Source organism: Chrysemys picta, chromosome 3 (genome assembly GCF_011386835.1).
Source record: "Chrysemys picta bellii isolate R12L10 chromosome 3, ASM1138683v2, whole genome shotgun sequence".
NCBI lineage: Eukaryota > Metazoa > Chordata > Testudines > Emydidae > Chrysemys > Chrysemys picta.
This window is the reverse complement of record NC_088793.1, coordinates 69,553,358-69,625,446: the sequence shown is the minus strand read 5'-3', so window position 1 is coordinate 69,625,446 and position 72,089 is coordinate 69,553,358. Positions and strand designations below refer to the sequence as shown.

The following is a 72,089-nucleotide window of genomic DNA, read 5'->3' as shown; positions in this document are numbered from 1 at the left end:
ATTGGGGATTTTTAAGAGCAGGTTGGACAAACACTTGTCAGGGATGGTCTAGATAATACTTAGTCCTGCTTTGAGTGCAAGGGACTGGACTAGATGACCTTCCGAGGTCCCTTCCAGTTCTATGATTCTATGATTTCTATGAAAGGAGGACCGAGGAGGGAAGATTTGGAATGTTTTGTTTGACTTTCCTGGCCCCTGGGAAGGGGAGGAATCTTTGAGTTTAGCTGGAGGGCTAAATTACCCTAGTAAGAAGAGGGAAATGGAGGCAACGACTGCACTTGGTGCTGGAGAGGTAAGTTACTGCCACAGAGCCCTATAGGTGCCTCCTTTAAAAAACAAACAAAAACACAAAGGGTGGGACCCATGAAGGGACTTAGGTGTTCCAATGCTGAGCATCACAGCACCTGGATTCACAGATTCTAAGGCTAAAAGGGACCAATGTGATCATCTAGACTGACTTCCTGTCTAGCACTGGCCATAGAACTTCCCCAAAATAACTCCTAAATAGGGTGACCAGACAGCAAATGTGAAAAATCAGGACGGGGGTGGGGGATAATCGGAGCCTATATAAGAAAAAGACGCAAAAAATTGGGACTGTCCCGATAAAATCGGGACATCTGGTCACCCTACACCTAAAGCACATCTTTTAGAAAAGATCCAATCACAGGAACAGCACTGCGATTCACAAAGACCCATGCTCAGGGTGACCCTAAACTTCTGACTATCAGAAGCAGAAAACAGGGGTGGATCACTCCATAACTACTTTGTTCTGTAGATTCTCCCTGAAGCTCTGGTATGGGCCACTGTCAGAGACAGGATACTGGACAAGAAGAACCATGGTCTGACAGTATGACAGCTTTTATGTTAGAACTCCTGGTATAGTGAAAGGGGATAGAGACGCACCTTAGACTGCAGTCCACAAAATCCAGCATGCAAGGTGGGCCTAAACTAGCCAATGGGAGATGCTGAGGTGAGGGTGTGTGTGCTGAGCCTTGCCCCTCTCACAGAGATAGGTGCCATAGTCTGGGCTGCAGTAAGGTGCCTATTGCTGCTTGTGATCCACAAATGGGACTTCGCTGCCTGGAGTCAAGTGCCTTAGGCACCTAAGCTGCTGCTTGTGGGAATGAGTTAGGTGCCTGCCTTGCACCAGCCAAAACAGCCAGAGGAGGAGGTGTTACTGCTACTGCCATCCACCTTATCACTTTTAGTCTGAGCACTTGCCTGGGAAGTGGGAAACCCAGGTTCAGTCTCCCGCTGTCTGCCAGAATGGGGGGGAAAGGATTTGAAAAAGGATCTTCCACCTGTTAGTAGAGTGCTCCAAACACTGAGCTATGGGCTATTCTGATGTGAGCCTTTCCTGTTGAACCTGTTCCACCATGGATAAATAATGAAAAAGTAGTTGGAGCAGGGGGACTAGACCTGGAGGGTCTCCCAAGCATTGGGCTGCAGAATCATTCTCTCGCTCTCTAGCCCAATTACTGTTGAAGTATTTATCCACAGTAGAACAGTCATGATGGGATTGGGGGAATGGGCAAACAGCCCAAATCTGAGTGAGTGGCATTGCACCCTGGTGCCATTCAGGTTTGATACCTGCCATTGATATTATGGGTAGCAACTTACCCATCCTGACTAGGCCCAGAACATACCATTGCCACTGCAGTCATCAGCATGCCAGGCCTGAGGTAACCCACCAGAAGTAGGCGTAGGGTTGGGTGTCAGGGATATCACTTCCACTGGCAGCTGGGCCTGGCGCTCAGGGAGAAGCAGGACTGAGAGCAGGGCCCTGTCCATATGTAGGGCAAATCCCCTAATCCCTAAGCAGAAGTCAGCAATTCCACAGGCCTGGAGCCTGTGACCTCCATCCCCATTCCCAAGGAGGACAGCAACCCCACAGGCTTGGGCTCTCTCTGTCTAGTTTAAGGAAGGTGCGGGGCACTCAATTTCCATAGTGCACTGGCCCCCAAATTCTTTAATCCAGCACTGACAGAAATAATGAAACTGATTTTTTTTTTGAGACCTCATTGCTAGGTATGCATGTGTGCAACTTCCTGTTATGATCATATGGGTGTGAGCTTTGATAGCCTGGAATTGGGGGGGGGGGGGGGGGAATCCCTTCCATAACTGTCAAGTTTAGTATAGTCCTCCCATTGGATCGGGAGACTACCTCCGCCCCTGCTTGGGCGCCAAACTCTGGAGTTTAGGTGTCTAAATTGCTTCATGCATTACACAGTAAATCCTTTTGGGTTCTATCCTTCAAGATGGTGGGGAATGACTTGAGCTGAGGGTCTTGGCAAGACTGGGCCTTTGTTTGTTCTTAACCACACGTAAAATACTGCTGCAGTTTCTTCTCCCTATGAACCAGAGTAACAGTGTCTCCTTATTTATTCCATGCATGATAAAACCTCTGATTATAATAAGAAAGGGCAGAATCAGCTTTCACATTCACTGCAGACTCATATGTTGTTCTTACTAATTCCCAATCTGCCCTATCTTGCTGATTACAAGAGGTTTTTATGTAGTTGCTTGTCATATCTAATCTTAGACTATAAATTAGCTGGCCTCTGCTTAAAACTTTAGCCTTCCTGCTGACTGTGAAATTACAGGTTCAAGTCACTGGAAATAACTTTGCTGTCCCGGTATATTCCCTACTGTTGGAACCTTGTCCCAAAAAGGAAACAAACATCTCTATTTCAGAAAGCAGAATATGAGAGCATGATTAAATAGTAAAATACTTATTATGGGGAATGGATGGCAAGACCCTAGGAAGAATTGAAGCTGGGCACTCCCAAGGGCTTTGTTGAAATGAGTGCTGCAGTAGGTCAGTTAATATGACCACATTCTGTGTTCGGTATCAGAACTGAACTAGGGTGATGGTATCCATCAACGGAACAACCACAAACTGCGCTTTGTCTCCGCGTTTGGAGTTCTTTCCTATCTGTTCCCCTCATTGCTCTGCTAAAGGGCATCCCTGGCTCTGCTCAGCTGCGTCAGGACAGCACCTCTGAGTCACAGATCCAACCCAGGATATGTCTACACTGTAGCTGGGAGGTGTGATTCCTAGTATGGGCAGACAGATTGGTGCTAGCTCAGCCTGAGCTAATGCACTTTATACAGTAGTGTGGATATTGTGACACGAGTAGCCGCGTGGTCTAGCCACTCAAGCCTAGACCCAGGACTACAAGCGGGCTTGGACTAATCACCCGAGCTGCCACCATGGTGCAACATCCACGCTGCTATATTTAGTATGATAGCTCAAGTAGAGCTAGCAGGTTTCTCTACCTGCACTGGCAGTCCCAGGTAACTGCAGTTTAGATATACCTCCAGACTCCTTTGCACTGGCTGCAGCAGTTCCTTCTTGGATACTGCCACAGCTGACTCAAGGGTTCTGGGGATTTACAGGGTCTGGTTTCACATACTGCAGACAGAACTGGATGTGTTTTGGAGGAGGAACTGGCATGGCCAATAGGGATATCAGAGCAGCAAAGCCAGAGGAATACCAAATTCCTGCTGCACCTAGGGCACCATGGTCAAACAGTGCCCTAGGTACCAAAAGCCTGCACTGATTCTTATCTTCTCAAATCCTATTAAAATCCCTATCGCCAATAACATAGTAATTGGAAAAATGAGCACTCTTCAAAAACTCTGATTTTTAAAACAAATGTTTGGAGGCACTCGGGGCACATATAGTTAAAAAAAAGAAAACAGGTTTCTTCCATACCTAGTCCTGTATCAAAATCCATGTTCCCTGGTTACCAGACTTGGTAAATAAATCTGACAGGGAAGCTCTTGTGAATTAGAACAACTCCACCACGTTTACAAGCAGACTCGTGAGCTAGCTCAGCCCACCCAGTCACATTTTAATTGCATCAATGACAAACGTGTTTCCTGCACAGATTTAACTTGGCCTGTAATCCTATTTAACTACCGTTTTTTCCTCTGAAGGGAAAAATAACAACAAGTGACAAATGTTGAGCCATGTTCTTGGCTTGTAGCAGCAGAATTTTATAGCACATCTGGGGGGGCGGTTAAGGAGTAGGCTGGCTTTCCTGGAAATGCCTTTGTGAAGTAAGCTGTGGTCAGTGGTTCCTTCCTGTAGATGCACTTCTGGCAAATCTGTTCAAATCTAACCTATAAATCCTTAAGATGGGGCATTCTTTAAAATTTCTCTCCATCTGATGGCAATGATGGGGAAGCCCAGATGAATAGTATTCGTGGTAAGGGATTACTCCAAAGCCCCTTAAAGTCAATAGGAGACTTCCTTGTTGACTTAAGATGATGTAAACTATGCTCGGAACCAAACCAGAGCCCAGGAGCAGGAGACACCACCAGCTCATTTGTGGCTCTCCAACATTTTCTATGACCAAAGTTGACTGGGTCCCATATAGTCTTCCTCTCAGATCACTGTCTGTGTGGCCTTGCTGTACATATTGCTGTGAGCGTCTGGCAGTGCTGCTAAAAGAGGTTAGTAGTCGCACAAAAAAATAAACAGACTCCCCAAACTGCTCTTATGAAAAACACTAGCACTGCCTATGAGTTACAGGGTCTCCTTTGTATTGTGAGTCAACCCATGTCACAGTCTATATTCCATTAGTGTGAAATTCAACCCCGAGCTGAGGGACCACCCAAGGCCCTATTCGCTAGCTAAGCCCTTATCAAGGGATTTAATTGGGGCCTATTAAGGCCTAAAGGGTATATATTCTACAGGCCCTTTGCACTGGGGAGCATACTACAGTGCAGTTGGTGCACTGACTTTATTTATATTATTCTTTCAAGTCGTAGAAAAGATATTGCTCCAACTAACAGGAGCCCATCCTGTACCCTGGGCAAGCTGACCAATTAAAATTAACCCTCTTAAATAATGTAAAACTAAAACAAATAACAGACTGCTAATTCCAGCAAAAGTAATTGACCCTTTCTCCCCACTCAATGTTTCAACAGTAAAAAAAGCTCTTTCTTTACCTTGCCTCTCCCTGCTCAACATTTCTGGGCAAAGTGATCGTGTAGCATGACCAGAAAGCTAACAAATCCAGAGTCTGGCAACCCCAGTGGGAATCAACCTCCAGAGATGAGGGCTTTCATGAAGATCCTCTTTCCAGCAGCTTCCTACCATTTGTAGTGAGGGTGTTGCTGCACCAGCATCTCAACTGAGTTCAGCAGCAGTAGGACGGCATGCGGAGAGAGGCAGGTAACTGGGTCCCAAATCGCTAAGAGGCCTAAAGGTTAAAACCACTCCCTAGAATTCAATCTGTAAATTCACCAGTAGCCAGTGCATATTGCTAAAATGGTGCTCCAATTAGCAAAGGAGCTGCCTTATTTTGCAGCATCTTCAGTTTCCGAGTGTCTCAGGATGCATTTCCTGGCAGTGCACATTGCAGCATCCAATCTTGCAGAGAGATGAACTGAAAGTTTGAATTTAATATACTGTCTTTTGGGGGTTGTGTGTGCTGCTTATATGGGTGCATGAAGCTTGAACAGCAGATTCAATGCATTTTCACTGGGTTGGTTGCCAAAGGAATGGCGATTGAGTTCATGGCAGAACAGAACTCCACAAGGCACCGTGGAGGGAGAGTGTACATATAGGGGCATGGCCAGTGGGTGCCTGCACAGGGCAAACCTGCCTGGAGTCTCATTCCCTTTATGTTCTGCCCCAGCAGAAGCTGTTGAAGACTCTGGAGCAGGGCCAAGGTATTGCACAGCCCACAGGTAGGACAAGATGCTTCCAACCTTCTCTTCACCTCTGGGTTCTGCAAGTGGTCAAATCATCGATGCATCCCAATGCAGCTGTGCTGTCGCTAGAGGATGTGTACCCTAGGTGCCCTAGATTTTGCTCCTGCATGATTCCCTGAAAGCACTTGCGATGCAATAGGCATTATTCTTCCTTTCAAATATCAGTCTGGATTTTCTATCGCATCAGCTCCCTCCCCAACCTTGTTTCTGTAAATAACGTTATTTGTAGTACAGTTATCTTTCTATGGAAAGAACAGTTTCTCAGTGGTGGATCCATGATGGAGCGTCAACATACACCATCTCACAATAAGGCCATACAGCTCATAGGCTGGACTTTCTATCAAGTCATGTTTTGTGTCACTAAGAAGTTAGCTTCTGAAAGAAAGTATCAAAGGACTGGAGCATATCATGTCATGCAGGATGTGTGCTTCAACTTTTTTCACCAATTAGATATGTAGTTTCCATTCTGCCGTGTTCTGTCAAACATGGGAACATCTCCTAGCATTGCTTTTTATGAAAAACTCCCATTGACTTCAATGGGAGCTCTATGTATGGAACAATGACAGCAGATAGGGCCTTGATTCTGCAAGGTTCTGAGCACTGTGGCCCATTCCAGCAAGAAAAGTCTTCACTTTAAGTTCATGAGGCCCACTGGGGACTTAAGTGCTTTGCTGGATTGGGCCCCAGTGTTCATCATCCTGCAGAGCTGTGCCCATAGCATGGTATTATGAAGCATACTGGTAGAAAGCATACTGGTTTCTCTGATATTTGGGCTAGTTAATAAACAGGTAAGGTGGAAGGAGGTATTTTAAAAAAAATCAAAATTAGGTATTTGCAAGATTAGGCTTCCCCATATATGTAACAATAAAGCATTGACTCTTGCCTTCAGATGCATGCACGTGAACCCCATTGGTAAAACATTGGATAGGATGCAGAAAAGAACTACAATCATGATTTGGAAGCTGGAGAAAATGCCTCCTTAAGAGTGCCATATGTGTAGCTTATCAAAAAGAAGACCGAGAGGTGACTTGATTAAAGCATGTATACCGTCACGGGGAGAAAATACTGAGTATTAAAGGCTCTTTAATCTAGCAGAGAAAAGCATAACAAGCACCAATGGCTGGACTCTGAAGTCAGACAAATTCTAATTAGAAATAAGGCACACATTTTTAACAGCGCGTGTGAGTTAACCATTTGGAACAAAATACCAAAGGAAGTGGTAGATTCTGTCGCTTGATGGCTTCACATCAAGACTGGATGTATTTCTAGATGCCATGCTCACGTTAATCACAAGTTATTAGGCTTACCATAGGGGTAACTGGATAAAACTTAATGGCTTGTGACATTAGGAGGAAAGTCTAGATGATCTAATGGTTCCTTCTGGCCTTAAACTTATGAATCTATTCAACTAAATGGGAGCTGGGAATATGTAATAGAGGGTAGACCTAGATCCAGCCTCCATTTTAACTTCTATAAAGCTGAGAAGACTTGGTATGTAAGCTTTCAGAAGACAGTTGGATCAAGTGATGTGTCAGAAGCTAGTCAGTAAGAAGAAATGTATCAAATTAGCCATTTCTTTTCTCATAGATTCTATTGGAAGACCGAATGCCTGTAGAAACTGGGACCATAAGGCAGTAATTTACAGTGAAGATGTTCAAATGGAATTGGGAAATATAAATGTATGTTTGGAGACTGTCAGACTTGTGTGATAAAAGTGCTTTTTTAATTAATAATCTTACTGAAAATAGAGCCATCATCTGCTACCCTGTGTCTATTAGCAGATAAATCCAAAGTGAAAGATATCCCCTGTGGGACTACTTGATGGATTATATTAAATTTAATGGTAATGGAAAGAATACTGTAATTGTAAGTTGCTGGAGGAAAAGATATTGGGGGAGGAAAGACAGAGACACTGCTGATATGATAGACCCATTTATATAGAAATTGGCTCAGTTCCTGCCATGCTGCACAAAGGGAGCAGAGGAAGCTTTCTCTTTTCACACAAGCAGCAGAAGTACACCAGGTGAGTCCAGCTAATATGGCATCCTGCTGACAGCATCCCTATGGGAGTTTTGTTCTGCAGCTTGGGGTGAGTCCAGATCCCCCAATCAACTGGCACTTATACAGCCACCAATGGCACACACTAGCCAGTAGACCAAGGGTGTGTACAATACTCCTGCTCAAAGAAGCAGCAAAGTGATCTTTTTGTGCCACAGCCAACCCATCCAGTGGGATGCTACCTTGTCTAGCAGAATTCCTTTGGCAGTGGCATCACCTCACTGTATCATTTTCACATCATTGCACTGAGTAGGCTGGATTTGGTCTTATGTGTAAACATTTAGTATGGCCTGGAAGACAAAATATTTAATTGCAGTGTGGACATATCTTCAAAGGACTGCCGTGGCTCCTGTACATCTAGAGTAAGTATGGGCCATGTTCCCGTTGACCTACATCTGATTCAAGTGAACCTTGGCCAAGTTTCAAGCAAACCTTTTGTTCCCTCCCCATGTGTTCTTAGGAAGGGATTGGAAACTAAGTGAACTCCAACCTTTGGTTTCAGTTCTAGGTCTTGTCTACAGTGGGGATCTGCCCCAATTCCAGCCATCAGCATAGGTGCCCTGGGCTAGCCCCTAGTTTTAGGTAGACTGGCACTACTTGCTATGATTTGCATTATTGCAATTTACTTCTGCCTGAAACCAGGATAATCTCCACCAATGCAAATATCAGCTTTGTTTACCTACACTGGGATTTGGTGCCAGTGCATCTACATTGATGGCTGTCACCAATGGCTATAATCCAGCCAAATCCCCAGTGTAGACAAGGCCTTAATTCCTTGTTAAGTTTCAGGTTTCTTTTAATCTAAACTTGCAAGTAAGATTGAGGGGTGAAAACCTATGGGGACTAAAGCCAAATAAAGGTTGACAAATCACTAACCCTCAGCAAATAAACTGCTGAGCACCTCACCAATAAAATTACAGTGCTGTAAATGACAGCGGAGTTTGGTCTCATCTGTGCTGCAACACCATGAGAAAAGGGACTGAGTTAAGCTTGTTCTTATCGTGTGTTATAATGCTAACGTTATCTGAGTGCATTCTTCATATGTTAATAGGTTTGTACATTGTTAAACAGAATCTGATTATGTTTTGTTTGCTAGAAGCAACAAATCATGCTCACAATCCCATTTTCATAAAAACCGCTATTATTCTATGTAAAGATTTCATTAAGATGTTAATTGCTCTCTCTGAATTATATGCACATAAATAATAAACAAGAATATCTACCCATTATTAGAAAATAATTTCAACACATACTGAGTCACTTACCTTATTTTGTTTTTGATTTCAGCGGAAGGGGGTAAACATGGTTGAAAATTAATCGAAACACTTTTGTTCTAAAATGCAATTTTATTTGATTCTGTAAGGAATATGATTATGTAGACCATCTGAGGAGAGCAGGTGATGTCATATTTGCATAACTAAAAAGGGCTTGTACATAAAAAACTCCAATAATGAAGAATAATGCACAGATTACATTGAAGACGTGTTCAAGGAAGCAACCTAATAAACAACAATGGTGTGAATATGTTTCTGTCATGATGTGTGACCCAAACTCCCAAGGACAACAAAAGCATTGTCATTCATGACACCACAAGTTAACTATTTAAGGACTAAGTTCTTGATCCTGCAATGAACTCTGTGTGGGCAAACCATGCTCTGGTGCGGAGCCCCATTGAAGTTAGTGGGACTGCTTGTGGGCACAGTTCTCCAGTCACACAACTCATCGTAAGATTGGGGCCTAACTCTTACGCACAGGAAGGGAGAACAGCAAAACTGGAGTCTTTGATAAAGTAGAAGCTGGAAACCTCAGAGGCAATCTTGGCAAGGCCGCAGCAAAGGGCTTGTTCTGGGCCATGTTGGTCTGAGAGGATAATGACACTGTGCAAAGAGGTCTTAATTGTTGCTTCTGTGCAGAGGGCTTCTCTTCTCTGTTTCAGAGTGTATTGGGCAGAGGAATCAGAGATGCTCCTACTGGAGGTATGCTGATGTGTCCTGTTGGGAAGTAGAAAGCTTCAGTAGGCTGGGGATAAGGAAGGGCACAGGGCCGGCTCCAGGCACCAGCACCCAAGCACATGCTTGGGGCGGCACCTGGTAAGGGGCGGCGGGGGGGAGCGCGGCGCGGCATTCCGCGGGGGGGGGGGCGCTCCGGCGGCGCGGCGCGGCGCTCGGCGGGGGGGCGGTGCTCCGGGGGAGGGGTCCGGCGGCGCTCGGCGGGCTCCGGCGGCGCAGAGCTCGGCGGGTGGGGGGGCAGCACGGGGCTCGGCGCTCGGGGGGGGGGTTCCGGCTGCGCGGAGCTTGGCAGCATGGGGCTCGGCGCTGGGGGGGGGGGGTTCCGGCGGCGCGGAGCTCGGCGGGGGGGGCAGCACGGGGCTCGGCGCTCGGGGGAGGGGGGTTCCGGCGCTCAGCGGGGGGGCGGTGCAGGAGGGCGGTGCTCTGGGGGGGTTCGGCGGGGGGGCGGCACGGCGCTCGGCGGGGGGCCTTGGGGGGCGGCGCTTTTTTTTGTTGCTTGGGGCAGCAAAAAAGCTAGAGCCGGCCCTGGAAGGGCATAAGGAAAAATACAGATTTTTCAAGGGTCCCTAGTATATCCTCACGTCTCTGCTTTCAAACAAGTGGTTCAAGCTAGCCATATGTGTGGGAATTGAGACCTTTCACTGGAAAAAAAAGTTAAAAAGGAAGAATTGTAAATTCATAGTGTAAATAATCAGAGAACGTAGGTGAGAGAGAGACTGAATAGCAAGCAGCCGGAGATGCAAGAGAATACACATAAGAGAAGCTTGACAGTCAAAGCAACAGGAACATGGAAATAAGAAGGAAATTAAATTTTTAAAGACACAATGTTTAGAGAATGTTATCTCTGAGACACCACACAGCCAGGGCCAGGATATTCGGAATTAAGTCTAACACTCGTCTTATTTCCTGACTTTTGTGAAGAATAACAAACACGGTCAGATTCATGAGTTAATGTTTAAGTATCAAGTTAACTTTACATTTCCTGACATGTCACCATTTAGGCACTATTTAAACCTAGCTTTTTGCAGCTATACATCTGTGGACTGACACAAAAAGAAATATTTATTTGTATATATTAAATGCAATAAAACTATGATGCACTAATATTAATATCTTAAGCCCCCAGAAGTTATGACTTTCAGAGTCATGGTTCATGTAGCCCTTAACTTGACACCCCACTCCTCTCCTCTGTGTTTGTATGATATCGGTTTAATCTTGATCCTAGTTAGGGTAAAACTCCCATTGATTGAACAAAAGTATAGGCCCTAAGCTAGGGTCTCTTTATTATAAGATCACATAATAGCAGTCAGTGTGAACCTATTTGGCAAATATTTTTCTTTTTAGAGTCCAGATCTTGTAGCTCTTAGTTCTTACTCAGATAAAACTCCCATTGACTTCAACTTGTTAGGCTTTTACCCACTGCATTAACTAGGTGAGTATTTAACAGCTTGACACCTGCTCCTGCAACCCCAGAGCACCCATTGACTTTCATGGGATCTTTGGGTACACAAAGAGCCCAGGATTGGGATCCAGTTGTAGGAAGTGGTCACATGGAGATAATATGACAAATGGGAGGTTCCCAGAATAGCGGGCAATTATCACAGCCGCTACTAACCCTGCACTGAAAAGAATCTGAAGCTGAAGATTTTTTTCTCAAACAGTTCTTCACCCAGAACACCACAAAACAAACAAAGCTACACTCGTATCTGACTACTTATTCAGATACAAAGAAGGGGCTACATTATCCCTTGAGATACTCAGCTGCCGGCTCTTGTTACCAAGGGTGAAGAATCCCCAGTAGAAGAAAACCTGCCTAGGCACTGGGAGGTGGGGAGGTAGTGACAACACAACACATCTCCTTTCCCTTCGCTAGAGGAGCACACAGCCAAAGCAGTTGGTGGCACTGGCTGTGGAGGAAGCATGAGTAGGTGGGGAATGTACTGATTCAGTTCATTCTTTTGGGAGTTTCTGCCAGCTGGCTGCTGTGAAACCTCAACCATGGTCTACAGCTGCCCTCTCCCAGCTGGGGGGCAGTGGTACCAACCACTGTGTTTATTCTCTTTCCTTGTGGGCGTCCTCCAAGGCACAGCAGCGCCTACTGGGGCAGGAAGGTTTCACTTGCACATACCTAGCATATGTAAGAGTGAATCAGACTAGGAGAATGGCAGAAACAATCAGATGGACAAAGTCTGTAAGGTCTGCATAAAAGGCGCATTTTAACATCATTGGCTGAGCTTGCAAGGCCTTACACTCAACTTGACAACATTTATTGTTGTAATGTGATAACTTTGAACGCCGCATCCAATAAATTCCAAAAAGGCAAGAAATATTTTAGGCATGAATGGTCAGAAGCCAGGGCCGACGCAACCCATTAGGCAACCTAGGCGGTCGCCTAGGGTACTACAATTTGGGGGGTGGCAACCGCGGCGGTATTTCGGCAGCAGGACCTTCCGCCGCCTCTGTGGGGGGGCGGCATTTTGGGGCGGGACCTTCCGCTTCCTAGGGCGGCAAAAAAGCTGGCGGCGCTCCTGTCAGAACCCTATTGATTTTGATAAAATTCAGAAAACTAGAAGAGGGAAATGGGGGGCCCTCAGAGTCCCTGGCATCTTGTTAGCGCACACATCAGTATTATCCAGCTCTGAAATTCACTATAGATCAAAGAACCAGTCGACAGCATCTTCCAGCCTAATAATACGCCATCCCAGTCCTGCCCATCTTCTCAATACTGTTTAAAAATGTTGACCCTCTGAATAATTTCTCTCCCATACTGGAGGGGAGGAAGATTGGAGGAGAAGAGGGGAAATGGGGGGCACACAGAGCCCCTGAGATGGGGGGCACATAGAATACTGGGTGCGAGGAAGGGGGGACCCTGGAATGGAGACATGAGGGGAAATTGGAAGAACCCATAGAGCACATAGTGGCGGGGAAATAGGGGGCACACAGATCACCATGGCTCCTAGAAATCCATTTGCCACGGAAAAACACAGAAAAATTTAGAATTTGCATTTTTACTGAGAATCTTTAGTTTTTACATTTTGTGAAAAAATAAAAACACACATTAACTATGAACTACATTTTACTGAAAGTACCAGTATTATTTATTCAATGCACGCAACCTCCCCTTCTTGTGGTTGGTTTTTGAATGCGCTGTAAACGTGCGTAGTTAAACATTCTCCAATAAACTGCTTCCAACGTATAGAGGTTACTCAATGGCGTATAGGGGTTCGTGTTTTAATGCATCTCAAATTTCACTTCAGCCTCCAGACATGAGTAATTAAAGTTATGAAAAGATGCTGAAAACTAAAAATCACCCCTAAAGACCATGTCACTGAGTTTGGCAAGGACAAACTTCACATTGATGGTAATGTACTGTTCTATACTGTATGCAGCAAGGCTGTAGGTTATGTTTTGAAATTTGAAATTAATGGAGATATCCCATCTCCTAGAACTGGAAGGGACCTTGAAAGGTCATCGAGTCCAGCCCCCTGCCTTCACTAGCAGGACCAAGTACTGATTTTTCCCCAGATCCCTAAATGGCCTCCTCAAGGATTGAACTCGCAACCCTGGGTTTAGCAGGCCAATGCTCAAACCACTGAGCTATCCCTCCCACCAAAGGCAGACAATTGTAGAACACATGGAACGTGCTAAACATAAGCTGAATGACAAGAAGCGAAAACAAGAGGCTGAAACAGCAGGGCCATCGATAACAGCAAAGAAACAATGCATTGTGACTAGATCATTCCAGCATTTTACAACATAACTATATCGATAACGCATTGTGTTCTACTGATACCTACATATTTTGTGGCTAGGGAAACCAAAGTTCAGTGTTTCATTTTAATAGCTGAAAAATGTGGATTTTTATGTTTTTATAGGATAATTTTGGGTTTTTTATCATGGAAAACTAAGATCCCTGCTGGTCAGCAATCAGACTATACAGTGGTAATAACTAGTAGCAAATGCACACAGTGCACACATTTATATATTCTAACTGGTAGGCTGAAATATGTTTTCAGGCTCTCAAGTCACTCAGGCACTTTTGTAAGGTTTATCCTAAATCTACTTAAGCCTACTATAAGAATCTTTTATTCATGTGGCATACTGTCCTTAGAATATCATTATTGGTGTCTCACAGACCGTTCTTCTATTGCTAAACCGTATGAAGGGTTTTTCCCTTCCCACGGACGTAAAGCTAGCTTTTTCTGTCTGTTAGTTACACACACTCTTTGATTATTAATTTGTTAATTTTTAATGCTTAAATATTATGTGCGAACATATTCCAGCCTATAGGATCTGTGTTTACTGTGTGGTTTTTGTGCATTTAAAAAAAACAATTTTCTAAAAATACAGAATACAGACATAGAAGGATTTGGTAGATGTAAGAAATACAAATTGCAATTCTATTAATTTTATATTATTATAATGATTGATGGAACTGGTAGGCTTAGAACTTGCTTAAAAATTTTAACTATATCAATAAAACATTATGTTCAACTGATATATATATTGTGGCTGGGGAAACTAAAGTTCAGCGTTTCATTTTAATCACAGAAAAACACAGATTTTTTATGTTTTTTTATCAGAGAATTTTAGGCAGTTTTATCATGGAAAACTAGAATCCCTGTAGATCACGTACCATGGTGGGAAAGGGGGAACTGATAGAAGGGAAGAATGAGGGGGCACACATAGACCCTTGCATGGGGAAGGAGGAGGGGGACAAAGGTATGGGGAGGGGGGACATACATAGATGCTGGCATGCGATGAAGGAGGGATTTGGGCGTATGCAGAGCACCTGCTATGGGGAGACTGGGAGGGGTGCAAGGTGTCCCTAAAATAGAGGGGGATGGGAGGATGGCACACAGAGTTTGTAGGGAACCATGAAGAAATGTAAGAAGTCTCTGGCGTGAACAATGAACTTGGCCTACCAAAGCAACAAAGTATGCGACTCTCTAGTGCACTTTCACCAAAATGTCAAGTCTCGCGAACCCCCTCCAAAAAATGAATATTTCCAGGGATTTTCTCCTTTACTTGAGTATAAATGATAAAAGCAGTGATCTTGGAAAAATAAAATTTGTTTTTATGACATGCTTATTACACACTATTTAGTATTAATTATTATTAATCATTACAGTATTTTTATTACATTATGAAAACGTCAACACTCTTCCTAGAGCTCACTTTCATAGCTTGTATCGCTTTGAATAAGCCTGTTATAAGACAAGGCTCCTATGTTTCATCAAGGAGTATCAGATGTGAAATAGCATGAAGGTATTTAAGACGCCAACTCAAAGCATTCCTCCTACACAAGCATTCAGGTCTTGAGCAGTCCAGGCAAACAACACGTGTTACAATAAAGCTTAAACTTGTTCTTCATAATAATAATCCTAGCTGCCTATTTAATTTTAAAAACAGCAAAATATATCCACCTCCCTTTCCATTTCTTAAAAGGAGTCTTGAAGTTTAAAATCTCCTCAGTGTGATAGATAGGCTTGCTTTGATCTGCTTAGCTCTTGGAAGTCCAGGGGCTCCGGGCTGCTGGCCCCGTGCTGCCTGGGGTCCCTAGGGACAGCTCTGTCCACCATTAGGGAATTTTTTCCTGAGAACCCCCTGTAACATTATATGAACCCCAGTTTGGGAACCACTGGTCTAGTGTATAATCCTTGCTAGCACTGCTATTATGCAAGTACACAACACTAGCTAAGACAGACAGCCTCAGGCGTGGTCTACACTATGGGGTTAGGTCAAATTTAGCTGCGTTAGGTCGATTTAAAAATGAATGCGTCCACACAACCAACCCCGTTCTGTCGACCTAAATGGCTCTTAAAATCGACTTCTGTACTCCTCCCCGGTGAGCGGAGTAGCGCTAAAATCTACTTTGCTGGGTCGAATTTGGGGTAGTGCAGATGCAAATCGATGGTATTGGCCTCCGGGAGCTATCCCAGAATGCTCCATTGTGACCGTTCTGGACAGCACTTTGAACTCTGATGCACTAGCCAGGTACACAGGAAAAGCCCCGGGAACTTTTTAATTTCATTTCCTGTTTGGTCAGCGTGGCAAACTCAGCAGCACAGGTGACCATGCAGTCCCCCCAGAATCATAGAGCATAGAATGTTTCTACGCTCCCCCTATCATCTCTGTCTCTGAGGTTATCACAGATTAGAAGGCGAAAAAAATGCACTCACGATGACATGTTTTCTGAGCTCATGCAGTCCTCCCGCACTAATAGGGCACAGCTTAATGCATGGAGGCATTCAGTGGCATTCAGGAAAGAATTAAGTGAGCACAAAGAGCAGAGGCAGGACGCAATGCTCAGGCTAATGGGGGAGCAAACGGACATGAAGAAGCTTCTGTTGGGGATCAAACAAACATGATGAAGCATCTGTTGGTGCTGCAGGAAAGCCAACAAGAGCACAGACCCCCACTGCATCCACTGTATAACCGCCTACCCTCCTCCCCATGTTCCATAGCCTCCTCACCCAGATGCCCAAGAATGTGGGTGGGGGGGAGGCTCCGGGTACCCAGCCACTCCACTCCAGAGGATGGCCCAAGCAACAGAAGACTTTCATTCAAACAGTTTGATTTTTAGTGTGGCTACAATAAGCAAAGTAGCCTTGTCCTCCCCCACCCCACCTGGGCTACCTTGTCCGTTATCTATAAATAATAATGTATGGAGATATACCTATCCTTCTCTAGCAGGACCAACTACTGATTTTGCCCCTAAGTGGCCCCTTCAAGGATTGAACTCATAACCCTGGGTTTAGCAGGCCAATGCTCAAACCACTGAGCTATCCCTCTCCCCTTTTTTTTAATTAATAAAGAAAGAATGCATGGTTTCAAAACAATAGTTACTTTATTCAAAGGGGGAGGGTGATTGGCTTACAGGGAATTAAAATCAACAAGGAGATTTTGCATCAATGAGAAACACACTCAACTGTCACACCAAAGCCTGGCCAGTCATGAAACTGGTTTTCAAAGCCTCTCTGATGCGTAGCACGCCTTGCTGTGTGTTTCTAATCGACCTGGTGTCTGGCGCGAAACGATTGTCTGCCATTGATTTCACGGAGGGAGGGGCGACTGATGACATGTACCCAAAACCACCCGCGACAATGTTTTTGCCCCATCAGGCATTGGGAGCTTAACCCAGAATTCCAATGGGCAGTGGAGACTGCGGGAACTGTGGGATAGCTACCCACAGTGCACCGCTCTGTAAGTCGATGCTAGCCATGGTAGTGAGGACGCACTCCGCCGACTTAATGCGCTTAGTGGGGACATACGCAATTGACTGTATAAAATCGATTTCTAAAAATCAATTTCTATAAAATTGATCTAATTTCATCACGTAAACATACTCTCAGCCTTGCCACAGCTGCATAACTGGCTGATGAAGGATTCCACTAGTAAGAGGAAATGCCTGGGTGGCATAGAGCTGTTGTAATGGCACCCAAGCCACCCTCACTTATTCTGGACCTCAGGATAAGGGACCTGGCTAATGGAACATGAACACAGCTGGGCCATCTCTATGTCCTGGCAATACTCAACTGAGAGAACAGCACTTTGGGGCCAAAGGCAGCTGGGTGTAGGTTAGAGACAGCATAGCAGTTAGGTGGATTATACTTGCATTTACAAGAGACAACTGAAAAGAAGTATTCTTCACTCTGTTCCAGTACTTGCATGTGGCATCCCACTTACGTGCTTTTATTCACAGTTAAAAATTCTGCCAATACAATTCACATCTCAAGTGCCCCTGTGAATCAGTCTTCCAGAGAAGGATGTGTCTTCTGAGAGGTGAGGAGTGATAGATATAATTCATTCTCCTGGTAACATTTTGACATGTCACACTGATGAATCAATCTCACAGAATGCGAGTTGAAATTACAAGATGTTACAGAGACACATGACAGGTCCCTTCCAGGATTCTATGGGACTGATTTGGCCCTGTTACACTGGAGTAAATCCACAGAAATTGCTTTGAAGGCAATGGAGTTACACAAGTGTAAAGCAAGCCTAAGTGAGATCCGAATAAGGCCCTGTCACTATATAGCTTGTGCAAATCATGCTTAAGAAAAGAGGTTATCAAGGATAAAAATAATCCAAAATAGATAAACATAGAGTCTATACCACCCATCACTCAGTGATAATGATCTCCTATTTATACAGTGGCTTTCAGACCCAAGGACCCCCAAAGCACTTCAGAAACCTAAACAAACATTAAAACCCAGCAAGTGCTTCACCCACCACTGAAATGCAGCAACCTCTAGGGTGTAATGCAGCAAGTTTTTAACATCTCACCGCAATACTACATAGCAGCTTAGGACATTTAAATTTATACACAGCTATTGCTTGGCTTTAGGATGCAATTTGAGTAAATTAAAGAGGGATCCAGTCTATTTAATGAAGAAACGCATATAAAAATGGCTGTTGCTACCTTATATATTCACTTGTTTAATATATCGATTTGTAAATGCCATGAATATTCCTGTTTTGAGTGAGCCTTGTGGGTGCTTCCCAAGTAACAACATTGTTGTCACACCAGCCAACACTGCAGTTTTGTAGAGGGGAGGAAAAAAATCCAAGGTGATTCACTTGCCTCACGAGTAGGAGAGCTGATTAATTAGCCTGCATAACTTTGAGTGTAAAGAAATTTGTGGACGTGACCAGGGCAGTGGCAGCAGGCACTCTAATGAAGAGCTCCCCTCCCCCACTTCCTTTTTCAATATAAAGTACAATCAAAAGAAAAAGCATGTCTATGGTGTGTTCTCAATAGTTAAAGCTCCTGATTGCAGTCACCAGGACTGCTACTTCTATTCACTGTGAACGTGAAACCTACCACAGAGGATTCCAAACTACTACTATGCTTCATTCTCACAAACAGCGAAAGTTACCCATTGGGAGAGCTGGCTGAAATTTTGTGACTGAAAACTTTTCTTGCTGAAAAATGGGGTTTTGTTGAAAATGAATTTTTTGAAGTGAAAATGTTATTTTAAATGTTATAATGTTATTTCATTTTGTTATAATGTTATTTTACATTTATTTACAATATTTATTTACAAATAAATTATTAAAATAATGGAAAAGCTGATACGGGATTCAACTGATAAAGAATTAACGGCCAGAAATATACTTGATACCAATCAACAGGTTTTATGGTTTTAGGTCTTATCAAATCACCTGATTTCATTCCTTGAGGACATTGAAAGTTTGGTGGATAAAGGTAAGTGCATAGATATAATATACTCTCTCGCCGACAAAGTGCTGTCCACGTTGGCGCTTTTTGTTGGTAAAACTTTTGTCAGTCAGAGGTGTGTTTTTTCACATCCTTCACCAACAAAAGTTTCACCGACAAAAGTGCAGTGTAGACACAGCCCTAGTTAGCCAGTGCACTCTACTGACACTGTATAATGCTAATTTTTAATCAGAATGTCATGCTGCAATGACAGATCTCAAATAGTAGTTGTCAGTGAAGAACCATCACCAAATGGGCGTGTTTCTAGTGGGTTTCCATAGGGATCAGTACCAGGCTGACCCATTTCAACATTTTCATCAGAGATCTGGAAGTGAAAATAAAATCACTGCTGATGAAATTTGTGGAGAACACAAAGATAAATAATGAGGACAGAGCAATCATACACAGCCAACTGGATGGCTTGGTAAGCTGGGCCCATTCAAATAAAATGTGTTTTAACATGGCTAAATGTAAAGTTATACATCTAGGGGAAAGGAATTCAGGCCATTCCTAAGGAACAGGGGACTGTGCTGGACAGCAGTGACTCTGAAAAGAATTGAGGGGTCATCGTGGACAGGCAACTGAACATGCGCTCTCAGTGTGATGCTGTGGCAAAAAGGACTAATGCAATCCTTGGATGTGCAAACGAGTGTAGGAGTAGGAAAGAGATTTGTCCTCTGTATATGGCATTGGTGAGATCAAGACTGGAATATTGCTTACAATTCTGGAGTCCACATTTTTAAAAGGATTTTGATAAATTGGTGAGGGTGCAGAAAATGAGCCACAGAAAAGATTCAAGGGCTGGAGAAAATGCCTTACAGTTAGAGATTTGAAGAGCTCAGTCTCTTTGGTTTATAAAGAAAAGTGAGAGATGACTTGATTACAGTGTATAAATACCTTAATGGGGAGAAAATACTGGGTATTAAGGGGCTCTTTAATCTAGTAGAGAAAGGCAGAACAAGAACTAATGGCTGGAAGCTGAAACTAGACACATTCAAATTAGAAATTAGGTACAAATTTTTAACCGTGAGGGTGATTAACCATTGGAACAAACTACCAAGGGAAATGGTGGATTCTCCCTCTCTCTGATGTTTTCAAATTAAGACTGGATGCCTTTTTGGAAGATATGCTTTAGCCAGCCACAGGTTATTAGGCTCAGGATAGGGGTACCTGGATGAAATTTAATGGTCTATGGTATACAGGAGGTCAGTTTAGATGATCTAATAATCCCTTTGGGCTTTACACTTCATGAACTTTGACTTTTCATGCTTTCTGTGGAAATCAAAAATGTCTTCCCCTGAGACTAGTAAGTGCTGTCTGTGCAAAACACAGGCAGCCTGAATAAAACACACAGAAATAAATCAACACTGGAAAAATAAAAACAAGAGATTTAATTATATATGACTTGCCTTTCGAATATTCGAAGAGAGCTGACATTTTGACTTCCGCTGGCTGGAGAACTGCTGCGAGGATCACCTGGACCAGGAAGACTGATGGCATTTTGAAACAACTACATAAGTCGCCTAATGAACATTTCATGAGACAAGGGATTTACCTTATTTTTTGTAATTGTAAAAGTTTGCAGGTTTTAAAACTTTAAAAAGGTTGTGTTTTATATGTATTTACAAGGAAGTACACACTTTTCTATCTGTAAATGTGTCTGTGTGTATTCTCTCCATCACATCATATTCAAGATTTTAGGGTGAAATACAAACCCCACCGCAGCTAATGGCAAAATTCCCATTGACTTAAATGGAACCAGGATTTTTGTTCTGAGTCTTTACCTTTTAAGCCCTTCTCCACTTATTTGCTTGTGTACCCCATCCCATTGCCCTACTTCCTCTGATCTGTCAATCATATCACATTTGATTGCTTTTTTATCCACCTCTCTCATAAGAGCCTTCAAACTTTCTCCTTTGCTGCCTTTTCTGCAGGGAGTGTCTTCCATTAATCTTCCAAACTAATCCATAAGCCAGTGTGACATAATGCATATGCACAAGGAGGCCGAAATAAGGTTGCACAGGTAACTTTAAGTCTGGTATTTCCTACCTTTTGAATGCTTGGCTTTTTTACCTTCATAATGTATTTTAACATAGTTTTTATGCATAATTTCCTAGGTTTTTAATAGGTTTTTAAACTGAAAAAACAGAAATTCCATCATGTGGCATCATGTTGATACCCGCATGGATCATCAGCAGGATTGGTACCTTGAGAGCTACCATGCAGACCTCTGCCATTTGAGCTATAGTAGGTTGCCACCTCTATGTGGACCAGCATTAGAAGAGTAAGACTAACATTTTATTAGTGAGCTTCACAGATATTTGTGGACAGCAGAGGAAAGAAGAGACTCGGGAATCTTGGGTTCCATTCTAGACTCTGGAGGGGAAGGCACTCTAATGAGCACAGACTCTTGCCCATTACCCCTAAGCTTGATCCCTTTTGCCCCATGCCTTCTGAACTCTCCCTGTCCAGGCCTAGCTCTTCCACAATCCCAATCTCCTCGCCTACCCAGCCCCAGCATCTAGTCCTCAGATTTCTCATCCCAGTCCCAGTCTCCTCGCCCTGTCAGACCTCGTCTCCTCCCTCGGGTTCACTGGCCAATTTCCCTCCCATGTGACTCCCAGTCTCTCCTTGTTCCTATGCTACTTTCCCAGACAGTCTCACTTCCCCACCACTACCCCAACTCCTTGTCCCAGGCTCCTTGCCCAGCCAGTCCCTGTTGCCCCCTACTGCCTCCTTGTCTCTCCCCAACTCCATCCCAGCTACCACTCTAACTTCCTGGGCTCCTCATCCATTCTCAGTCTCCTTGTCCCAGTCTCTTTGCTCAGCCAGTCACAGTTTGCCCCCTGTACTCCAGATCCTTGTCAGATCTTCCTCTCCTCCCCTACTTGTGCTAGTCTTTTCCTTTACCAGCCAATCCTAGTCTTCCCCCTCCCTCCAGCCCCTCATCCAATCACAATGATCCTCCCCCTTCCCAGTCACTCCCCCCATTTCCCTCAGAGATCCCAATCTCATCGCCACCATCCACCAGCCAGTCTCCTTGTTCAATCACTCCCAGCCTTTCCTCTCTGCCCCAGCTCCCTGTCCCAGCCTCCTGTCCCTCACATTTCCAGCCTCTCTCCCCACCCTATGTCTCCCACTCTGAGCCTTCCCATCCAACTAGTCTCAGACTGCCCTCCCCACCACAACTCCCAGTTTTCTTGCCCAGCCAGTCCCACTCTCCTCCTCCCAGTCCCAGTCTCCTTGATCAACCATTCCCAGTCTCTCTCACTTTAACTCCCTGTCACGGTGTCTCTCCTCTTACTCCCACCAGTCCCAATTTCATCAGACTCCTCACCCCAATCTACTTCTTTCCCTCCTCCTCATCTGTGTTTTGTTCTCTCTGCATTTGAATCAGGCAGCTTCCTCCTCCACACTGCCTGGGTGTCAGCAGGGGGGATCAGTAAAGAGACAGGCTCCGTTCTCTCAGTTCCAATGCCTGGCTCCATCCCAGTCCAGAGACTTCGGCGTTAATTTTTCTGAGCCCCCAGAGCACTGGGCTGGAGCATGCTCAGTTGCAGTCGGGATGGCACATGTTCAGTCCAGTCACATAGGAGCTACAAGGGGAAGGTGCATGCATAGTCTGGTCAGCAGCACTTGGAGCGGTGGGGGCATGGAGCATGATCAGTTGTTCTGTGGGGATGGAGCATGTACACTCTGATCAGCACTAAGATTTGTGAGAGGTTCAAGCATGTTCAGTGAGGGCAGGTTTCAGAGTAGCAGCCGTGTTAGTCTGTATCCGCAAAAAGAAGAACAGGAGTACTTGTGGCACCTTAGAGACTAACAAATTTATGACGGCAGCACCTCCTTTGTCAGCCTTTCTGATTATGATGTCAGTGAGGGCAGAATCTTCAGCGCTTTTAGCTAAATTCTAGTAAATCTCTACTGAGCATGTGTGAACTATGATTTTGTTTGAGTGGGATTTTCATCGGAATGGCAAAAGACACATCCTTTTCACAAATGCCATACCTGGCCTAACTTCAAGTTCCTGATCCAAAGCATGGGGGTGCTACAGCTGTTCAACAAAAAGATCTCAAGAATTTTTTCATGTGGGCAAAACAAGATATTTTCCCTAGCTTCATTCTCGGAAATGGTTGAAACATTTTTCCCAAAAATTCAGCCAAGGCAGACAGCCAGCATAGAAAACTTCAGCTCAAACAGTCAAAGTTTAGCAATGTTATAAGAATCTGAAAGCAGGGGCTTACAATGGAAAATGTTGGGCACCCTAAACAGCAGCCAGTACTACCAGCCCTGCATATAATAAGATTGTTAACTTTCCATGTATAGTACAGTGTAGTTTTAGCTCAAGGGCTTAATTGTTTCTTGTGTACAGTAAGTAGACGTTAATATTTAACATCCAGAAGCCCCAGACTGGATCGGGACCCCTTTGTGCAAATATGTACTAAGACACTGTCACTCCTGCAAAAAGTTTGCAATCTACCCTTAAGAATTCATTGGTTACAGCCCAACTCTCTTCAAAATGGTCATTAGATTGCCTAGTCTGAGCTGTGGTCGGTTCCACATCTTTAGGGTGGATACAGTACAAAACACATATTGCTTAAGAATTTCCAATAATCAGTTTCTCACAAAGGAGTTGAATTTTGATTCTAATTGCTTCAGGCAGGCATGTTTTTTTCCAGCTATCTTTTCACAGCACATAAACACAATCTCCTGTTAAAGTTGTGTTATGCTGAACTACTATAAGGAATTTTCCAGTCTGTGCACCCTGATCCAATTATTCACTCAAAATTATTTCTAGACATCTAATGTGAAACTTAGTAGTGAAACACAAGTGCACAGAATTGGCCTAATTTAAAGAGATGCCCATAATGAAGTGAGCGGAAGCTGAGGGTGCTCAGTACCACTGAAAAATAGTCCATATATTTTAAATAAATAAGTAAATTGCAGAAATAAAGTGTTCTACTATTTCTAAAAAAATAATTGCATCGCCAGCATAAACTACTTTGTATTTGAATTAACATTTAGCTGATATACAAATCAAATTATTTGCCTCCTGTACCTTCAGAACACTGCTGAAAATATCACTGCTAATCATAGAGAACTAAATCTGTTTTCAACTCATGTTTTTTTAATTTCATTTTATGGAGCATCTGGTTAAAAAATGACCTTTATTTATGCTGCTAACTTATCCGCTATGCATAACACCGGAGAAAAAGCTTTGAGTGCCTAGTGTTTTGTTAAATGTGTTTGACTAAATAAAGTGATAAAATATAATGAAAATCTTTGTGATTCAACATAAAAAATTCATTTCCAACAAGGACCAGTAAAGCTGTCAAAGAAAAACTGATTTCCATCATATATAGTATTAGATCAGACATAAATGAAACATACATCAAGACCTAAATAACTATATACATGTATCCTAAATTTTCTGAGACAGATGGTGGATCACATACAGACAAGTTATGAATTCCAAAAGGATCATCAAAGAAAAGAAAAGAAAAGAAAAGAAAAGAAAAGAAAAGAAAAGAAAAAAGATTTTAAATTCTGTCAGATTAAAACAAAAATAGCAAGGTGATTAATCAAATCTAGATAATGCAAGGTAAATGAGATAATGAAGATGACATAAAGAATTTGGCCCCCATTCAGGAAATCACTTCACAGAACTTAAGTAGATGTTTAACTTTAAATGTAGGTGAGATTCTCACCCCCGTTCCTGCCCCTTTATGCTGGGTAACAGCATTGTAAAGGGGCTCTAAAAGCCCTGGATCCAGCTACAGGAGAATTCACCCAGTGCAGGAGCTGAGGTTGATAGCTATGGCTGTCCTCTGAGGACCACCTCATGTGAGTGACTGGCAGTGAGGACATGATGGAATAGGTTTCAGCCTGGGCTGGCCACCCCAAAACAAACGCACAAGGAACCCTGGGGGCATACTCGGGTGGCTGCCCATGCTGGGGTCCATGCCACCACATCTTCTCAGCTATTACCCAAGCTAGCTAGATTAAAGCTAGAGTGGGTACATCTGCCTGTTCTGCAATGACTCCTTCATTTGCAGTGTAGACGTACCCTTAGACAGGCCCAGATCTGTCTAAACTACTCTGAGAGCTGCTCTGACCCCCCAGGGAGCTCAGAATCAGGAGGGCTGAGTTCTGTGCTTCTCCTGCTAGGGCATGTCTACATTTTGAACTGGGGGTATGATTCCCAGCTCCAGGAGACATATTCGTGCTGGCTTTCATCAAGCTAGCATGCTAAAAATATGAGGTAGCCACAGCAACATGAGCGGTTGGAGGAACTAGCTGTCCTATGTATATACTCTCGGATGGGAATGCCCTTGGGCTGGCTAGACCCTCCCAGTGCTCATCCTGCTGTGTCTACTTTCTATTTTTAGTGTGTTCACTCAGTGGGAGCTTGTGCAAGTGTGTCTCCTAAAGCTTGGAATCATACCCACAGAAGAGCCCAATATGCTTAAATCCCATTGTCTTCAGTGGGACTTACACACATGCTTAAGTGGTCCTGAATATAGATGCTTTCCTGACTTGAGGCCATTGTGAATTTAACATTAATATTTCCATTACATATGGCTAACAGGAGGAAATGCAAATATTGTGCATACATCCTGCAGAAAGCAAAACTTTGGTTTGGTGCTTTGAATTAATTCAGCTATCAAAACATAACAGCAGTTGAGTGTAAATTTCCTGGATCTGCACCTATATGGCTATGTAGCTCATATATGCAGATTTGTCCAGTAGTTTGTAAATGCTATGTTCTGTATATACTCTTCTTGTGCTTCTGTTTTTAAACAATATACTGTTTGTTTATTGAGAACCAATTTTGTCCATTCTTGAGTATCTGAAATGAGTCTTTAAATTTTTTTTTTTAAAGTCACTATGATGTAAAATACCAAAACTGTTATTTCCTAGGGCCCCTTTTCAGAGATTTCACTTATCCAAGGAATTTGGTCATAACATTTATTTTAATTTTTAATTATTTGGGGGACAAATTTTTAAAGGGCCCCTGTGGTAGTGTATGCACACCCTGTCCCGAAACGAGGATGGCGGGGGTACGTGGATACCACCAGTAAGTCCACTTGTCCGTCTCTGATCTCACCCCCCAGGGGTCTAAGGACCAGTGAAAAGTTAATAGCCCTGGTGCCCAGGGTAGTGTGGCCTAGCAGCTAGAGTTAATAGTGCTGCCTTTCAATACAGGACAGTGTGGCCTAGCGGCCAGCGTCAATAGCGCGGCCCTTTGGTGCAGGGCAGCAGGGCCTAGTATTTTTACCACACCATCTTTAAGGTTCAGCTATATATACCCAATGTATGTTAAAAAAAATCTTAAAACTAGTAATGTGAGTATTTTAAACATGCTTTATTATAATCTCTTTTTAGATAATCTTTTAATATAGTCTATCCTTATTTTTCTTTCTAATTCTCTTCTTCATTGTTCCATTCATGGAAAGACCTCTGTTCTTGTCCAGTAGTATCTAAATGTGATGCTGTTGGTGTTGGTGTTGGTCCTGACACTGTTGCTGAGGCTAATCCAGATCCTGATGCCAATCTTGATCCTGGCGCTAATCTTGATCCTGATGCTAATGCGGATCCTGATGCTAATCTTGATCCTGATGCAAATACAGATCCTGATCCTGGTGCTTCTTCTATCGTTCTCACTGAACCTTGAGAGCTTGATTGTTCTTCTTTGGAGCTCTTACCAACTTTTGATGCCCAGAATGCTTTTACAGCTGCCCTGATATGAAAATAATAATTGAACAAAAATGTAAATTTAAGTAGATTTACATTCCCTTACACAGAACATACTATATCATGTCCCTTCCTATCAGTAATCTATGGTACTGCTTTGCAGACTACTTCTTTTGAAGCTACTCTAGCAGAAAGAGAAGCTGTCAGATATACTGACCAATAGCAACATAAATATCCCAGTGTCGAAAAATTAAATTATCTCATCTGAGTGTCAGGTTTGCAATTAGTAGTACGATACTCTGCTCAAAGAACACAAAAATCACATTTGTATGCTGTCCACCTACCAGTGAAGAATTATGAAGATTAATGCAAAGATCACACCAACACAAACAATAACTCCAGTTATCAGGACAAACACCAGAACTGTATCTGTGTCTGGTCTCCTTAATCTTCTTGTTTCCAATTCTAAAGAGAAGAAATTCCTTGATTATTAGTGCTCCAACATCTTGTTGAACAGGATGTTAAATGGAAGGAAAATAACTGAAAAGAAATAGGGCCTGATTCTCCATTGCCTTAAACCTTGGGTAACCAGTTAGACCTGTGAAAAAATGAGTCCAAATCAGAATAGTAGTATTTTACACCCACTTTGCACAGGTGTAAGTATAGAAGATGAAAGGCAATGGAAAACCAGACACATAATGCCTTTAAAAAGCCTAGGAGTAGTAAGGGACAGCAAATTACATTAGAGTTTGCAATGCAATACAGTGGAAAGAAATCAGAACCCAAATCAATTATGAGCTGTATCCAAAGAGGCATCCCATCACAAGCAGATTAGATACATGGTAGTCCTTCTCTATACAGCCCTAGTAAGATTACACATAGTTTCGCACACATCAATATCAAAAAGATGGTAACAAACTGGAGGGAATTAGGAGCAGCACAAATTATTAAAGTTATTAAAAGCCTGAGATTAGGAAAAAATCTGGTGTTATGAAAATAATTAGTAAAATAGTCATATTTTGCTTTTTAGAATTTTTTTTATAACTTTTGAATAGATTAAGGTAAAGGTAGGTGTATTGTATAAATTTAACAAATTAAAAAATAAATAAATTAAATCATTTGCTGAGATTGTAAATTCTTCAGGGCATAGATTGTCTCTTTGTTCTGTGTTTGTGCAATGCCTAGTACAATGAGCCCTGATCCATGGCTGGGGGTCCTAGGAGCATACAAATAAATAATAGTAATAATTAAACAATAATAAAACAGAGGATGTTAACTGTATTGTATTTGCAGCATGAAGCATGCAGAGGAATTGTTTTGGGTTGACCAAAGAGGTATAACTAGATGTAATAGGATGAAATTGAGCAAGGCAAAACTTAGGACATCAGAAAATATTTCTTAATAATGCATTGTAAAACTCCAGAACAATCTTCTAAGGGAAGTATTGGCAACCCCATTACCTGAGACATTTTATATGATACCAGACAAAACACTTGAGAATAAACTATAAGAAACAATCCAACATTGGTAGAAGACATGCAAGATAACCTAGTAAGTCTTTTCCATCTAATTTATGAGATTCAATTGTCACAGTGTGAAGAAAAATGTTTGGTGGACAAACACGATCAGCTCTATTCAGAAATGTTGATAAGTGTCCAATAACAATCCAAGTTCCTGAAATGTAATACACCCGCCTCTGATCACTCCAGATTCAACAATCTACATACACTGTGTTTCCTCTCAGGTGTGCACCTGCGCGACCGCACACGAGGCCATCAAGGGGCACGTAGAAGTGACACAGGTGCGCACACAAGTGAGTGGGGAGAATGTGGAGGGTGAGGGCAGTGGGGTGAGGTGATGGTGGGTTCGGGGAGCTTAGGGTGTGCAGAGCGAGGGGGGGAGAAATGCCTCTCTCCCCCGGCCGGGGTTGCGGCGGGGACGGAAAAGGCGCCTCTCTTCCCTGGCCCCAGCTCCGGCCGGGGCTGTGGTGGGGACAAGAGATGCGCCTCTCCCCCAGCCAGGGCTGCGGAGGGGAGAGATGTGTGTGTGTGACTCTCTCTCTCACACACACACACACACAATGTGTGTCTCTCACACACACACATACACACTTTTTCTGTGTCTCACACACATACACACAGTCTTTCACACTCACCTCCCAACACATACTTGTATTATTGTTGTTGTTGTTGTTACTTCTTGATACTTCCCGCAATGCACATATATTCTCTGTAATTTTATTCTTTCAGAGTGCTATTTTATTTTTTTGATTAGTCTATGCATTTCATAATTTTTATTTCTCTCTTATGCTTAAATTTAATTCTTAGAGTAGTGAGTTCTAAAATGCCTAACCTGTCGTGGCTGGAGTAATTATCCCTATGGTAACTTTTTAAAAATATATATTATATCTAGATGTTTTGTTTCTACTGGTGGCGCACATCCACACATTACCTTGATATCGGTGCACATAAAAAAATTCATTCCACCCAGGGGTGGAAAAAATTAGAGGGAACATTGTACATATAGAAGCAAATTTTAATTTCAGATTGATTTCTATCTGGCAACATATATGTTAAAAGCACAGGGTGTGATCCTGACATTTACTGCTATGCAAAATTCCCACGTGATTGCAGGAATTCGATAGCATCACTTGAGTATTAATGGGCCCTCCAGTCCATTTTCTTGCATCACAGCAGTAATGATTTCATTATTCCTAAATCATAGATCATTCTTATAATCCCCATGGGCTTTCTGCATGATACAGGGTTGACAGGGATGATCACTAGACTGGTTGACAATTCCAAAAATAACTGTTCTGCATATAGGAATTGTCAGATAAGGTTAAACTAACTAACTGCTTTTAGGCAGTTTCATTTTAAATGCTGGACTGTGACATTTTAGAATGATATAGGGGGGAATATTAATTAAAAATAACTTCAATTTTGCTATTTAATTAATTTAGATTTTTTATTTCACTGCTTAGTAATACGTGATTATGATGCTCTAAGGATCTCTCTATTTGCAGGCTGCAACAGGGGAATCTGCTAATGAGAAGTAGGAAGTATCTCATAGTTCATCCAGTATTGATCCATTCACCTTTGCTTCGTATGGCAGATCCATATAATCCAGAACTAGAGTAGTCTATGAGACAACCTTATAACACAAGCAGAGATGCCTTTAAGGCTATCACATATGATTAAAATAAAAGCAGAGCAGAGAGAAATGTGAATGTCCAATCAAGCATTTTACTCTGAGGAAATACTGATTCAGGCATCACAAAAAGCACTTTAAAAGTATTTTAAAGCAATACAACTGGCTTGATTCTATACTCATCACTCAGACAAAACTTCAATTACAATCAGTGAGAGTTTTGCCAAAATGAGCAGTGCAGGACATGGCTCAGTATGTCTTTGATCCACTGATTCAGCCAGTGTAATATTTATTCCAGTCATTCTGAAAAAAATTAATTTGTTTATTAAAAGTAGAGATAGGAGAATATTCTTTAAAATGCTCTAATGGCAATACTCTAGTAAAACATCTTAGAAACTTAGTGTCAAATAGCTCCACTCCTGTCAATTTATATTTCATAAGTCTCCAACCTTTACACAGCCACATGTTTTCAATGTAGCTGTTGATTCTTTGATCATGCTTTTCTGGACTGAAAGAGGAATGTGTGGTAAATTTAAGTGAAACTTCTTGTTTTGTTTGTTTGTATTAAATAAGAAAGTGAGTTGTGCACAAGTCAGTGTAGCCCCAAACCAATACAAATGTTTTTGGAAGATATTTTAGGAATTTCTGTAAAAATCAGATTCTGTACAAATTAACCAACACTTTAATTTTATATGCAGTATGAAAGAGAAACATATTATGAGTAACTGAATACTCAGGGCCAAACACTTCTCTGACCCGAAGTTCATTGAAGTCCATGGAAGTCTTTCCATTCACCTCAAAGGGATTTGGATTAGGCCCTTAGTTAGACCAGTGCAACCATCATTCCGTTGAAAAGGAGTCACACCCATATAGCTGAGAGGAATCTGGTATCTAGGGGACAGATCATGGCTTGCCTCTGTACAGATATGGGGAGGGAAGGACAGGAACGATCCTTCTATTGTTCCATGAGGTGCAAACCACTCCAAAAGGAAAGGGGATGAGGAAGGGATATGGCCCATCCTCCCTTCATACCAACTATCAGAGCTAGACAGCCACAAAAGGTAGTGCACTCTGCACCCTGTTGAGGTGTGACGTGAGGGTGTACTCCCAGTGTGCACTGAGGAGCTCTGGGAGTACCTGAACAATGCCTCTCTGGGCTCCTAGTAGTACGATGCTTCTCTGGACTGCCCACCATGTGCATCTGTGCATTAACAGCACAATCTGCCTCTTAATCTATTAAAAATTAAATAGGTTACACCCAAAAATATGTTGTCACTGCTAGTTTTTCTCTCCAGAAAATATCAGTGATATAAAGTTTTATCCATGCACTTTTAAATGATGTAATTTATTCAGTCACTTCTTTTTAAAGAATAGATTAATAATTACATAAATTACATACATCAACCCTGGAGCACTTGCTCTTCCACCCCAACTTCTAACCAAAGAAAACCCATCAAATGAGAATGTTACTCACCCTGTGTAGTAACTGAGGTTCTTCAAGATGTGTGTCCCTATGAATGCTCCACTTGTAGGTGTGGCAGCAGCCCCTGCTCCTGGGTTCGGAGATCTTCATCAGCAGTGCCCATCGGCCCGCACATGCACATACACACCCCCTCACGCTATGAACAGGACATATTTATAGCGCTGTGCGATCTGATCACCCCCACTTCCTTCTCTGCCACAGAGCGTATATTTTTTTGGCTCCAAAGCAGAGAGGAGGAGGGCAAGTAATGAACACCCCCAGGGACACACATCTCGAAGAACCTCGAAGAACAGGTTAAGTAACCTTATCTTCTTCTTGGAGTGATGTCCCTGTGGGTGCTCCACTTATAAGTGACTAGAAAGCAGGGCCCCTAATTGGAAGGCTGGGGCTTCAGAGCAACATTTACTGTCGATGATAGGACTGCATATCCTAGGAAAATGTCTGCTGTGGCAACATGCGTAATAGCATAGTGATGGGCAAACATGTGTTTGATGCCCATGTGGTTGCTTTGCAAATTTCAGCAATGGGGATATTATTGAGAAAGGCTATCAAGGTGGATAATGAATGTGTGGAATGTGCTCTGATTGTGGTAGGATGTTGTCTATTGTGGAGTTCATAAGATAAAGGTATACACTGCGAAATCCATTTTGAAAGGCGTTGCTTAGATATAGCTGTGCCTCTAGCTCTTTTGGTGGTGGAGAGGAATAATCATGGTGATTTTCGGAAAGGTTTAGTCCTGTCCAAGTAAAACACTAATGCTCGTCTCACGTCCAGTCTGTGTAGAGCTGCCTCCTGTTGATTACTGTGAGGCTTCAGGAAGAAGCAAGGAAGGTGTATAGGTTGGTTGAGATGGATAGATGTTGGAACCTTAGGTAGAAATCTCAGGTGTGGGAGTAGTGTAACTTTGTCCTTGTAGAATAGTGTGTATGGTGGTGTAGCGGGGTGGTCATCCCGCTCCAGCCCTGAAGGGGTTAAAGCAGCCCTGGAGTGGGCTGTGGCTGGAAAAAGCTGGGCTGATTGGAGAAGCACCAACAGCTGAGGCCACACCCCAATCTGGCAATGGCTGGCCCTATAAGAGGGCTGAGGGCCAGAGGCTGAAGACACACTCTCTCTCTAGCCTTTTGAGAGAGAAGGACTTGGCTGCCTGGGAGCTGAGAAGGGTACCTGAGGTGGAGCAGTGCTGCGGAAGGGCAGAAGGAGCTGGGAGCTCCAGCCTAGTAAAACCCCAGGCTGCAGGCCTTGTTAAAGGCCTACAAGAGGTACCGGGGCTGCAGAGGGGCAGCCCAGAGATAGGCAGAGGCAGCTGGTCCAACCCCCCTTGCCGATGATTAGTGGTTTATAGGCTGCACTCTGCCCCAGGGAGCGGGGGCTAGATGATGACTGGCAATAGCCACTGAGGCAAGGTGGGGATAGGAGGTTGGGAGTTCCCCTGGAAGGGAAGACCCAGAGTGAGGGGGTACCTTGGTGGGCAGAACCCCTGGGCAAACGGCACCGGGGTCTGGGAAGGACATGGGGCCAGTGGCAGGCGAGACACCAGCCTGCAGAGGGTGCTCCAGAGGCTGGAGAGCTAATTCCCTGGACAACCAGCAGGGAGCTCCGCAGCAGTGAGTCATCGCTGTGCCACAGGTGGACATGCCATAAGGGCCATAATTTCACCAACTCGTCAGGTGGAAGTGATGGTGACAAGGAAGGTCATTTTCATTGATAGACGCACATAAGAATAGGTTGCCATTGGTTCATATAGGGGTCTAGTCAGAGAAGGTAGGACAAGGACAAGATCCCAGGCAGGGGTTGGGTCTCCTATGTGGGGATAAAAGTTATAGAGACCCTTCAGAGGCGTTTGGTGAGCAGGTGTGACATGGATAAGAATTTGTAGAGGTTGTGTTTGTGGGGGAGATATACTGTACAGAGCCATGCCTGAAGAGATCACACATGGAGTCTTGTGTGCCTGACCCTGAAATTGGCCACTGCTATGTAGCCTAGAAGTTGCAGGCAGGTTCTGGCAGAGATCTGGGGGCAGACCCATATGTTGGATACCAGATCTACAATAGCCAAGAATCTGTGAGGTGGTAGGAAGGCTCTAGCTTATGTGGCTTCCCCAACTGTGAGCCAATGAATTCCAGTTATTGCACCAGCATTAAAGTGGACTTTTCTAAGTTCACAAGGAGGTCTAACTTCATGAACAGGCCAATTGTTACGTGGACAGCTCAGAGAATGTCGGTCTCGGATGGGGCCTTGAGGAGATAGTCATCCAAGTATGGAAAGATGTTTCCTTGTTTCCTCAGGTAAGTAACGACTACTGCAAGGACCTTGGAGAACACCCAAGATGCCGTGAATATGAAATTTTAATATGAAAGTATACGTCTTGGAGATCGAGGGCCAAGAACTAGTCCCTCTGTTCCAGTGCTAGGATAATAGTGGAGAGGGGAACCATCTTGAAGCATTGCAGTTTGACTAACTTGTTTAGATTGTGAAGGTCTAGGATGGGTCACCAGCTGCCAGATTTCTTCTGGATCAGAAAACAGTGTGAGTAGAAACCCTGTCCCATGTGCTGGGAAGGGACCAGTTCTATGGGTCCCAGTTGCAGATGATTTATTTCCCCCCAAAGAATGGAATCGTGAGAGGGGTCCCTGAAGAGGGATAGCGTATGGGGTGGCGGGGCAGGATGGATAGAAAAGGGATGGAGTATCCTTCCTTGATTATCTCTAGAACCAACTTGTCTGATGTGATTAATTTCCAAGATGAGAAAAACTGAGTTAGTTGATTGCCAGACTGGTGGAATATTGAAGACGGTGGGAATGAACGGAAGAGGGGCAGGCTTCTTGGGGCCTCGACCACACCTTCACAATTGTTGCTTCGGTGGGGGTTTGTAACAGATAGCCCACTCCTCAAGGGGCTATCTATGTTTAGTAGGAGGCCTTTGTCTTCGGTGCTAGGTGTCATAGTGCTGTTGAGGGATGTACTGCGTGGTCGGGATTGCGGGGGGAGATGATACTTCCCCGAGCGTCTCTTTGGTGGTGGTGTATAAATGCCGAGAGGTCGGAGTGTAGCTCGGGAGTCTTTAAGGGAGGGCAGAGAATTCTCCATGCATTCCGAGAATAGTTTCTGGCCCTCAAAAGGTAAGTCCTCTACTGTGGTTTGTACCTCCTTAGGAAAACTTGAGAGGTGAAGCCATGATGCATGCCTCATTACCATAGCAGTTGCAATGGATCAGGCAGCAGTGTCTGCAGAGTCTAACGAGGCTTGTAGAGTTGTACGGGGTAGAAAGGTGTCCTTCCGATATTAAGGACTGGAATTGCTCTTCCTTAGCGTAGTTTAGGTAATTGTATTTAGCCATGAGAGCTTCATAGATAGAGAATCAAAATTGGAGCATGGCTGACAAATATGCTTTGAGTCCAAATAAGTTTAAGTGTATCCAGTCCCTGTCTGGATGACTAGAATGGGATTGGTATTGATGGCCTTTCTCTTGCACAGCACTGACCACCAAAGAATTTGGGGTGGGGTGCGAGACTAGAAATTCCACATCCTTCACCAGAACATAATATTTTTTGTTGGTGTGTTTGCAGGTCGGAGGGATGGACGCCAGGGTCTGCCAGAGCACCTTCACAGGGTGGAGAAGAACCTCATTGATTGGTAGTGCGATCTTGGAGAAAGAGAATGTGTGAAGCATATCAAGCAGCTTATGCTGCTGATCCTTGACTTCCTCCAAAGGGATCTGTAGGGAGTCTGCAATCCTGTGGAATAAGTCCTGAAAAAATTCCTGAAGTCGTTGGCAGATGTAGAAGGTTGAGGCATAATAACCTCGTCAGGAGAGGACAAGGAAAAATGTAGTGTTGATGTGGCCTCCTCCTCCTGTTCTTCCGCTTCAGTTGGTACCAGCATGGTTTCAACCTCCAGAGGGCAAGAGACCGATGGTGAAGGGAGAGCTATAGGTCTCAGGCTTTGCTTTTTAGGAGGTTCCCAAACTATGCCTTGCACATGGCCCAAGAGTCCCAATATGGCCAGTATGGAGGGAGTGGAACATGTGGCTGCATCCACGGTGGTCCATGCCAAGATTGTGGACCAGATGTGAATTGTGGGTAGTGAGGATGAGCAGGTGTGATTTGCCTGGTAGACGAGGGAGCAATTGAGCCCTTCTCTTCCTCCTCCTCATCACGGCGGAAGGGAGGTGCCATCCTTGGCAGAGAAAGATAGAAGTGTTGTGAGTCCGGAAAGGAGGGTGGAAGTGGGGGGAGGTCAAAGGAGTGGAGACTCAGGAGTGTCAGATACCAGCAGGTCTTTAGGGTATATAAAGTCTTGTGGAGGGGGAAAAAGCATCATTAGTGCCGGAGTGACTCAATGCTGAAGAAAGAGTGTATCCCCTGAAGTGTCCATAGATGGTGCCAATGATTTGGCCAATGCTGGTAACTTGGCTGGTGCTTTGGCCAGTGCAGATGATTTCAGTAGGGCTTGCTCGGTATTGACTCTCTTGTCAGTGTCCGAAAGGATGCCAGTGCCATCATTTTTGTTGGTGCTATAGCTCCTGAAGTCGGCCTGTCTCATTCCCCAGAGCTGGGAAACAGTGCCAAGGGCTGTAGGTCTGCTAGGTTAGGGTCTTTAGACCATTTCTTTGCATCAGTACCAGACGTACTCGGATGGGCCCTGGAATTGTGTCCCCTGCCAAACGATGTTGAGGCAACAAACCTTGCCGGGGAGGATGTGCCTCAAGGTGTGAGGAGGGAGCCCATTTCTTTTCATCTGAGTGAAAAACAAAAGACTTTCTTTTCAAGGGACATGGGAGTGAGTATCGGCAAACAACCTGGCAGAGAGTGAGGGCCTCTCCGGGGAAAAGTCTAGGCCCGGGTCTGATGCCAGTTGCAGCAATTTCTCCATGAGGACAAGTTTTAATCTAATGTCCCGGTCTTTTCTGGCTCTGGGTTTCAGGCCAAGGCAGCGGGAACACTTTTGTGCGATGTGTCCCTCTTCCAGATAGCGAATGTACTGCAGATGTCCATCCATTACTGAGAAGGTAGCCTCACAAGAAAAGCACCTCTTAAACCCAGGGGATTTGGCCACAAAGGTGAAGGAAAAAGGCTTCCCAGTTGGAAAGGGCGGGAAGAGGGGAAATGGAAACCTAAGCTATGAAATAACTGTGAAGGTAAACTTAAAACAAAAAATATATTTTTTTTAGATAGAAGAAAGAAAGGAGACCAAGAAAATACTAACTATATTACACTAACAGGTGAGGCACTATCTAGTGAGGAAAATAGGAGAAACAGGCTCTGCTGCGGATTCCGTCCCAGACCAAAGGCGATAGAGATGGAACAGGGCGGTCAGACTGCACAGCGCTATATATACGTCCCTCTCACAGCGTGGGGTGGGCATGTGAAGTCCAACAGCCACTGCTGATGAAGATCTCTGATCCCAGGCGCAGGAGGGGCTGCCACACCTACAAGTGGAGCACCCATAGGAACATCATTCTAAGAACTGCCACGGCACTTTTTCCCCAAAAAATTTTTCAGTGAGTTGGAGCTGTTCCTAGAGCATGATGTTGTAGATGAAGATGATAAAACAGTATTCTCTCTATAAACAGAATGCTTGACCATTTGTTTACACACTTCAGCAGCATATATGCATTATATTCACTTAATTTCAGACCCAGCTTTCTAAGTATATATTGTTTGTTTTGAGAAAGTTACATTAGATAGGAATGCACTTTTTACTCCCTAGTCAGACTTTTTTGTACGTATGTACTACCGGTGCACATATCTTTGTTCCCCTTGTGGATCATCTGCAAGACTCTTCACATATTAAAAATGCATGTGCATGTCCAGATGTGGGAACAGACTCTCTTTCTCTCTCTCACACACAAAGACCAGGAATTCCAAATATGGTCACTGGGATTCCCTATTTCATTACTATATAATGCAAAAAAAATCATAATATGTAATATGTCCTTTGTAGAGTAGTCTGTTAGAAAGAGGCAGCCTCTGCCTGAATAGGAAGTGAACTGAACTCATGAGAAATGGTCTACAGAAGTGCCTCAGCACAACCTACTGTCCACGTGGGTGATGTGCCATTTCTGATGCCTGACAAGCTGCTGCCTCCACCTCCTCCACTGCTAGTGCCAATAAACACACTCACTAGGGTGATGGAACAAGGGGCACAGTCTGGATCTTGGCAGACTGGCTCCCTTCACATGGCACCATGAGGAGAATCATTCTCTATCTTCACCCCTTCCCCCGCAAAATCCTCCCTCCCTACAGAACTATAATTAGAAAACATGAATAAACTGCCTTATGGCACTGGAGTCTTCAAAAGCAACTTAACAACATAACAGGAAGGAGTATGAACAAAATGCTTTACTGTATCTCATGGTAGTGATTTGGTAAGAGGGACATATGGAAAATTCATCTACTAATGGGTGGGTTTTTTCTTGCAATGGACATAATAATGTTTACTGAAGGAAAAACAAGTAATGGTTTTCTTTCCCCAGGATGCTACAAAAGAAGAATAGCACCAATCCGTCTGGAACTGTCTTGAAAATAAAGGAGAAAAGCCCATTTGTGATGACAGCTCATTGTGAAAAAGCATTATTATTGTTCAATAGAAGGTCAGTGAGAAGTATGGCAATCTGAGTAATTGCAAATGAAAGCTCTCTATAGGCAGCTTTACATTACACCAGGTTCTTCCACATAGCCACTTGGAATAGGTGTGTGAACAGCTCCTACAGGTCTTTTCCTGCACTTTTGCAAAATGTGTACAGTACTTCTTCCACCTTCCTAAGACATATCCTAAAATTTGAAGTGGAAAAGATCATGCTGCATGTTTTAAACAAGAAAATTCTTATACCTGAATGGGGCCAAATTCTCAGCTGGTGTAAATCAGTGTTCTCTCTATGTCTTCCAATAGAGCTATGCCTATTTGCACTAGCTGAGAATTTGGCTGTAATGTTCGAATTACACAAGCATACAAGTCAAAAAGAGGGAAAAGAGAGTGAAGTGAGGGAGTGAGGCCAGAACAAACAAGTTTTCCTCTTACCTGTTCGTTTTGTTTTTTATACCTGGTGATCAGCACAAGGTTTTCCTTTCCCTGGCAGTAACAAGAAGGAAACCCAACCAACCAAGCTGAAGCATTTCCACTCCCCTTCCCCAGCCTTGCAGCTCATTCTCCATTTCTCTAGAGGAAGTGGAAGGAATTGGAAAACACCCATTATGATCCTATTCACTTCTCTCCAAGAACACATCTGGATCCTCTCGGGGAAAAGCCACTCTGAGTACCCACTGAAAAAAGTTGTGTCGGTCAAAACCAGACCCTTCAGTTGGCAGTGCTTCTGATAAGTATGCACAGATCACCAGAAAGCCACATGACACAGATCATCTACTTAGGCTTCACCTCTTTCTACCTAAAAAAGGTGACTACTTGGGTAGAATGTGCTCTGATCCTAGCCACACAAGGCACTTCTGGTATTCTGTATGATTCCTGATCTACTTTGCAATGGCAATCCCTGCTTGGGGCCCTTAAAAAGAACAAAGGGCCCAATCCAGTGCGCTCTAAAGTTTATGGGAACCCAGGACACCCATTGATTTTAATGGGAATTGGCTCAGGCCCAAAGAAAGTCAGCTTTCTAAAGGGTTCTGTTTTCAACGCAAGCCTTAAGAGTGCTCCGTAGATATAGGGTATGCCAAATGTTCCCTTTCCTAGTCTTACATTGCTGACAAAAACTGGGCAAGAAAATATCTTGATTGATGTGAAAAGGCAAAAGCATTGTGGGAAGAAAACTAGGGAAGGTGCAAAGAACCCTATATCTGTGGAACAGCATATAAGGTAACAATCTAGAAGGTGTTGAAATCACCCTTCTAGTGGCCATTACCACAGCAAGGAAGACTACATAGAAACTTAAATTCTGTGGATTCAAATGCCTCGAAGGGAAGGTGAGAAATCATAGGAAGTAACTCTAGGAGATACGGAACAAGGCCCACTGTGATCCTAAATAAAACTGATCCACTGGGACAAAATCAGCCTGAGACCCTTCCCCTAGTGCCAATTCCATTCTGGTCTGAAACCCTTATAGTTAAATATGGATGCTGAAAAGAAGGGTTTGGCCTTGTAATTGGCCTTGAAAAATGACCAATTCTGCGCCTTGTACCTCCTCATTCCCCATCCCCTCCAAAAAATTTGCTTTTAAGGCTCTACCTCACTGGAGATTAACAGATGGCAAAGGAAAGGATCCACTCTGAGGAGAAAGGTTTAGATTTTCTGGAATAGGCAGAGATACCTTCTTGTTCAAGGGGTCTGGTAAAGTAATGCCTAAACTCTCTGCAAAATATGTTTTCAACTTTGGAGTGGGAGAGTATTAGCATTCTAAGATGTGAAGTAACATTCCCCCCCTCCAGAGTTTGAGCAACAGAGCTCTGTAAACTATCAGAGAAGAGCTAAGAATGTCTGCATTTAAACGCAGGGAATCCTGTGGCATATCTCTACAGCTTTTAACAGCAAAAGGGACCTTTCAAAAGTTCTGATCCCCCTGGACATGTACATGAAGAAATCCTGATCTTGCTGGATCTCAGAAAGCCAACCATCAGCAGATCTGGACACACAAGAAAAAGGTCTCCGTAGAACTGTATAACTCACAATCAATTATTTTACTGATGATCTCTTCCACCTTCAATTTTTTAGGTCTGCATGCACATTAGGGGAAGTAAGCCACTCATCTGAAAATCCGCTGGCAGTCTGTATAGCTTTAGAGCAGATCTAGAGGAAACCAGTTTGGCACTGAGCATGACACAGGCTTTTTTCATTGTCTTCCAAAGAATGGAACTGGATTCTTTTTCTCCAAGGAACAGAGGTAGTAGATCTTGGAGACAAGCTTTGCTGAGAATCTTATAATTGCATAGCCAAACCAATAATTTCTGAATAGATACTCGTAATCCTTGTGAGACATTCTGCTGGATGGACCTCAGCCTAGCCCTCATTCAGTAAACAACTTAATCACGTGTTTAAGTTCAAGCATGACTCCAAGTCAATGGGACTACTTGAGTGCTTAAACCTAAACACATGATTAAGTGCTGTGTTGATCAGGGTCAAAGGAAACCACTCATTCCTACAAACAGATTTCAGAGTTTGAATACTGATAGAGAGACTATAACCTGATAAAGCCAGAGCTCTGGAAGTTTTGCAGGAGCCAGATGGATTTAAGAATGCAAAAACAAATTCCTGGACACTCTGCAGAAGAAAACAGAAGAGACCTACCTATGTGAGCAGAATTCCTTCCTGAATTAAATGTTGCTTCAGATGGACATGAAACCATGGGGGAGTAGAAAAATAAGGGACTTTGAGAGGTTTCCAGTTCCATGCCTTCTCCTCTACAGTGTTTATTTGGATAATTCAATCTTGCTGGCAGCACACTTTTAAACCAGACTCTTTTCATTCTCCTCAATAAAATAGTCCTCCATGGCTCTAGGTCCATCTGAATCCATATTTTTTTCAGGCAGGGACTCTGTCCACATAAGGTCCCTTCTCTTTTCTACTGATTGGGAAGGCTGGAGTCTCCAGCAGGCCTCTCAGAATCTGAAAGGCAAACGGGACCACTGTTTTCTCTCCTGACAATGCAAGCAAAAATTACCTGCAGTAGAAGAGGGAAGAAAGCTGTTGCAGATGAACCATTTTATGAAATCTTCTTTTTAATTTTAAGCTTTTCTAAATCCAGCATGCATAATAAAATTCAAGATGGCAGCTAAATGTGTTAAAATTCAAAAGGTTGCCTTCCTACTTCTGCACTGCACTGGGGAATTTAGCAGGGGAGCTGAGAAGCAGAGAACAAGGTGCCACCAACTGGAGTACAGCTGCTTCCATTTAACTGGTTGCCTTTCCTGCTTTTTTGCTAGCAGTGAGAGAAGACACCTGTGATCTGTGCAGATTGACCAAGCCCTAGTAACAAATTAACAGGACAAAGAGAAATAATTTATTTTAACCTATAAATTTAAGAAATTACTTATTGCTACCATCAAAACCTCATAGTTTCCATAGCCGTGTTTTCTTTTATATTCATCTTTTATTGATAATCATTTCTATGGCACTCATCATTATAGTATGTAAGCACCTGCTCTGATACTAAGGTGAGGTACAGTCCCATGAAGGCTTATAGCTACTCATTAAACACAAGCAATATCTTGTAAAAGGTTTAAAAGCTACTATGGACTTACCAGCTGTTGTATATACTGTATATTTTACAGAGGCAACTATCTCATTATTTTCTTTTGTGTCACACTGGAAAGCTACTGGATGGGTATCCCTGTGTACCTCCAGAATAGCCGAATCATTAGGAAGAATCAGTGATTGCTATCCATATTAAAAAAAAAAGACAAAATGGATTTTTTTTTCAAATAGCTTTATAAAGGGGAAATGCTCTATATCAAAGTCACATAGAAAACTGGTTATTCTACTCGAGCACTTCTCAATCAGTTCCATACCAGGGTCCCTCCCTCACTATCCAAAACCCCATCACATCTAGGCAGGACACCTCTCCTATTCACCAAAGGAGTAGAGCAGTGTGGTTATATCCCACTGACACTTGTTCACATCCTCCAGGTTGACAACCCAAGTTCTAAGAACATAAGAATGGCCATACTGGGTCAGGCCAATAGTCCATCTAGATCGGTAACCTGTCTTCTGACAGTGGCCAATGCCAATGAACAGAACAGGAAAATTATTGAGTGATCCATCCCGTCCTCCACTCCCAGCTTCTGGCAATTAGAGGCTAGGGACACCCAGAGCATGGGGTTGCATCCCTGACCATCATGGGTATTAGCTATTGAAGCATCTATCCTTCATGAACTTATCTAATTCTTTTTTGACCCCCATTACATTTCTGATCTTTACAACACCCCCTGGCAACAAGTTCCACAGGTTGACTGTGCACTATGTGTTTGTTTTAAACCTACTGCCTATTAATTTCATTGGGTGACTCCTGGTTCTCATGTTATGTGAAGGCATAAATAACACTTCCTTATCCACTTTCTCCACAACAGTCGAGATTTTATTGACCTCTATGATATCCCCTCTTAGTCATTTCTTTTCCAAACTGAGAAGTCCCAGTCTTTTTAATCTCTCCTCATATGGAACCTGTTCCATACCCTTAATAATTTCTGTTGCCCTTCTCTGTACTTTCTCTGCTTCTAATATATCTTGTTTGAGATGGGTGCCCAGAACTGCACACAGTATACAAGGTGTGGGTGTATCATGGATTTCTATACTTGCACTATGATATTTTCTGTTTTATTATCTATCCTTTTCCTAATGGTTCCACACATTCTGTTCACTTTTTTGACTGCTGCTGCACATTGAGCAGATGTTTTCAGAGCACTATCCACAATGACTCCAAGATCTCTTTGTTGAGTGGTAGCAGCTAATTTAGAGCCTATCATTTGTATGTATAGTTGGGATTATGTTTTCTAATGTGCATTACTTTGCATTTATTTACTCAAGTAAGAACAAAAAAGGTTACCTTCTAAAATACATTACAGAACGTATTGCTTACTTTAAACGAAGGAAAATTGGAGCTCTACAAAGTAGTGGGGCACACAAGCTCTTGTGCCATCTGACTGTCAAAGAAAAACTGTAGAGATCTCATTTGTATTATGATAGCAAAGAAAAGAATTAAACCAGGAGTTTGTATGAGATTGTTGAAGCAGCTGGTAAAAGTACTGAATATATCATTCTCCTGCACAAGGTGAGGTTCACTTGCTCACCTGGTCTGGAATTAACATTTTCCAAAGGTATGTAAATCGATTCTCTGGAGGTATAAAAATACATGGTATCTTCACAGTTGCAAGGCTTTCAGAAATTGGTCTACCCCCTGTGGAAGAAAATTTTAATAGATACATCAAAAACTGTCTAAAATACCTCTGTATGTACCATACATTTCATAATTTACCTAATCAAGGAATGTTATTTTGAAATTGTTCTTTCAATTAAAACCATTTAAAACTTCTGCAGTTTGGCTTAATATTTAGAACTACATACATATCTACAAAATAGAAAATATGTGCAGAAAAATGTACTTTACAGCGACTTAAAATCAAACACACATCAGTACAGAAATGAGTTTTGAAATGTTACTAGATTGCCTAACAGGGTAATTGGAGAATGGGATGCAATAATTTCATTCCACTTCTACCACACAGAATAAGGATGTTTCCCTTGAATAAACACATTCACTCTAAATTCCTATATCATAGTATTCTACTTACATCCACAATCTACTGGTCCTCTGCATTCCTCTACACGAACAATACATTTTGTTTCGCTTCCAGGGCACCCGTTGGTTAATAAAACTTCTCGAATGCCAATACCTTTGCAAAAAAAAATTAAAAATATGTTTTAGTTTCCATTTCTTCTTTTTCTTCCAACATTTTTTGCCTTCTCCCTCTTTATATTGGATGCTAAACTAATTTATCTACCATACATCCAGAGAAACAGATCCTCTCAGAGCTTCTGCCAAGGCTATCCCATATTTGTGCTTAAGATTTGGCTGATAACACTTACTTCTGCCCACTTTCATCACCTAAGGTCCTGTAAAGCATACAGATCCTCAGAGTCAATATGTCACATTTTTAAAAAGTCATTCTTAATATACTCCTTTTAGAAGAATTCAAAATACAATTAAATTCTCCAGATTATCCAAACAGCATGTGGGACACGGATTTTGTTTGGATAATCAAGAGCCATCCAGGCACCAGTAGCGGGGTGGCCTCCCCTGAGACAGAGGGCTCGGCCTCCTTCTTCTCTTTGCAGTCTTGGCTGGGGGTCTCTGCTCTGTCCCACCAGGACTACAGGTTCCCCGCCCACCCATCTCACACCTTGTGCCTGCAGGGATTGGGTTTCACTGGGCCTGCAGCAGCAAAGGGACCTCTCTCTGCAGCACTGCTGTCACAGCCCTACTCACTCACTCTCATGACAGTGGGGTTGCAAAGGACTCCCTGTGCTGCCGCAGGAGTCATTCACCAGCAGAGTCACCTCCCCTGTAGACGGGAGCTAGCTAGTTCTACTACACCTCCTAATAGTCCTGGCTGGGGTCTCTACTCTATTATATGAACCTCCACATTACTGAACCCCTTTCTCATCCCCTGCATAAGATACATGCTACAGAGGGCATGTATTTCCTGTATCTCATGCTGGGGAACAAGGAAGGGATTCAGATAATGCAAAGGTTTGGATAATCGGGTTTTGGATAAACAGAAATATACTGTATACTGCTAAAAAACAAAACAGCGAATCAAACATCAAAGCTGACTAGCAGTATTCATGAACATGGCCTTTCAGTGCCCAAGTCAGCTGGTGCTGGGAGCATAGTAGAGATAGCCTTCCCACTCTGACCCTGACCCTGCAGTGTACTGGGCACCTTTAATTCCCACTGATGTCAACAGGGATTGAGTGTGCTAAGCACCTTATAGAATAGGATCCTCTTAGAAGAAGGAGAGCCTTGAATCACTTAACAGTAACCAGTATTGGCTGGCTAAGGAACAACACTGACAGGCTCTGAAGTGGATCCCATTCAGACCTCCTCATTTTGACCCTCATAACTCCACCTAAGTCATGGAGGGTCCCACTGAAGATAAGGAGGGGAAGTAGGCAATCATAAATATTGAAGGTTAAGGGAAATGTCTGTATAAAATTCAATTAAATAAAATGTATTTACTCTCAAACATCAGTATTTCAATGGGAACACTGCCTCATTTTAACCATTACAAATTCAAAACAAATGCTATATTTATTTTTGCCAAACAATGTGTACACAGTTCACTGAAATGACATAGGGTGTGGGGGTGGAGGGAATAGTATGTTTAGGCCCAGTAAACACTGAAGAAATTGCCATTATTCTAGCAGCATGTTGTTTACTAAACTGCAGGGGCATGGGAAAAGGGGAGTTAAAACCCTCCTGCAGTATGATAAATGGGAAATTGATTTGAATGCTGAATTAACCCCACTGATGTGAAGAATAATTTGTTGTGATGTATCTGCTTCCTTTAAATGTATATGATACACACTGATAGATATTAGAATATTTCACAGATGACATATAGCTCATGAAACAATACTTCAAGTGACAGAGAGAGACAACAACACTTACTGAAGCCGTCACAAAACAGGGATCATTCTCCACTGCTGAGAATGTCTCATCTCAAGGATGCAGAGACAGAGGTGTAAATGACAATGAACTGACACTTTTATTAAAGACATTCCTCTTACTTTAGAACTAGGTCTTTTTGTTGTCTGGCTGTCTGGGAAAACAGGGGAGAGGGTGTGGGGGGGTGAGCAGAAAACCTATGAACATCAAAATGGCTGGTTTGAAAAAATCCGGATGCTGAGCTAACTGTGGTCACGTTTAGTAGGAAAGAACATGCCTGTTTTAACTACCTGAATATTAAAACTGTGGCACCCTATCAAAGTCAAAGAGTTGACTAAAAGAACCCCATCCTGAGACCTGTAGGGCATTTCAGTACTCCCCTGCCTCTCCATTTTGACCAGTTTTGTCTTCTATTCCCAGAAAACTTGTTTCCCTTTTCCTCTCCCTATTAGCAGCTGCCAACTCTGCAGAAATTAATCTACTGCAATACTTTGTCAAATGAAGTCTTATTTTAAAGAGTTATTCAAATTAACTCGGATGGAAACGTGGTCATGTTAAATTAGAAAGATTAGAAATATGGAACTTGAAACAATGCAAGTTAATAATACAGCTGGGAAAAATAATACAAAAAGTAAATATCAATGGGAAGGAAAATACAAATGATGAAAGAGACCTAGGGGTAATAGTAGACAGAAAAATTAGACATCAATTTATTGGGACATGGCAGCAAAAAAGACTAATGCAGAATTGACCAAAATATTAACGAGCATCATTATTATGAAGAAATAAGGCTTTATGATTTCTCTATAAGCTGTGGTATAACCACATCAGGAATATTGAATTCTGGCCACAACATTACCAGAAAGATATTGAGAAACTGGAGGCAGTTCAAACAGCAACCAAAATTACTGAGGGATGTAGGGATGAATTTATAAATAAAGATTAAGAAAGTTAAATGTGTATAGTTTGGCTGGATGGACTGGAGGGAATACCTTTCAACCTGCCAACATCCAACTATTGGATCTAATGAGTGACCGAGACCCAAAATGAGGGACACAAAATAATATCCAAATTCAAAATGATGGGGAATGGCCTTTAGTGTAAATAATCCTTTGTCCAACCTCTAACTGATGATTATTTATTTAAGATTTAAATAATTGACATCAATAAAAGTGAAGGGACATCACATTTGTTGGGAACACAGGTAACTTTGGGACTAAACTGAGTTAAATCCCTCAAATGGAGGGACTTCTGAGCGGTCCACTGAAGAGGTGGGCCATGATAACAGTCTCTAAATATCTTAAGGGTGCAAGCATGAAAGAAAATTAGATTTAGGATGGCTCATAATGAGGGGAAGTGAGGTGTATAACCAGCAGTAAATGACAAAATTAAGAAAGGGAATAATTAAACTGAATGTCAGAAAAAAAGACGTTTTGAGATCAAGATGTATTAGCGTGTGGAATAGTTTCCCAAGGGCAGTAGTGGAAGCCCCATCATTTGCAACATTCAGAACTAGTTAGGAAAAAAATACTAGAGAATGTAATGTATGAAATAATACCATATTGGCTGGGGAATAGACTAATTGATTTGAAAGTTGCTGGTTTCCCTCCTCCCTTCTTGTTTCCAGGTACTATGATACTATGAGAGACAGATTCTGTTCAAAACAATTTCAATACTATTTCTGAAACTTCTGCTAAATGGGTGTTTTCTAAGCAATGCAGTGCCACTCCATTCCGGCCCCTATTACCACCCTAATACCACAGATGTCTTCTTTGCAATATGTCAAGTTTTCACCAGATGGGTGAAGCAAAAATTCTGAGATTCTGTGTGCTGAATTTTCATCCTATCTTTCTCCAGGATACCTCTTCTTTCCATGACATAGTTTATAAATTATATAAATGTGGAACATAGAATAGACTACTGCAGATGAGCAGTTTTTTGATAGCGCTGGCAATACTGTATGTGGGAAGACATCTGTGAGATGCATCAGAAGATCTTTCATCTTCTGAACATCTCACAGATGTTCACAAATAGAGAAAATTGTTACTTTGGTGAAGGCAGCTCATGTGCCAATAAATGTAGGGAACTGGTTTAAAATAGGAGCTTGCAGGCTGTGAAATTAATAAAACAACAGATCTGACCTAAACTTCTAATGACAATCAGCTTGATTGTTTTTGTTAATTATAGTTATTGGAAATTGAAATCAATGAGAGGTGAAGGAGAGCAAGCAAATTACACCTGCTAAATTGCTACAGCTAGCACTTTTTTCCCAAAAACAAATTACAATATGCTTTATTCATCTGCTTTGCTACTTACCACACGTCACTGTGCACATTCCAAATTCTACTTCCTTGGATACTGTAGCATTCAAACCTAAACACAAAGTCTGAAGTTACATTTCTAATATGACACCTTCTTGGAGGGTGTGTGGGGGAGCGGGGAGGAATACCCGATTACCAGGAAATTCACTTCTTAAAGTCTTCCCTAGTCCTTTTCAGAAAACCAAGTGCAAATAACTAATATTTAAATCTTAATCTCATTATTGAGAAAATATTATGCATTTTCCTTATAAGTCAACCTACTATGTTAAATTAGTTTACTGAAGTGGTTCTCAAACTTTTGTATTGGTGACCCCTTTCACACAGCAAGCCTTTGAGTGTGACCCCCCCTTATAAATTAAAAACACTTTTTTTATATTTAGCACTATTATAAATGCTGGAGGTGAAGCGGGGTTTAGGATGGAGGCTGACAGCTTGCAACCCCCTCCCCACATAGTAACCTGTGATCCCCTGAGGGGTCAAGACCCCCAGTTTGAGAACCACTGATTTACTGAATTCCTTGAGAAGTAAAAATATGCACAATATAGGTCTTCCCTTAAAAGAGTTAAGCAAAATTCTCTATAAACAATATTTCAATCAACTCATTTCCTAGTTCTTTCTGGCAAATGCAAGCCTTCCCACATGATTTTTTTTCCCCATCACACTTTAAGGTCAGCTTTAGACAGCTAGCACAAGCAATGAATCAACCAGGTACAGTCTTCTAATTAACTATTGTGGTTTTAACCACTATGATTTGGCTTCTTCCATTTTTCTGGTACTTCTCAGGCTAGGAAATGGGTTTCACAAATTATGCAGAAGCAAAAGGTTCACATCTCCATCTGGGATTCAAATATGGATGATATATTTTATTAATATTAGCATGCAAGTTGAATGTGTATAAGGATGCTAAGAAAAAGTAACTGATCAATAGAGGAATTAAACAACTTTATGCAGTGTCTTTGAAAATAATTAATTAAACAGGCAATAAGTCTTTTTAATCTTCTAAAATGCAAAGGGACAAAGACGATTTATTATGGCTGTTTTACAAGTCTACATAATCAGTCTATCCTACTCCAAATATGTTGTTATGATAATAAATACCATAAATGCAAAGTTTACTTTTTCTATTCCTCATTTTTTTGTTTTGGAATCTCTTCTTCACAAAATGTTATGTTAATTCAGTAATGCAAGTTTATATTTCTCTTCTTTTAAGCTGTTAAAACTTTACATAACATTTCTGTGGTTGAAAAATGAGTGGGTCCTTTCCACTAGCAGTCAGTGATACACAAATATAAAATAGCCTTCCTTACTCTACAGTAAGGGATTAACACTACAGTGGTAGTAGGCATAAATTGATATCAAACTCTTATAACCTCTTTTCCAACATTATTCATGAAACTTCATAATTCTACACTTGTGCTATTCCTGTCACTATGACTTTGTGATTTATTTCAATATATAAGCTGTGCTAATCAGAACACCCTTTTAGTACATGTACAACAATATTTAAAGAATAATTTCACAATTTAGTTCATTATTATTAACTCTCTCGAACCAGAGAGGGAGGAATTTACAAAAAAAATAGATTCTGTCAGTATCACCTCATGCAAAATCATGTGAAAACAGAGAGATGGTCCATAACTTAAGACACCATGCCTTCAGTGCCTTGCCTCCCCCCCCCCCCACCTCATTTAAATCTGTGGGATATTAGCTCAAGAGCTTTGGCTAATCTCAACCACCACAGCATAATAGAAAGGGAGAGGAGATTTCCAAGATCCCATCTATAATACTAATGTAAACATGTTTAAATGCGGCTGTGATCAACCCATATTATAAAATGGTTTATTCTCGTTCATAGGGACAGAAATAAAACATGTTAGAGAACTGGGAAAACTGGAGGGCAGATCCTCGGCTGGTGTACATTGGCATAGTTCTATTGATTTCAATGGAGCCATGACAATTTACACTAGCTGAGGAACCGCCACAAGGGGTAAAAGACTAGTGGCACACTCGCCAGGTCAGCTGACGCAGGCTTGCAGGGCTCAGGCTGTGGGGCTAAAAATGCTCTGTAGATGCTCAAGCTCAGGCTGGAGCTCAAGCTCTGGGCCCCTCCCCCCTCCCCCACAGTGTGAGCTAGAGTCAGCTGACTGGGGCCAGCTGCAGGTTTTTTACCCAAGGTGTCTACCCCAGAGTCTACGTATTACAGTCGTCCAATCTAGAGATGACCAGATCTGGCAACTGTGGCAAGGTGTGGTCACATCTGAAAGGAGAGGTTGCAATCTCCCATCCAAATACAAATGAAAAAATGGATTTTGGTCACTGGTGAGCAACCTTACTACCCAAAGCAAGCAAACTTCCTCTAACTATGGGGCAGATATCAACTATGCTATCCTCTCAGGAGGCTTCCCTCAATCCAGTAGCATCATTATAAAACATATTATGACTCTTTCGTCGCAAACTTAAGCAAGCTAAGCAGTCATGGGATAAGAGAGAAGGTCCTCTCGTGGATCAGTAACTGGTTAAAAGATAGGAAACAAAGGGTAGAAATCAATGGTCAGTTTTCACAATGGAGAGAGGTAAACAGTGGGGTCCCCCAAGGATCTGTCCTGGGACCAGTACTATTCAACATATTCATAAATTATCTGGACAAGGCAATGAACAGAAATGTGGCAAAATTTGCAATGGATACAAAATTACTCAAGATAGTCAAGTCCAAAGATGACTCCGAAGCTTTACAAAGGGATCTCACTAAACTGGGTGACCGTGCAAGAAAATGGCAGACAAAATTCAATGCTGATAAATGCAAAGTAATTCACATTGGAAAACAATCCCAATTATACATACAAAATGATGGGATCTAAATTAGCTGTTACCACTCAAGAAAGATCTTGGAGTCATAGTGGACAGTTTTCTGAAAACATCTGCTGAATGTGCAGCAGCAGTCATAAAAGCTAACAGAATGTTAGGAACCATTAGGAATGGGATAGATAATAAAACAGAAAATACCAGAATGCCACTACAGAAATCCATGTTACACCCACACCTTGAATACTGCATGCAGTTCTGGTCACCCCAGCTCAAAAAAGATATATTGGAATCAGAAAAAAATACACAGAAGGGCAATAAAAAGGATTAGGGGGATGAAACAGCTTCCATACGAGGAGAAATTAAAAAAACTGGGATTGTTCAATTCAGAAAAGAGATGACTGGGGGGGGGGGTATAATAGAGGTCTATACAATCATGAATGGCGTGGAGAAAGTGAATAGCGAAGTGTTATTTACCCCTTCACATAACACATAACACATAACACAGGAACTAGGGGTCATTCGATGAAATGAATAAGCAGAAGGTTCAAAACAAAAATAGGAAGTACATCTTCACACAACACACAGTCAACCTGTGGAACTTGTTGCCATTGTCTGTTGTGAAGGCCAAAAGTATACCTGCGTTCAAAAAAGAATTAGATAAGTTCATGGAGGATGGGTTCATCAATAGCTATTAATCAAGATGATCAGGGATGCAATCCCATGCACTGGGCATCCCTAAACCTTCAATTGCCAGAAGCTTGGACTGGACAATTGGGGATGGATCACTCAAAATTGCCAGGTTCTGTTCATTCCCTCTGAAGCATCTGGCACTGGCCACTGTCTGAAGAGAGGATACTGGGCTAGATGAACCTTTGGTCCGACTTGAAATGGTCATTCTTATGTTTTTAAACTTACAATGGTGATTTGTTCATAAGAGATGAATAACCCTAAATCAAAAAAAGGATTTTTTTATTTTCAAATACTATTCCAACTAAACTTTTAAACATATTTAGACACTGAAAACTGATTGATTCTAAATTAGCATGCCAATCAGAAATAATTGACAATGGACTCAATCCTGCTGTCAGTGAATTTGAAAAAAAAAAAAAAGCCAAGAAAAACAAAAACAAATAACAAAATCTTTAAGGGGAACAGGAGCAGACGTAATGGCTGTATTTTAAAGAATCCTTATTGAGGTTGCAGGAACAAACCATCCCGATGTGTAGAAAGAATAGTAAATATGGCAGGCGACCAGCTTGGCTAAACAGTGAAATCCTTGCTGATCTTAAACGCAAAAAAGAAGCTTACAAGAAGTGGAAGATTGGACAAATGACCAGGGAGGAGTATAAAAATATTGCTCAGGCGTGCAGGAGTGAAATCAGGAAGGCCAAATCACACTTGGAGTTGCAGTTAGCAAGAGATGTTAAGAGTAACAAGAAGGGTTTCTTCAGGTATGTTAGCAACAAGAAGAAAATCAAGGAAAGTGTGGGCCCCTTACTGAATGAGGGAGGCAACCTAGTGACCGAGGATGTGGAAAAAGCTAATGTACTCAATGATTTTTTTGCCTCTGTCTTCACGAACAAGGTCAGCTCCCAGACTGCTGCACTGGGCAGTACAGCATGGGGAGAAGGTGACCAACCCTCTGTGGAGAAAGAAGTGGTTCGGGACTATTTAGAAAAACTGGACGTGCACAAGTCCATGGGGCCAGATGCGCTGCATCCGAGGGTGCTAAAGGAGTTGGCGGGTGAGATTGCAGAGCCATTAGCCATTATTTTTGAAAACTCATGGCGATCGGGGGAGGTTCCAGATGACTGGAAAAAGGCTAATGTAGTGCCCATCTTTAAAAAAGGGAAGAAGGAGGATCCGGGGAACTACAGGCCAGTCAGCCTCACCTCAGTCCCTGGAAAAATCATGGAGCAGGTCCTCAAGGAATCAATTATGAAACATTTAGAGGAGAGGAAAGTGATCAGGAACAGTCAGCATGGATTCACGAAGGGGAAGTCGTGCCTGACTAACCTAATTGCCTTCTATGATGAGATAACTGGCTCTGTGGATGAGGGGAAAGCAGTGGATGTGTTATTCCTTGACTTTAGCAAAGCTTTTGATACGATCTCCCACAGTATTCTTGCCGCCAAGTTAAAGAAGTATGGGCTGGATGAATGGACTGTAAGGTGGATAGAAAGCTGGCTAGATCGTCGGGCTCAACGGGTAGTGATCAATGGCTCCATGTCTAGTTGGCAGCCGGTTTCAAGCGGAGTGCCCCAAGGGTCGGTCCTGGGGCCGGTTTTGTTTAATATCTTTATTAATGACCTGGAGGATGGTGTGGACTGCACTCTCAGCAAGTTTGCAGATGACACTAAACTAGGAGGCGTGGTAGATACACTAGAGGGTAGGGATCGGATACAGAGGGACCTAGACAAATTAGAAGATTGGGCCGAAAAAAACCTGATGAGGTTCAACAAGGACAAGTGCAGAGTCCTGCACTTAGGACGGAAGAATCCCATGCACTGCTACAGACTAGGGACCGAATGGCTAGGTAGCAGTTCTGCTGAAAAGGACCTAGGGGTCACAGTGGACGAGAAGCTGGATATGAGTCAACAGTGTGCTCTTGTTGCCAAGAAGGCTAACGGCATTTTGGGCTGTATAAGTAGGGGCATTGCCAGCAGATCGAGGGACGTGATCGTTCCCCTTTATTCGACATTGGTGAGGCCTCATCTGGAATACTGTGTCCAGTTTTGGGCCCCACACTACAAGAAGGATGTGGAAAAATTGGAAAGAGTCCAGCGGAGGGCAACAAAAATGATTAGGGGTCTGGAGCACATGACTTATGAGGAGAGGCTGAGGGAACTGGGATTGTTTAGTCTCCAGAAGAGAAGAATGAGGGGGGATTTGATAGCAGCCTTCAACTACCTGAAGGGGGGTTCCAAAGAGGATGGAGCTCGGCTGTTCTCAGTGGTGGCAGATGACAGAACAAGGAGCAATGGTCTCAAGTTGCAGTGGGGGAGGTCCAGGTTGGATATCAGGAAAAACTATTTCACTAGGAGGGTGGTGAAACACTGGAATGCGTTACCTAGGGAGGTGGTGGAGTCTCCTTCCTTGGAGGTTTTTAAGGCCCGGCTTGACAAAGCCCTGGCTGGGATGATTTAGCTGGGAATTGGTCCTGCTTTGAGCAGGGGGTTGGACTAGATGACCTCTTGAGGTCCCTTCCAACTCTGATATTCTATGATTCTATGATATAATACTGTACATATCATTGTTATGATGCAATCTCACCTCTTTTTTTTTCTTGAATTTCCTCCCTAGATTTTTAAACCAATCTAAAATTTGAGAAATCTCCCCAGAAAAAAACCCTATTCATCCGTACATTTATGTATGCCTTTTTCATTTTGTATCAGACACTGATAAATAGGTATAGCATCATCCCTATGCAAAGAGATTTATGTATATAACTTCCACTAGCATTAATAGGAGTTATATGTGTAAATCTCACACAAACTGAGATGAGACTATGCTAAAATAATATATATATTTACATTCCAGTCATAGGGCTGAAATTAGTACCAGCAAAGTAAAGACATCTCAGGTTCTTCTCTACATCTGGAATCTGGTAAAAATCATGCAGAGCAGAAACTGTTTCCATTATTTTCTCTTTTCATTACAAGTCACGTCACAGGATGCACATAGTACATTTTGATAAATACTTAAAAATCCTATTTGAGAATGTCAATAGAGGTTGTTCCAAGTCATGCCTGTGAAGTGAACTAATAGAGAAAGTCACTCATTCGTGCTTTAAATGTTTTACTCTTATTGTGGCTTATTAGCAATATTTTCCACTACACTGCATGAGGCCTGAGCATCCAGGGGGTAACCTTAACACTCTCATTCCTAGTTCCAGGACTGCTGGAACTCAGGTTTTGTAGTCAAAGCAGCTGGCTGCATTGATCCCTCATGATCCCTGATAGGCAATTTCTGTAATGACACTGAGAGTGGTTACATCTGAGCAGGGAAATGGGATAAACACAGTAGGAAAAATGATGTGGTAGGGAAAAATAAGATAACCCTATCTGGACAAGGAGACAGATGAAATTCTGTAAAAGGAAAAGTCCACTTTCAGATGGCTGAAGGAAGGAATACAATTCATTATGTAGTTGGCCTTGTGCCTAATGACACACTAGGTGTTAACTTAGGTGTCTCATTGCTCAATGAACTAACAGACTGTGAGGGAGTTTACGTGTACCCAACACGTTCCTTTAGCCCACACTGTTCAGCTACAAGAATCACAAGTAAATCTAGAATTTCCCTTGCTCCCCCTTTAGGAGGGCCCCTTAGAAACTCTGTGACTTGATAAATCATGAATGAACAAGGACATCTTCCCACTGTTGGCATACGATATGAACTACTCTCCATGCACCAGGGGAGCCAGGCTCCCTCCTGGTGAAGGTAAAGGGGGCCAGGGAGCCTTTCTGCACTTCCCCACTCCTAGCGTTCTCAGGGAAATCCTGCTTGTCCTCAGCACCCAGGGACCATCCCCGCTGCATGGCACCCTCTCACCCTGGTGACCCCATCACCCTGCCTGCCACCCCACAGTCACCCCCTCACCCGCCCTGGTACCCCACTGACACCCCCCACCTACCCTGGTACCCTACTGACACCCCCCTCACCTGCCTGGCACCCCATAGACACTCCCCCCTCATACTCTCTAATACCCCTTGACATCCCCTCACCCTGCCTGCAGGGCCGGCTCCAAGCACCAGCCCTCCAAGCATGTGCTTGGGGCGGCACCCGGAGGGGGGCGGCACTCACCCGGGGAGAGCGGGGTCGCGGCCGGGCTCACCGCCCTCCGCCGGCGCTCCGGCAGGGAGAGCGGGGCCGCAGCCGGGCTCGCCGCCCTCCTGCCAGCGCTCCGGCCGGTCGGGGAGAGCGGGGCCCCGGCCGGGCTCGCCGCCCTCCTCCCAGCGCTCCGGCCGGCTGGGACGAGCGGGGCTGCCCTCCCCCGGCGCTCTGGCTGGCTGGGGAGAGCGGGGCCGCGGCTGGGCTCTCTGCCCTCCTCCCGGCGCTGCAGCCACCGGGGAGAGCTGAGTCACGGCGGGCTCGCCGCCCTCCCCTGGCGCTCTGGTCGGCCGGGGAGAGCGGGGCTGCGGCCGGGCTCGGCGCCCTCCCCTGCCGCGCTCCCCAGCGGGGGGGCAGCGGGAGGCTTTTTTGCCTGGGGCAGCAAAAAAGCCAGAGCCAGCCCTGCCTGCCTGGCACCCCACAGACCCCATCACCCTGCCTGGCACCCCACAGACACTCCCCCCTCATCCTCTCTAGCACCCCCTGACATCCTCTCACCCTGTCTTGCACTCCACAGACCCCCTCACCCTGCCTGGCACCCCGCTGGCCACCCCGCCGCACCCCACCCTGCAGGAACCCGTCGGTCCGGCCCCTCCCCTCACCCGGCTCTAACAGCTGCACTATCGGCTCCACCACTGCTTGCTCCAGGGCAGAGCCGCTGTCGTTCTTGGCGCTCCCGGGCTGCTGGGCCAGCAGGCTCAGGAGCAGCCCCAGGCGCAGGGCGAGGCGCCCCGCGTCCCCGGCCGCCCGCAGCCCCATCCTCCGTCGCGCCCCGAGTGGCCGCCCCCGCGTCCTGAGCCCAGCGTCGAGCCGCCCCGGTGGAACCCGCCGCCGCAGCCCGGCAACCCCTGAGGCGTCACAAAGGGCCGGCTCAGCGTTCGGAGCTGCCACCAAGCCGGGCGGGGGGGGGGGGGGCAGGCTCCGCGCGCCTGCCTCTGCATGATGGTGCCAGGAGACACCCCCGCCCCCCGCCGCCCACTGTGTGGTCCCCCCGATCCTCTTTCCATCCTTCATGTCCTCAGTCCCCTCACCCCCCCCCACTCCCTTCCCCTGTCCCTTGTTCTCCACCTGGCACCCCAAAAACATCCCCACCCTTCTCTACCCTTCCCTCCTGGCTGGGCACCCCCTACCAGAGCCTCCTTCTCTGCCTCCTTTCCATTGTACCTCACTCCCAGACATCTCTTCTGTCTCACAGCACCCAAGCAATGCCACCTTTGCTGCCCCTTCTCCCCAGGCAGCCGCCCAGATCCGCTGGCCATCGGACTGTCACAGCATCAGGAGCAGCCCTCCTTCTCAGTCCCACCCTAACATGTAGGAGGCAGAGTCTACTCAGATTTAAATTAGTCCAAATGAGAGCAGACTCTGGCCCATGATGCCCAAATACTAATTTGTATATACATCTATGGCATCAATCCCGTATTTGTGTGCATGGACCTCAAAGCCCTGCTTTCTGAAAATGTGGACCACAAACTTTGTGCTGCCTGAATGTTGAGGACACTCATTACAGATAGGCCTCAGTAACACAATCTGTATATGGAATTAAACCCATAGAGCACTTCCCCAAACTTCAGGAGGAAAAGAGTTTGTATTCATTGTTCTGTTTCAGGCGTATTCCTAATAGAAATACTTACAATAGTATCTTACCTTTCGATAGCACCTGTCAACCCAAAGTATCCCAAAGCTCTTTTCAAGCTACATACATACAGCCCTGCTGAAATGCAGCCACATCTGGGGTAGAAAGATGACAGCTATATAGATAGCAGGTGTGCAAAACAACAGTTCTGAAGGAGAACGGGGATTTTGGCCAACTAGTACCCAATGCATCTTAACATCACAGGCCACAATGAACACGTGTCCCTAGTGCTCTGGTCTTTACACTGAACAGAGTCCAGCTCAAGGTCTCTGTCCTGATGCTCAAAACCTTGTCTGGAATTGGCCCAAGCTACTTTTAAAAAAGGGTGTCTCCCTCAGCAACCAGGACCTCCATTGACATGTGTGTTCCGCTGGAATGATGAAACTCAAACAATAGGAGGCTTATGAGTGCAGGAGATAGAACGCTCAAAGAAGCTGGACCAAGACTAGGGTATTAACTCTTGCAAGAGACAAGAATGAGCAGAGATCACATCCCTTTCAGAATTAAATGCTAATCTTATTTCAATTTAGCTTTCCCCCAATAATTTCTTCCCACACATATAGATACACAAAACACCCATTCACTCACACGCACAAACATAAACAAGCAAACAAACAAAATTCCTAAAAAGCAACAGACGGTCCTGTGGCATCTTAAAGGTGCCACAGGACCCTCTGTTGCTTTTTACAGATTCAGACTAACACAGCTACCCCTCTGATACTTAACAAAATTCCTGTGAACTGATGAAGCTATTTATCCTATGGGCTGGGAAGGAAGGAAGGAAGGAAGGAAGAGAGCTTATTACTTTTTAAAAATACATGGTAGGCTCTCATTTACTATAGTGATGGGGACAGGAATTTCACTCTGGGGAGTTTAGAGCACTGCCAGATTTTGATTTGATTAGTGGAGTGGCATTGCCTATTCCATCAAATGCATAAGACTTTCAAAGTTTATATTAGAGAGATAAAGTGGGTAGGTAACATATTTTATTGGACCAACTTCTGTTGGTGAGAGAGATAAAGTTTCGAGCCACATGGAGTTCTTCTTCAGGTCGGGGAAAGAGTAGAGTGGTCCCTTAGAATATGCACTAACTACTTATGCTAAACAATCTGTTCCACCTTACATTTAGCTGTGACACTCGGAGTACTTTTCCCAGACCTGAAGAAGAGCTCCGAGTGGCTCAGAAGCTGTCTCTCTCACCTATAGAAGTTGGTGTAATAAAAGATATTACCTCATCCACCTTGACTTTCTAATATACTGGGACTAACACGGCTACAACAATGCTGCATACAAAGTTTATATTGTCAGAATGATAAGGATATATTCTATAGCTTCAAGTCCCACCCAGTGGAACTTTTAAAACTAGATTGGGAAAACGTAACTAAATGTGAAATAAGGAATAATCCTCTGGAGGCAGTGAAATGATAAATTAGATGAATTAATAGGTCTTCTCCCACTCTACATTTTGATTCTTTCATCCTTTCAAAGCACTTTATAATATAGTGCCAATGCAATGCACCTCTGGTGTGGAGGACAGAAAACAACTGGTGCATAGAACAAATGACAATTTTGAGATGGTGGCAAGGAAAACCACTGCTATCACATAAGTGGATTTTTAATGTCCACACAGAGTAAACAGGAGCTCAGTTTTTAAGATCTTACCAAAATCCCCAGATTTTTTTAAAATGGACACAGTAAACTGCAGAGAACTAGTGGGTGGCTAGTTAGCATGCTTTATGTCAATATTATTCTTTAGTATGGAAGTTTATTCCATTTCTGCACTGCACCCCCACAAATATTGAGTGTCCATCCTCTCCATAAACTTGTGTCTAACTATTCCCCATGCTGTCTCTTCTTTTCCTAATCCTCCTTATTTTTCATCTCTTCCAGATGGGACACTATTTGAAAGTTATAAATGAGGACATAATGGAATTAAAATAAGACCACATAATGCCAATGAAATATACAGACCTAGGAAAGCTTTTTGAAGGGATCAAGAAAAACGCTAAATATTTTGCTCAAAAATAGAGGGTGTCCCTCCTAAGTAAGGTCACTGTGCAAGAACCTGCTCTCCTCACTCCCTTTACTCACTTGCTAGTGACTCCATGGAGGAGCACAGTGGATTGCCAAGTAGTGGGTTTGCCACACATACCTGTACTGCTCTCATGGCTGGTTGCATCCTGGGCTGCCCCAACAGGAAAGGGGCTGGCAAATTAACATCTTTGAAAGAGATTGCAACTGCTTCGTCACTTCTCCATCGCCAGGACAGTAACAAAAGCATTTCTGCAGTGGATTGGGTGTTTGGAAGCTTTCTTCCAGGCTCTGCTCTTATCACTGGCACCATACCTCACTTAATACTTTTTCTCTCCCCAGCCAGTTATAGGAAGGGGAAAGTAGTCTTCCTGGGCCCATAGCAGCCACCACCACCCCAGGATCATAGGACCAGCAGTTACATGAGTGGTCAGAGTTGTATTTTCCTTACAGGTGCCCACATGGGTGTTGAGGGGGAGAGATGCACCCCAGGTAAAGTTGACACCTTCAGGAAGTACAAGGCTTGTGAAGTGTTATAAATATCCCTATCTTCATTAGTGCTCTTGGTTACCGCTCAGGCTGTATTTGACAGACCTATTTAGCCACATAATGCAAAGTAGTTTCTTGCTTATTTTATTACTCTTATTGCCACTATTAGAGGAGGGAACAAAAACTATTTGTATTTTTACCATAAATCCTCACTCATTCACATAAAGAGTACAACAAACATGGATGTTTCACAGTTTCTTTAGCTAATCATTGGGGTTTTCATAGTTTTGTAACTGCACATAACCAAAACACACACACCACTAAAATGGACTGTCAACATGTCTGTTTTATTCACAATGATAAACTTAGTGGCTTTAAATGCAAGAAAGATGCTCGATTCTTTCAGAAAATGTGAATTCCATGCCATGTTGTCTTCTGTGACAGAGTGCTTGAGGTCAATAGTATTTCTTGATTCACTGGGCATGAGCCAATGAATAATTCCCTAAGTTTTATTTAATAGAAACTTCCTGCAGCAGGAGCTGATGTCAGAAGGTCAGCACATCTGTAGTGGGTGGGTAGGGGGGAACACATTGAAAAACACCTCTTCCTATTTAATTCCTATGCATAGATAATGCCATGCTTCTTCCATTAAGTAAGAATTGTTGCCAAATTAATGTTTTCAACATTCATTTGGATCAATAGCAGAGCAGATTTTTTTTATTATGATTATTGTTTGGAAATCTGCAATCATGTCCTCAACATATTTGTACTCTCGCCTGTAAAATAAGTTATTTCAAATAAATTTCAGTACTTTACAGTAATGTGAAAAAAGTAACATACAAAGATATTAGATCATAATCAGACCTGGGATAAGCATATGCAATTCTGCTGAAGTTTGAGTAGTTGTATCTACTTACTTCAACATCTGAATTTAGCCCTCAGTATCTATCAACAGGGGACCAAACACTAGAATAAACTTAAACTAAGAGAATTAGTGGGATATCTCATGTGGGACCTGTGGTACTGACGACTGTGCCTTTAAGGGCTGAGCTTCCCAGAGTGTGGGTGGGTGCTGTGAAACTCTTGTTGTTACACACAGCCAATTAAAACTGGACAGAGCCATTTTATACTGGACTCAAATGAACAGCAACATAGAGGAAGCTGTTAAGGCTTGTTACATATGCTAAAAATACAGGCCCAGTAAAGTGAATGAGACCACGCTGTTGGCACAGGAAAAATTAACCCTCTGGAGCAAAGCAGGCATAGATTTGTTTATGTTGGCTAGAAAAAACTATGTATTTGTCCTAAACTATTATTCTCACTTTCCTGAGATAGTCCTACTAGAAGATACTATATCTAAATAGGTGATTGTGCCTATCAAATCTGTTTTTGCTAGTATATGGTATACCTGACATAGTAGTATCAGTCAATGGGGCACAGTTTAGTGGGCATTAGTTTAAGCTTTTTGTAGTGAAGTACAGGTTTAGACATGTAACCACTAGTCTCCATTATCCCCAATCCAATGAGTTGGTGGGAAACAGTATCAAAATAATAAAGCACCTACTGAAAAAAGCTGTGGAGTCAGACTGATCTGTATTTAGCACTGTTAAATTACAGAATAACATCAATGAAGCAGGGGTTGTTACCTGCTGAAATTTTGTTGGACAGAAAATGAAAAACAAGAACATCTGCACTGTTAGAAACTGATGTCAGTCTCTGGGGACTTGCAGCTGTATAGAAACAGATAAAGCAAAACAAAACAAAAATCAATATGATTTGAGGTCCTGGCAGCTGCTACCACTTCATGAAAATGATGATGAGTGTCTCTATGTTGGGAAACAATGGTCGCAATCAACAGTGGGGTCACAAGAGGTAGGTTGCCCTTCAGTCATATGAGGTTTTCACCTTAGGTGGATACATACTATGGTGACACCTTCTCCAAATCCCAAAAAGGAGGACGATACCAGGCACTGGACCTGCCTTTTTGCCCAAAGAGCCTCAAACAGGCAACAACTACAGCAGATTGAGACAACAGAGCACCAGGACATAAAACAACCAGAACAAATGAGGCAAAAGGGCAGAAAAGGGCAACAAAAATGATTAGGGGTATGGAACAAACTGAATGAGGAGAGATTAAAAAGACTGGGACTTTTCAGCTTGGAAAAGAGATGGCTAAGGGGAGATATGATTGAGGTCTATAAAATCATGACTGGTGTAGAGAAAGTAGATAAGGAAGTGTTGTTTATTACTGCTCATAACACAAGAACTAGGGGTCACCAAATGAAATTAATAGGCAGCAGGTTTAAAAAAAATAAAAGGAAGTATTTCTTCACACAACACACTGTCAACCTGTGGAACTTCTTGCCAGACGATGTTGTGAAGGTCAAGACCATAACAGGGTTAAAAATCCAAACTAGATAAATTTATGAAGGATAGGTCCATCAATGGTTATCAGTCAGGATGGACGGGGATGGTGTCCCTAGTCTCTGTTTGCCAGAAGCTGGGAATGAGCAACAGGGGATGGATCACTGGATGATTACCTGTTGTGTTCATTCCCTCTGGGGTACCTGGCACTGGCCACTGTCGGAAGACAGGATACTGGGCTAGATGGACCTTTGGTCTGACCCAGTAGGGCCATTCTTATCTTCTTAAGTGGATTTGCCACCTTCTGACAGCAGTAGTTCTGAGGTTACAGGGGAGCACTGCAGGTCCAAATGAGCATAAAGGGCACCTCAATGACTAACTGAATGTTATTAGTAAGTTTAGTTATTAGATTATTTATAAGTATTTGTAAATGCATGTTATATTAATGTTGGTAGGCTTTATCAAGAGAGCTAAATGGAAATCTCCCCCAAGCCACCAAAAACATGGGCTAAGCTTTTCTCAGCTGGAAATTGCTCTACTTATTTTACAGATCCATAAGTAGTTAATGAACACACTGTTGGCAGCATTTCAGAAAAAAGTATCTGAGATTCTGCTCAGATTCCCTCTCATGGGAGAGCAGTTCTGTCCCTTCTGCAGTTTACATCCAAATCCTAACATACCCAGCCCTGCAGTGCATTTTTTTGTCTTATGTATGGTGGTTGTCATTTAAAAAAATCAGAAGTCGGTACACTGTGGTATATGAGATACTACAGTTATTTCCTGTAGTGAGAACAGGAAGAAAACATGGTATCTCTTGCCTGTCACCATATAGTAATTGTTGGTAAGCAATGATTCTTTAATGGTGACCAAAATATCATACCCTGCCCAAGACATCACAAAACCAAAAATACAAATTTGTTATTTCTGAACAGCAATAATCAGCGCTGTAGATAAAACTCAGGGAAACTTTTCAAATAGTAAAGCCCCATTCATGTGACTAAAACCAGCATGTAGCACCTCATCTGATGTGAAAAAGTCAGGTACTGTCTTCTCTCCTGCTCTAGTCTGACAGCTACCTGCTTGACCTTCCACAGATGGATACAGGTTTTTAGGGTATGTCTACACTACGGGATTAATCCGAATTTACAGAATTCAAATTTTGGAAACAGATTGTATAAAGTCGAATGTATGCGGCCACACTAAGCACATTAATTCGGCGGTATGCGTCCATGTAATGGGGCTAGCGTCGATTTCCGGAGCATTGCACTGTGGGTAGTTATCCCATAGTTCCTGTAGTCTCCCCCGCCCATTGGAATTCTGGGTTGAGATCCCAGTGCCTGATGGGGCAAAAAACATTGTCGCAGGTGGTTCTGGGTACAGCCTCACCCCCCCCCCCCTCCATGAAAGCAATGGCAGACAACCGTTTCGCACCTTTTTTCCTGGGTGAACACAGCAGATGCCATACCACGGCAAGCATGGAGCCCGCTCAGCTCAAGACAGCAGTCATGAACATTGTAAACACCTCGCGCATTATCGTGCAGTTTATGCTGAACCAGGACCAGAAAAACAAGGCAAGGAGGAGGCAGCAACGGCAGCGCGGTGACGAGAGTGATGAGGACATGGACACGGACACAGAATTCTCTCAAACCGTGGGTACCGGTGCTTTGGAGATCATGCTGTTGATGGGGCAGGTTCTATCCATGGAACGCCGATTCTGGGCCCGGGAAACAAGCACAGACTGGTGGGACTGCATAGTGTTGCAGGTGTAGGACGATTCCCAGTGGCTGTGAAACTTTCGCATGCGTAAGGGCACTTTCATGGAACTTTGTGACTTGCTTTCCCCTGCCCTGAAGCGCCAGAATACCAGGATGAGAGCAGCCCTCACAGTTGAGAAGCGAGTGGCGATAGCCCTGTGGAAGCTTGCAACGCCAGACAGCTACCGGTCAGTCGGGAATCAATTTGGAGTGGGCAAATCTACTGTGGGGGCTGCTGTCATGCAAGTAGCCAAAGCAATCATTGAGCTGCTGCTACGAAAGGTAGTGACTCTGGGAAATGTGCAGGTCATAGTGGATGGCTTTGCTGCAATGGGATTCCCTAACTGTGGTGGGGCGATAGATGGAACCCATATCCCTATCTCGGCACCGGAGCACCAGGGTACCCAGTACATAAACCTCAAGGGTTACTTTTCAATGGTGCTGGAAGCACTGGTGGATCACAGGGGACGTTTCACCAACATCAACGTGGGCTGGCCGGGAAGGGTTCATGACGCTAGTGTCTTCAGGAACACTACTCTGTTTAAACGGCTGCAGCAAGGGACTTACTTCCCGGACCAGAAAATAACTGTTGGGGATATTGAAATGCCTATAGTTATCCTTGGGGACCCAGCCTACCCCTTAATGCCATGGCTCATGAAGCCATATACAGGCAGCCTGGACAGGAGTCAGGAGCTGTTTAACTACAGGCTGAGCAAGTACAGAATGGTGGTAGAATGTGCATTTGGCCGTTTAAAAGGTCGCTGGCGCACGTTACTGACTCGCTCAGACCTCAGCCAAACCAATATCCACATTGTTATTGCTGCTTACTGTGTGCTCCACAATCTCTGTGAGAGTAAGGGGGAGACCTTTATGGCGGGGTGGGAGGCTGAGGCAAATCGCCTGGCTGCTGATTACGTGCAGCCAGACACCAGGGCGATTAGAAGAGCACACCAGGAAGCGCGGCACATCAGAGAAGCTTTGAAAACCAGTTTCATGACTGGCCAGGCTACCGTGTGAAAGTTCTGTTTGTTTCTCCTTGATGAAAACCCGCCCCCTTTATTGACTCATTCTCTGTAGGCAACCCACCCTCCCCCTTCGATCACAGCTTGCTTTCAAACCAAATAAAGTCACTATTGTTTAAAAATCATGTATTCTTTATTAATTGATTATAAAAAGAGGGAGAGAACTGACAAGGTAGCCTGGGTGGGGTTTGGGAGGAGGATCGGAGGGAAGGAAAAGGCCACTAAAAAAAGGTTAAAATAATGACAGCCTTTTGCTTGGGCTGTCCACTGGGGTGGAATGGGAGGGTGCACGGAGCCTCCACCCTCCCACCTCCCACGTTCTTACACGTCTGGGTGAGGAGGCTATGGAACATGGTGAGGGGGGAGGGGGTTATACAGGGGCTGTAGAGCCAGTCTGTGATCCTGCTGCTGTTCCTGAAGCTCCACCAGACGCCGGAGCATGTCTGTTTGCTCACGCAGCAGCCCCAGCATTGCATCCTGCCTCCTCTGATCTTCCTGCTGCCACCTCTCATCTCGAGCGTCTCTCCTCTCCTCACGTTGTTCCCTCATGTCCTCACATTGGTCCCTCCTGTCCTCACATTCACTGGCATCTTTCCTATACTTTGAAACCGTGTCCTTCCACTCATTCAGATGAGCTCTTTCATTGCGGGTGGATTCCAGGATTTCCGCGAACATCTCGTCTTGCGTCCTCTTTTTCCGACACCTTATCTGAGATAGCCTTCGGGACAGAGGAGGGAGGCGTGAAAAATTTGTAGCTGCTGGAGGGAGGGAAAAAAGGAGAGAATTTTTTAAAAAGATACATTTTACAGAACAATGCTTATACTCTTTCACTGTGAGCAACACTATTCACATTACATAGCACATGTGATTTCTGTACAAGGTTGCATTTTGCCTCTTAATATTGAGTACCTGTGGCTTTGCTGCTAGAGATCACAGATGCAGGTCCAGGCAACAGAATTCGGCTTGCATGCGGCCACGGTAAGGCATTGTCTTTCGACTTCTGCGCCCTCCTTTCCCACATACCAAGCAAAGCCCGTTGAGTGCTGCGGTTTTCCTGTTAACCTTCAGCAGCAGAAAACAAACTACCCCCCCCCGTCCAATTCTCTGGGATGATCGCTTTATCCCTCCCCCCACCGCGTAGCTGGTATCAGGGAAGATCCCTGCTAGCCACACGTGAAAAGCTCAGCACCAATCCCCCCACCCCCTGTGCTTGGCTTACTACAGGGAAGAATTTCTTTTCAGCCACAGGCAAACAGCCAGTAGGAACGGCCACCTCTGTCCCATATTTCAACCAGGTTACCATGAACGATATCACTCTCCTGAGGATAACACAGCGAGATAAAGAACGGATGTTGCTTGTATGCCAGCAAACACCGGGACCATACGCTGCCAGGCTTTGTCATGCAATGATACCAGATTACTTGCTACTAGCATGGCATGGTCAAGTGTCCTACCATGGAGGACGGAATAAGGCTGCACTGCCCAGAAACCTTCTGCAAAGGCTTTTGGAGTACCTCCAGGAGAGCTTCATGGAGATGTCCCTGGAGGATTTCCGCTCCATCCCCAGACACATTAACAGATTTTTCCAGTAGCTGTACTGGCCGCGAATGCATCCCAAGTCGTCAGGGCAAATTAATCATTAAAAACGCTTGCTTTTAAACCATGTTTTATATTTTAAAAGGTAAACTCACCTGAGGTCCCTTCCATGGGGTTATGGTCTTGGGTACTGGCTTGGGAGGCTTGGGACGGTACTTCACTCAGGCTGAGAAAAAGATCCTGGCTGTTGGGGAGAACAGAGTGCTGTGTGCTCTCCGCAAGCTCGTCCTCCTCCTCCTCTTCCCCGTCCGCAGAATCCACACGTGTGGCTGATGAGATTACCCCCCTCAGAATCCACGGTCAGAGGTGGGGTAATGGTGGCGCCCCCCCCTAGAATTGCATGCAGCTCAGCGTAGAAGCGGCATGTCTGTGGCTCTGACCCGGAGCGACCGTTTGCCTCCTTTGTTTTCTGATAGGCTTGTCTGAGCTCCTTGACTGTCATGCGGCACTGTAGTGAGTCCCTATTGTGGCCTCTCTCCATCATGCCCTTGAAGATTTTTTCAAAAGTTTTGGCATTTCGTCTATTCGAACGAAGTTCTGCTAGCACTGAATCCTCTCCCCATATAGCGATCAGATCCAGTACCTCCCGTATGGTCCATGCTGGTGCTCTTTTTCAATTACCAGCCTGCATGGTTACCTGTGCTGATGAGCTCTCTGTGGTCACCTGTGCTCTCCTGTGCTGGGCAAACAGGAAATAAAATTCAAATGTTCATGGGGCTTTTCCTGTCTACCTGGCCAGTGCATCTGAGTTTAGATTGCTGTCCAGAGCGGTCACAATGGTACACTGTGGGATAGCTCGAGGAGGTCAATACCATCGAATTGCGGCCACACTAACCCTAATTCGAAATGACAATATCGATTTTGGCGCTACTCCGCTCGTTGGGGAGGAGTACAGAAATCGATTTTAAGAACCCTTTATTTCAAAATAAATGGCTTTGTTGTGTGGACGGGTGCAGGGTTAATTCAATCTAACGCTGCTAAATTCGAATTAAACTCATAGTGTAGACCAGGCCTTAGCTGCTGCTTTTCTCCCCTCTCTGCTTTCAACTATCATTACCAGGAGCAGCCACAGCCATTTTTCTGGCCAGGGAGGAATATGTTTTCGGTGGTGCCCACTTCCAGTAGACAAATAAACAAAAAAACCAAGAGACAGACAATCAGTGGAGCGGGGGGGAGGGGAGAGGGAAGCCGAGCAGCACAGTAATATGGCGCCCCCTGGAAGTTGGTGCCCAGGGTAACCTCCCTGCTCGCCTGCCCCTGGAACTGGCCCTACTTACTTGAGTAGCCATCCTTGATCTTCCACAGCTCCTTCTTCACTGCTGGTGCAGAGAAGTCACTTCCTGCTTTGGTGGCTTTTGGAATAGAAAGATAGTGGACTTCAAGCGAGATTTTTTTCCATGGGTGGCAGAGTAGTTAACTTAGTAAGTCATGCATTGTAGTTGCAAAATCAAACATAAACCATTTGATTATCTACGTCTGTTTGCATTATTTACTAGCTACTTGTATCTTCCTGAAATGAGCCCTTTAATAAAAACAATTGTTTAAAAAAAAAAAAGACCAAAAATATCAGCATATCCATATATACTTTCAGACTATTTCATATATTCCACTGACTTTCGTATTTTAAATTTATTAGTACATTGAACACAGGCTTTGGAAAGAGAGTTTAGCAATAGGTTGATCATTATTTCATATAAGGAATGAGAGATTTATAACTGAGAGAACTCATGACTAAAACTGCCTGCAAGTCTTCATAAACTCGGAACCAAATTCTGCTCTCACACTTGTGCAGCCTTTTTATCCTTAACAGGGTTGCAGGAGTGTAAGTGAGGGCTGAATTTGGTCCCCATAATCTAATCTTGCTCACTTAAAAGTCAATGGGAGTTTTGTTGCTAACTTCGGTGGGAGCAAGGTCATGGGCCTTCAAAGGTGCTGAACAGCTGCAGATTTCACGGTTTTCAACTGGAACTGTGGGTACTCAGCACCTATGAAAACGAGGCCCTATCTATGAAGGAAATGCCAGGTTTTGCAGGATGTGAAGGGAAATACACAGATTTTCAATCATTTCATGACTGTTATGGCCTTAAAATACATTTTTTCCTGGCATGTATAGTTGCATATAAGATGCACATACTAGCTGTTCAAAATAACTGTTAATTCCTAGTCTGCTAGCTTTAAATCGTGTTTGCAGCAGTGCTAGAAGTGTATCCCTGGACTAGTTCTTGCTTTCTAGTTGTTTTCTCATACTAGAGCCACCATCACAATAACAGTTCACGACAACTGGGCTCTCAAGATTCTTTTGGCAAGCTTTGCCTGTAAAAAAATTTTTCAAGAACAAGAATCTATTGACTGCATATCTCTAAAAATGATCTATTAAGCAGCTGAGGGATACGTAATAGAACAGGCCCATTCAATTAAAATACTGTTAAAGGGGAAATCCTGTGGCAGAACAACATCTGGAGTATCTTGAAAAACAGATCAGTTCAAGAAATGTGCATGTGTTGGGTGTCCCCTTGGATATGAGAGAGTCTGACCTTTTGACTCTGATAATGTTACCATCAATACTGGTAAACTGAACATTTAGGGAGACTCTGTTTACACAGAACACCAGCAGGCCTTCAGAATTCCACTGTGAAAAGGCAGTGAGGAAATTAATTCCAGAGGATCCTGCATCCCAAAGCTACACGGAAGGCTCATGTACATCCTGGGAACAGCTCACACACTAGGCCATTGAGTGTAAGTGGAATAAATTATTTTCCCTCTGATTGAAGCCCAGCCACTCAGACAAAGCATAAGAAGGTGGACTTAAGGATCTAGAAATTGCCTAAGTGGATCAGATGAGTAACCCATCTAGCTCAGTCCTGTCTGACAGTGGCCAATGCAACATATTTTGGAAGAAGCTGTTAGAATCCCCATAATGGACAAGTATGGAATAATCCACACATAGGGAACGTTTTTTCCTAACTCGGTCAGTTAGTGCTTAGCTAATATTTTTATTATTATTATTAATTTTCATTGCGGTAGTTGCCTGGAGGCCCAAATCAAGAGCAGGTTCACTTTGTGCTAGGCACTGTGCACACACATAATGACAGATGGTCTCTGCCCCAAATAGGATTTATATCCCTTATTAAAATATCTGTCTTTTTAATGTAACTGTGGGTGTTTTCATGATCTATATAAAGTTCTTATCTCTCTGATTACCATCACAGAGGAAGTAGCTGAAACTGTTTGTCTTTGTTTCTCATGAGCGGACAAACTGTCAACCATTTTGTACCCCCCTGTGGAAAAGCTGTCAACTGAACAGACAGTCTAGGAACCTCTGTACCACCTTGCAGATTTTCCTCCACATGTTCCCTTCAGAGGAGAGGGATTTAAAAATCCTTGGAGGAAGCAAAGAAAATGTGCCTGCAAAACCTCAGAGTCTTGGGAATCCACAAGGAAACTCTGCCTCCGGCCTCACAGACTTCACTAGAGAATTAACTTGCTGTTAATCTCTTTTGTCACTGTTACTCTCAGATGTTCCTGTTAACTTGCCCCCCGTTCAGACATTAAGTCCCCGCTAGTTGTGTTCTAGTCATGGCACATAATGGGGCAGATATCTCACTCGGACGTCTAGGGCAGACTGCTAGTCAGGTTGCCTTGCTGTTTGCTAATTGAGAACACTGATCAAGCTCCCACCCAATAATCAATTGTTGTTTGCCCTCCAGTCCTTTCCTACAACCCACCACAGCACTCCAGCCTCAGCCTGGGTCCTCTCTTTCCATCTCCCTGTTCTCCATATCCTGACTGAAAGTCACCCAACTTCATATGGTGCTCATTGACGTCCTCACTACCACACTGCTTGCACCCTAGCTTTGTTTGTCTCCATTCTCTGGTACAGCGAGAAGAATGCCAGCCCACAAGTCATCATATCAGCATGCTGCCACCTGGCCAGAAATGCACAGCAAGGCATTGATCCCAGAGCCTCCACACTTCCCTGCTAGCTTCCCTTCTCCAGGAAGCACATTGCATCTAAGAGACATGCTGTTGTTGGCTGCTGTACCTTGCAGTTGGGAAAAGCATGGGACCTAACAAGAGTTAATGCTCATTAATTCCCCCTTGGATATCTGGTCAGATAGCCACTGCTGTGGAGGCACCAAGATACCATGGTAATGAGTGCAGTATAAATCCCTAGACAGATTGTCTGTAGTAGTCCCACAGTTGTGGGAGAAATGGAGGTAGCAGGTCTTTCACTAAATTAACTAGTAAGTATTTTAAACAGAGGAACATATAAAAAGGCAACTTTGTGCATACGCTGAACAAATATACTAATTGCTGTGACAGAGTACTGCAGGATACTGCAAAGCCCTTGCAAATATTGTGTAATTTATAAAACTTTTTAAAAATAAAAATGGCATCTCCTATTTGACAAGCTCTATTTTTAGAGGACCTTGACATTTATTTAAGCAAGCAATATTTTTTTAATTACCAGATAATAATGATGATGAAGCTAAAACACTCCCCAATTTTCCAGAATCAAAAATCTTAACGGAAAAGATTAAAATCAACAGGATGTCCCCTTGTGTGATCTAGGTTTAAGAACTGCCATATCACATTCTGATAAGATTTTAAAAGTGTAGGATGCATCTCTGCTTTAGATGCCAGTCAGCTCTGCACCGTTCCTCACTGTGAATTTGGATTGATAAACATGAAGCTTGATAAACTCAGGTGCAGAAATTAGGAGTTGCCTTTAAACTGTTTGCTTGTTTTTTCCAAGTGTAAATTGGAAACATAAGGGCATGATTTTCAGAAGGGCTGAGCATCTGCAGCTCCCATTGCAGTCTGCTGGAGCAGTGAGTACTCAGCACCTCTGCAAATCAGGTCCAATGTCTGCCCATTCTGGCAAGCTCTTCCCTGGTAATATAGGTCTAAACCTGAATCTCAATATTTGTTGTCTTTGTCTTTCCAATTTACCTTGTTTAAATAATGCTCCACCCAGTGTAAAAAATTAAGAATAATTTTGTTTAATTAAAGGCTGCATTGAAAGAAAAGAAAGCCAAAGATGTGCCTTCTTCTTCAGTACAAGAAAAATAAGTAAATACAATTCTAGTTAATTATCCATCACTCAGTACAGTGACTTCTATTTAATGTAATCCCTAGCTAATTAGATTATTTATTTTATTTGATCCGATTTACAGTAATCAAATCATTTGTATTTGCATTGCCCTTTGCCTGTTTATTTTGACCACTGTTATTGAAAAGGTCACTGTCAGGTCAATTTAGGCCCACATTTTTTCTTTAATATGCAGGTAGGAAAGGATAATGACACCCTGGGCAAGTATGTTTGGGAAGTTTGGTATCAGGCACAAGAACAGGAATGCACAGCAACTGTTGAAATTTGTGGCTGCCAATGACATGGTGAATCTAAGCTCAGCATGCAAGAAATCTGTGTTGGACTTTCGGACTGGAAAACCAAAATACTGTTTTTAATGTTTATATTACATGTTTAGTTTACAATGTTATTCCTATGAAATCCTGTATTCTGAATGCCCAGTTACTGGATTGCTTCTACGGATTTTCGTGTATTTTCAAAGTATTTTATTTGAATGCTCAGATGATTGGTTTCTTTTTCTCTTTGCAATGCACTGATTTATATTTGCATTGTTGTGTTACGAGAACTTTTATCTGCTGGCAAAAAATATGCATTTGCTAATGTGTTTTCAATGCTCAGTGTATTCTATGTGTTATTTTCTACCTATTACGGTCAATGCACACACTTAAAATAAACCAGCTACATTAAAAGGCAATTGCTT

At 43.4% G+C, this 72,089-nt stretch overlaps 1 protein-coding gene across 1 annotated transcript; it reads right to left on the bottom strand.

Annotated features, from left to right (window-relative positions):
* Positions 1 to 26,386: 26,386 nt before the first annotated feature.
* Positions 26,387 to 56,286, bottom strand: SPACA1 (sperm acrosome associated 1). Its single transcript, XM_005299820.3, has 7 exons — positions 56,011 to 56,286; positions 47,769 to 47,825; positions 43,576 to 43,677; positions 43,075 to 43,181; positions 41,530 to 41,665; positions 27,057 to 27,177; positions 26,387 to 26,758 (listed from the first exon to the last, which is right to left on the bottom strand). Exons 1-7 carry the CDS (start codon positions 56,165 to 56,167, stop codon positions 26,440 to 26,442), a joined length of 999 nt encoding a protein of 332 aa, XP_005299877.1. The 5' UTR covers positions 56,168 to 56,286; the 3' UTR covers positions 26,387 to 26,439.
* Positions 56,287 to 72,089: the final 15,803 nt, after the last annotated feature.

Excerpts from the sequence above, each read along its gene's own strand:
- SPACA1 (XM_005299820.3), bottom strand. The coding sequence starts at position 56,167 with ATGGGGCTGCGGGCGGCCGGGGACGCGGGGCGCCTCGCCCTGCGCCTG. Across the intron at positions 41,666-43,074 it reads AAATGTTAATTCCAGACCAG|CAATCACTGATTCTTCCTAA; the intron begins GTGAGCAAGTGA and ends TAATATGGATAG. Across the intron at positions 27,178-41,529 it reads TACAGTATATACAACAGCTG|AATTGGAAACAAGAAGATTA; the intron begins GTAAGTCCATAG and ends TCTTCTCTTTAG.